This window comes from Thalia democratica, chromosome 5 (genome assembly GCF_965202585.1).
Source record: "Thalia democratica chromosome 5, ktThaDemo2.hap1.1, whole genome shotgun sequence".
Lineage (NCBI taxonomy): Eukaryota > Metazoa > Chordata > Thaliacea > Salpida > Salpidae > Thalia > Thalia democratica.
Genome location: NC_139169.1, coordinates 18,646,401 through 18,718,489, shown reverse-complemented (window position 1 = coordinate 18,718,489; position 72,089 = coordinate 18,646,401). Strand labels below are relative to the sequence as shown.

Genomic DNA, 72,089 nt, shown 5'->3' with positions numbered 1-72,089 from the left:
AAAACTCAAAGTTTTTAATGGGGCCCACTACAAAAGTCAAACCCCAATTCGATGGAAATTATTGTGAAAAGCAAAACAAATGAACGTTTTTTAGAATAAAATAAAAGTTTCAAGTTAGCTATAAATAATTTGAAAATAATTGGTTTTAAAGTTTGGTTTTAAAACAAAATTACAAAAAAACCATTCAAGCCAAGTTAAAGCCCGTGTCATAAGCACTTAATTTTTTTTTTCTCTATTTTACATAAATAAAATGGACTTATTTTGTTAAAGTTTTACCTCAGAGTCAAATATTTAATAGCAAGATGAAAATTTAAAATTTTATGACTGCCCAAAATTTTTAAATTGCTCCCCTTTCTAGTTATCACCCCCCCCCCCCTTTCGCCCCTTTACAAGTTATTGCCCTTATTTTACTAAAAACGCCCCCAGGGGCGCGATATCGCCCACTTTGGGAAACCCTGATCTAGACTTACAACTAAAGTTATTAATTGACTGAGACCATATAGCACAGTTTCGAGTTACGGTTCTAATAGATCTGTAACAAAACCAATCGATCAACAGATAAATTCTGACAGTTTATACCTTGATAATAAGTTAGAATAAATAAAAACAAATAAAGTATAAATATACCATTATATTTAATGAATTAACCGGGAGCAACATTAAATTAATTTGCGGTTCCAGGTGAATGAGCACGCTCAGCTTTGCTTTAATATTGATATGTTATTAACATTAATGTATTGTTTTATTATTATGTTATATTTTTTAACAGACAAAAATGCTCTATAGTTTTGCGGTTCCGAGTGAATGAACACGCTTGAATATAAATAACATAAATAAACATAGATATAAAACAGCATTATAACAATCTGTTTTTAAATTAACAGAGAACAGCTTTGTATAGTTTGAAAATTCCAGGTGAATAAGCACGCTTGCAAGTGCTTAAAAACAAATTACAATATATAAAAGTAGTTGTTTTAATAAAAATTAAAACTAATACGTAGTTAAATCAACAGGGAAAGAGATTGCATCATATTGAGGTTCAAAAATCAAAAGCACGCTTGCACCAATTTGAGCCCGAGAGTTTGGGAGTTAACGCCGAGATTTTGGGTTGTGGGTTATCGCGTTCTTATATGAAATGACATCATAATTGGTATTAAGCCATAGAAGTTGAAGTTGTATAACTAATATTAATGTCATAATGTTAGAATGTTTGCTTATAATAATAGCGTAATAGTCATTTGTTTGTTCTTTTTGTGTAACTTTTCTATTACGTCACAAATTGGTGTGTAGACGTTGAAGTTGTGCTACTTAGTTAAGCACTAAATGTTCACTGATTTTTCTAAGCTGGTTTTTTGTATTGCTTTTAAAATTTTGATTTTTAATAATGTAAAATAGAAGGCAAATAGAAAAAGTTATTACCTCATACATTTTGTTGAATCTTTTTTGCCATAAACCTGCTCTAAGAAGTAATGAAGTATTTTTTTTATCATAATAGGTATTCTTGCTTATTAGAGTATTTTTGGTCACTTAAATACATTTCTAAAGCACTAAATGATTAACTGGTCGTTCTATATTAAAATACTTTAAGTAGTTGTTTTAAAGTTTTATTGAAAACTTTATTTGTTCTTTTTTCTCAAAGTTAACATTATGTGTTTGTTATAGTACATTGTGAGTTAAGCTTGTACATGTAAAGTATAAAGTTGAACAGCCTCAATTGAAAATTTTTAGAAATTCTATTTTTAAACTTAGTTCTAATACATTTCTTTATCGTTGAGCACAAAGTAATTTTTGATCTACCCTAAACGAAAGTAAACAAAACGACAGCGAAAAATAAATATATGTTACATTTATAGTTTGAATCAAAGTGATTTGCTTTCTACCATTGTTTACTATCCACACAACATATCTAAGTGTATATTCTTATGGTGTTTTAGATATGTGTAAGTTTTACTAAGTTGTAAACTTTTTTTTTTGTAATACTTGTTGTAAAATATGAAAAATTGTTGTTATGTTTTTCTTTTAAAGTAGCTGCTGTTGTCTATGAAGCATATATTTTATAATTTATCGTTCTTATGTATACTTTTTCTTATTTATTTACAATAATGTATTTGACTCTAATAATGCCTCTGTTTTAAAAACTACAAAAATTAAATTTTGTATAAGTAAACTTTGTTTTACAAAATAACTTGTACTCGACACTTTTTTTCAGAAAAGTTTTCTTTACTTAATGTATTTTATTATATACTTTAGAAGTACAAGTTTAAAGCGTAACACTTCTAATAGAACAAACAATACACTAGTTTTCTAATAAATGTACTTTGTTTTCGAACTTTTTTTGGTAACGAATATTGAAATTTATATTCATTTGTTCGCTTAAGGTTTGATTAGTTTTGAAATATTAAAAATAAAGTTATTACTTTAAAACTGTTTTTATTATGTTTTCTTTTTGTAGTACTATTTATGATGTATTTATAGAAACATGATAGTTTGAAACTACCTAAGTAACATTTTTCTCACTATATTTAGCATGTTGAGTGAAAAAAAAGATATTGTATAATTAAACTAGAAAACTAAAAACTTCTACGGCTGTCTCAATAAATTTGTAATTACTAGTTTAAGTTATGTTGGTTACAGTTTTTAACATTTTTAACTTTTGTAGATTTAGAGGTCATTTTTTAAACTTTTGATGAATTAGGTTTTTTTGTGTTCAGCTTGTACTAGTTTAATTTATAAAGTCGTAATTTTTAAAAAGAATCAGTTTAGAAACTTAAAATTAAAGTAATTGCGTTTTTATAATCGTAAGGCTTTATTATACTTTTTAAAATGATCGTAACTAATTTAGTACTTCTTTAGTTCAAATAAGAAACACAAATTTTTACTTGTATATATTTCTTCTACATTAAAAATTATAATTTAAAAAAAAATGCTCATTTAAAAAAGTGAATCACCACAGTAAAGTATCGTAAATAGTTGAAATAGTTATAGTATCATAATTAATTTTTACATATAGTAAAAGTAGGCAAATCTTAGGTTAAAATATTTTTAAAAGTGTAGTTTTCAGTATATTTTGCGTTTGTTTAAAAGCTTTTTAATGTAAGAGACGTAAAGTTTTAATTAAAACGAAAACAAAATTTAGTTATAAATGCAGCAAGTAGTAACCGTTCATTTGCTCAACACGCAAAAGAAAGCTGGCTAAACAAATTTATATAGAATCTAAGTATTTCTCATTGTTGAGAAAAAACTAGACGAAATAAAATAAATTTAAAAACAATAAAAACTTCATTATGTTATGAACATACAATAAAAATCTTTTTTATTTAATCTCTCTTACTAAATTGATCTTAGTTTTTTAATATACCTAGTGTTGGACATTGATGTGAAGTTATATTCATTTCACTACAATCGTCCATATATCGATGCATGCATTGGAATTGTGTTTATAAACTTTTCAAATAAATAATAACAACAGTTTTCTAATTTATATCTTAAATTCTACTTTATATTTTTTGATTGACAAAGGCAACATGCCAAGCCACCTGCAAAAAAGAGAGTAATAATGTACATAAACGATGAAGCACATTGACAAACAGGTTATTATACCTCAACTACCCTACGGAACTAATGTTGTCTATTTCGAACATACGACACCAATTGTTTTGTTCGGTTATGTGTTCAAAATATCATAGAAAGTTTATTATTATTATCCTTTCCTTCACATTTACTAACATTATTGTTTTCATAATTACTCACTTTTTTTTAGTACCCTTTCTAGTAGTTGGAGTATTAATCGCCTCAGCAGCTTCATGACTTCTACTCAGATAATTACTATAAACGTTGTCAAGTATTTACTATGAACGCATTAAAAATTAGATATAAATGTAGCAAATTTGTTCTATACATGTGTAAATATGTACAATAAGTACATCAGATGTATACTATATATGTAGCAAACATATGCTAAATTTAAATAAGATTTATGCTATATATGTTTTTCGATATATGCAATAAGTTGTCAAATGTTTACTATAAATGATTCAGATATACTTAAAAGTTATCAAGTATATAATATTAATGTATAATAAATTATTAATAAATTTTTCAGTACAAGAGTATTTCTAACTATAAACTTTTTGAGTATGTATATTTCCGTTCGGTCATAAATTAACTTGAATAAAACAATTTAAATATTGAGCTAAGATTAAAGTTTATAAGTAGAGCAGAAAAAAATTACTTATAATCAACAGTGTATGTATAACTAGCAAAATAAATTAAGCAGTAAGGTGACACTAATTTGTCCTTGACAAGCCGTTAAAAGGTATCCGTGGTTAGCGACTCGATAAAAAAAGGTTTTTTCGTACACTAGGTCTAAGGACCAAAATATTTTGAGCGCTTTTTAGTTTTCAGTCAATAATACCAATAATACAACTCAAGAAGTAAGCAAAAAAAAATTATCAAGTTAAACATTTTGTCTCATATTCAGTAGGTGTATTTTTTTTAAACACCAAAAAAGAAGGCTAGTTAAAATAAACAGACTTTCAATTATACAAAACATTGTAATGCTTATAAACATAAAATCACTTTAAATAGTTATAGATGTAACATTTAGCTAGTTAATTGAAAAGGAAAAACTTACTATCTTTAAAATACTTTTAACCTAAAAAATAAAAAGCTAAAAAAAAACCAGTATTTTTTTGTTCCAACTGAATTTATTAATAAAAGTTTTTATACTTATGCTTACAGACGACAATAACTTTTTTCAATGATGCAATAAAGGTAATTCAGACTTAAAACAAGAGTTACGATTAGATAGAAAAATATTTACATCAAGTTATTTAGTTTCCTTTTATTATAAAGTTGCTAACTAATGTTTTAATATGTTTTCTAAACCTCTTTTTAACAAACAATCTCTTTTTATTAAAGTTTTACTTGAAACTATGAAATAGATAAAAAGTATAATGCACTTAAGTGATCTTTTTCTTTACTATATATTTTCCTTATGGCTTGAAATTCTTATATTTTATATATTTCTTATAAACTAGGAAATCTAGCTAGTTAAGTTATATAAAAAAATCCATAATTATTTAATCTTTTATACATTTGTAGAACAAAATGTCGTCGTTAAAACTCTTATACTTAACATAAGAAAAAAATGTCTATTGTTTTTTGTTAATGTTTTCCTTTTAGCTTTTCTTTGAAAAATGTTTTTCGGAATAAATTTTCCTTTTAACAAATAACAAAACTTATTTCCGAACTAAAAAATCGATATCTTTCTTATGATTTGTTGTGTTAACTTTTAAATATGTTTTAAAAAAATCTAGCTAACTAAAATAATGAGAACTTTTTAAACTTTAAAGAAAATTAACAATTAAGAAGTTAAAATAAGTGTCACAACTTTTCCTGGGTAGAAAAATACTTTTGTAAGAATGAATTCAATAAATGCTTATTGCTATGATTTAATGGTAAGTTTTCACTAGTAGTTCTTAGAATGTCAAGATTTGATAAAGTATGAAGTCACTATGAACTTTTAAAATTATTAAGTGTAAGTTAAGTTAAGTTTTACGAAAATTTCGAATCAAGTTGTTAACAATCAATTTTTTCAGAAACACTTAAGTGTCAAATATAAAATGTAGAAAATTTGAGAGTATTTATACGTAACATTTATTTTCTTTTATTTTTTTACGTTTATTTTCTTTTATTTTTCTTATAGTTTAACTGATTGTTTTATTTCTTATGATTTAAATATTTAAATATTAATATGAACTATGTGTAATAGCTCGTAAGAAACTTTTTAAGCATGTAGTGTACGACTCGATAACCAAAAGGTTCCTTTGTACACCAGGTCCTTAAACCAAACTTTTTGAGCGCTTTTTTTAATCGTTCAATAAACAATTCTATAACTTAAAACTATTTGGACCAGTAAAATTTTCAAAACTTAAATAAACGATTAAATAATATTTAACTACCAACATACAACAGGTGCTAAATATTACCTAACTTCATCATTTAGTTTCCAGTAGTCTCTAACAAAAAAAAATATTTAACATTCTCGATAATTTTATTTCAGCAGAGAGTATACTAAGTTCAATTACTTATATAGATGAGTAACGAAAAAGCATATCATACTTACAAAAGAATTTACCAATTAACAAAATAGATTAAAGAAAATTACAACTTAGTAATTTGCATTAATTAACTGCCTGAAAAATATGTCATTACTTTTTTTATTGAAGTAACATGTGTTTTTAACGTTTATGTGTGTTTTTCAATACTTTTACAGAGTCAAAAGTTTACATTTAATCCTTTATTTAGTAGTTTTAATTTATAAGTATTCCTTAAATCACTTTTATAACTAAATTATAGAAATATTGACTATGTGAGGATAAATTGCTTTGCTTTCGCAATTTTTGGAAGTGTTTTTCATACTTTAAAAATAAATTTCTATTATAATTACAATAACATTGATAACTAACTTATGCTTAAAACACCTTAATATATACTCAGAATATATTTTAACAGAAAAACATTATTATTATACAAATTTCTATTTTAGTGCTTATATTACCTTTTCAGTTTGAACTAAGTTCGAACTTGTTTAGCGTGTAATTTAAAATAATGAACCATTAAGTTAAAGTAACTTAATATTTTAGTTTATTAAACGACAAAAATACACTAAAAAAATCTTTGTACAAGGACCTAGTGAATAAAAAAAAACTTTCGGTTATCTAGTCGTACACTACTTGGATACAGTTATAAAATGTTTAACGGATAAAATACAGTTTAAAAAAGTTTATTTAATAATTTTTGTTTTCCTAGCAAGAGTGACTATCTAAAAGGTTTTTTTAAGTACAATGATAAAACCTACGTCATTTAATTACAACTAATACATAACTTAGTAAAGGAAGTTACTTGTCTATTTACTTTTGCTGAAGGAGTTAATAGTATTTGTCATTTAGTAAGAATTTCTTTTATTTATATTTTTCTTGTTATTTTATAATTTGAAAATTTAATTGTTTGGTTACAATAACAGTAGTTTAGTCTAGACTGCAGCATTTTCTATTTGGTTGTTCTTTAGATTATTTGATTGCTATTTTGAATTAAGTTCAGAATACTCACAAGCATTTTTTTTTATAGCATACCAACGTAAAAAGTTAGTTATAAATGTAAATACTTTAACAGAAAATTTATCATTTAAAAAGTACGCTAAGATAGCTGTTTTTAAGCTAACTTATGTTAAAAGATCTTTTTATCTGAGAAAACCTAAAAGAAAAATACACCAGGTCCTTAGACCAAACTTTTTGAGCGCTTTTTTTATCGTGGAATAAACAATATATATGTGGAATTTATAAATAGAATGGGGTTTGTTTAATAAATACAACACACGGTAAGTTTAACATTATTTGATACTTAAAATAAAATACTAAAATACTTTAAGTTAAATTCTGCAAATAAAAGTATAAAATATATTATTTGTTTTAAATAAGTAGAGATCTCTTTTATTATTCGTTTTGTGATTTAGTTTCATTTTAATCAGAAAAAAATATAAAAAATGTTTTAGAAGCCGATTTTCTAATTTTAAATCACTAAACTTAAGTAACACTAAAGCACAGAATGACAGTAGAACACAGAATGACACTAAAGCACAGAGTGACACTTTAGCACGGGGTGACACTTTAGCACGGAGTGACACATTAGCACGGAGTGACACTTTAGCACGATCGATTTTTTTAAGTACTAAAATTTAATGCTAATTAAGAATGTATTTAATAAAATGTTTAACATTTAACTTTATAAAGTCAGCATCCTGTTGATTACGCATTTCAGACACTTTAAAGTGTGAATTCAAAGGGCAAATATATCTACTAAAGTTATTTTTGTTCAAAGTTATTGTTAAGTAAGTAGTAAATTGTTATACAAGCTTGGCAGCCTTTAAAATTAAATTACGAATTATAGTTAAATAAATCCTTTGTAGATAGCAATAAGTTAAAAAAATCCTAAATAGGCTCTTTCTATCACAATCAGACTTGTCTAAAGTTTCTTTGTTATAGTTTTGTCTTTAAGTAATTTCTAAATATTTTTTGACTTGTACATATAATTATATGTTGAAAATATAAAAGTAAATGTTTTAAAATACCTTTAGTTAAAATGTTTTGGTAAAATAAGTTAATAAAACTTGTAAAACTACTTTTATATTATTATTAGAAAGTTAATGTTTGATTTTAAATAACTAGTAGTATTTCATACTAAACACGAAGTTTTAGTAAAAGCTTTAGCTTGTAACATATTTAATACTTCTTAACTCTTAGTCTACATGTTGCAAATTTAGATTTCTAAACGTAACAGTAAAAATATTAGGTAAGCATTAAAAAAGAGTGTCACCGTGCTAAAGTAAGGCCTTGCTAAAATGTCACTCTGTGCTTTAGTGTCATTCCGTGCTAAAGTTTCACTCTGTTCTAAAGTGACGCCCGTGCTTTTCTGAGCCGTTCTCAAAAGTCAGAGTACCAGAATTCAACTATAAAGAAACTTTAACAATGAATAAATACTTGTTTGTATTAACTTAAAGTTTCATGCTAAGGTAAATGAGTGGCGACTTTCTCATAAAAATCTAACATATAAGCAATAGGTAATAAACACAAATTGTAACTTAAATGAGAAAATTACCACAAAATTACTCGAAAATGACATTCTAAGTTAAAACAAACACTTATTTGTTCAACATTCAGTACTTTCAGAATTCATGCATACCTGTTATAATAGATAGAGTATTATAATAGTATTATAATTACACTAAAAAGATTAAAAAAATAAAAAAAATGTATGCACTGTATTTATTAAATTTAATAACATTTTATTGTTGTAGAAAAGCTAGCTTAAAACATGTTTAGTACGAGTATCTAAACTACTAAATTTCTTTGCAAGCTTAATTGGGACTTGCAAAGTTCCATCCTTAACTAAAAAAGCCAAATTAGTCAGTCAACTGCATTAGTAAATAAATTACCAATGAAATACTCTTTGAATTGGACTTAAGGTATGTTATTATATTACTATTTACTATACTGTGATAGAATAGAGTTTTGGTGGCTATCATTGTTTAAATCATTAAATTTGTTCAGTCACATACAATTTAAATTGGATTTTTGTGTTGTTTTGTTTCATGTATTTGAGAAGTCTATAAATTTTAAGTATGATGCACATGATTCACATTTATGTCATGTTATTGAGAATAATAATTTTTGTATGAATTCTGTTATTCCTTTAACAGTCATATTATAAATAATTAAATTATTAAAATTTCGGCTTGTGCAAATATATTTATTTAGAACTAGTTATTAATAAAGCACATCCCTAATCAATTTATATGTCTTAACTTTAGTACATAATTTTGTTCTTTATTATTTTCAAATTACAAATATGTTTTTGAGTCAAGTTCTTAATCTTTAAAACCTTTTATGACTATAACCTATAATAAAAATAACATTTTGTTCAGCTAAGACTAAAGAGTGTTTCCTAAAACTGCTATTTACAGGGTTGCCACTTAACCAGGAAACCTGGAATAACCTTAAAAAACCTTGAATTTAACAAAATAGGCATTAAAACCGGAAAAACCTGAAATTTAAAAATTTTTGAAAATAACCTAGAAAAGCCTAGAATTTTAAACAAAAATCACCAAAAAAATCTAGAATATTAACAATTTTGACATGCTCAGTATTAAAGTTTTGGTTAGACTCAATAAATCTATCAAAAAAATAAAAAATTTGTCAACATCAAAATTTTTTTTCATCGAAAAACACATTTAAAGTAGCTTAACATTATTTTTAAAATGTTTTTTTTCTACTATTTAATACAGTTACTTACCTTAAACTTAACTTTAAACAAAGAATAGAACCTAAAATGTGTAATTTAAAAACCTGGAAGAAATATGGAAAACATGGAGAATTTTGATAAATTAATGGCAACCCTGTATTAACAGTATCAAAACTAATTGCTAAATTTTAGTATTCAGTTGAGCAAATGAAAATGATTTATAATAATAGTCATAGTTTTTAAGAAGTTAAAATGTCACTAATTAAGTCTATAATTTAATAAAAAAGTTTCCACAGATAAAATAAGAGTCATTACGGTTTAAACCATATATGAAGAAGTTTTTATATAATCCAATATAAATAGAATATTTTAGTCATTTAAAAATGACTAAGTAGTTTAGAAATTTTTTTACTTATTCAAATAATTTAATTCAGGGTCACCTTTCACTCAGTATACTCAAGATAACTTTTAAAAGCTTAAAATTTTTGAAAATCTCAGAATAACTTGGGGTTATATGATAAAGGGTTTAAAAACTTAAGTTGACTCTGACCATTAAGTTTTTTTATTTATTTAACACTATTTTAAAGATTTTGTTTAAAATCAGTCAAAATTTTTTAAAGTTTTGTTTAAGGAAATTTTTTTGATTTTCAATGTTTTGTAACCAATTTTATTCAAAAACAAGTTTATTGATTCATTCATTTAAGGACAGATTTTTGGTCTTAAGATAGTTATTTTGACCGAGTGGTAACCCTGTAATTAAGATTTTACCATTAAGTTTTAATGAAATCTAATTAAACTCTTTAATAAAATCTAATTATAACTTGGATGACTTAGAAGTTTATTAATCACTTAAGATAGTTATTTTGATTGAGTGGTAACCCTGTAATTAGGGTATTAATGAAATCCATGAGTTGTGAGAATAATAGTTCAAAAAAATAATTTGATAAGTTATTTTGATTTGTTTTAAGTTCTCTACCAATGCTATATAAAGGTTAGAGAGCTTAATCAACTTTTAAAAGTTTATGTGTAGCAATCAAATTTATTGTTTTATCAATTTTTTACTCTATTGATCACACGTTGTAATCAAAAAATTATTTAACTCCAACTACAATTGTTACAAGTTTTGAATTCATTTAGATTATTTGTCAGTATAACATAGCCACTAATTATTGTTAAACTTCATGAAAAGTTAATTTTAGGCAAGTATCTAGTATTTAACTTATTATGATTGACCCCCCACCACAGTGGAAAGAACTATTTATTATCTTGCAAATAGCCCACAAGCCAGTCCTCTCAGCATTTCACTGGCATGAGCAGCACAGGTTCTCTTCCCTTTCAGCCCCACTCATGTACACCGACCTTGCAGACTACTTGTCACTGCTGCAGCCCGTGGTTGACAGAAAAACAAATGAGCTTCAAATGCTGCCAACTGTTTTTCATTTGAGGCTGAAAAACAGAATATCTTTGCTGTGTTTTTTGAAAGAAATTTACAATAGTATTCCTCCAGCGGAACAAATCTATTTGGTCAGTCACTTGCAAAGCGCACTAGACCAACACACCTGTTCAGCCACTAACCATTATTTCAAGCTTTTGTTACCCCATTCTATAACAGCATTAAGCTTTACAGACAAGATGTCTTCTAAGTTTGATTTTCTCAAAACTTTTAGTTCAGATACCATGTATGAGAAGTTAAATAGTAGTACAAAAAGTAAAATGCAGTTTAAGGAAGCAGAAATAGAAAAAGCTATTATCAGTGAGCACCAAGCAAATATTAATGTAAGTTCAACTAACAATAAAAATCCAAGTAGTCATAAAAAAGCAGTCAAAAGGTCAATGAAAGCTGACGATCATGAGGAAATAGATATCAAAAAGGTAAAGCTTTTAGCAGAATCAGTCATAGTTGAAGATGTTGTTGACCTCACTATCACAGAAGACTATCAAGATGAATTTAAAACTCTTCTTGAGAAAAAGAATTCACATCATATAGTAGATTATCTTTCAAATTTTGGTGATAAGCTAAGTTTTGATTTTAAAGTTATTGAGTTTTCAGAAGAGCTAATCACTGAAGTTTTAGAAAAAGCTGGACTAAAAAGTCATCAGTGTAGTTTAAAAGCCCTTGAACTTTTTGTAGTGCCATACTTAAGTGCTATTTCCAAGTCAGTCAAACAAGGTCTGTTCAGCATTTGCAAAACAATTTGTAAAAATTTTCCTAATGATGCTATTGCCTATTTGTTAGAACCCTTAATATTAAAAGCTTCAGTTCTTAACAGGGCACATGCATCTTTCATTGTTTCCTGCCTTAAATTACTACCAAGTAGTGATCTAAGTTGCAGCTTCTTGGTCAGTCTTTTAAACAGATGTGACAACAGGACTACTTTAAGTAACAAAAAGAATGAAAAAGACATTGAAGCTGTCGTGCAAATACTCAACTTTTACATAACTTTACCCCTTGACCAACACCACCTGCAAAAGATTATTAGCTTTTTCATGGTGACAGTCACTGATCATCCTAAGCTGTTTTCCCTGTCTAAGCTTGTGCTGGCTTTTGTGAAAAAGTTTGCTGTCAAATTGAGAAAAGCTGATGAAAGTAGCTTGATTGATGACCTGGGTGCAGTCATACCTTTGATGAAAAGTTCTTTGAACAAAGTTTGCCAGTCCACTTTCAACAAGCTTGTTAACTAAGCACTGTAGGATATGGATTTATCTCACAGTACTTAGTTTATTTTATAAGAACCCAAACTGAAATTTATTCTAAGAAATAATTATTTTCAATGTAATTTATCATAATTGCTTGCGATTTCAAAAATCATTTAGTTTTGCAGTACATTCAAGTTTATGCAAGTTGCCTAATTCATATTTAGTTAATTTGTGCTTAAATCAACACTTTTATTATTCCTCTTAATTTTATCAAGCTATAGCTAATTATAGTAGATAGCATATATTTTAGTTTTTTATCTTCTAGGCTCAATAGATGCTCTTTTTAGTCACTCTTTTATTTATTACTCTAATATGTGTATTATAGTTTTTGACTATTTTTAAGTTTATTAAAAGTTATTGCTTCCTAATTTATAAATATGAAGTGCCCCTTATATTTTGTTCAAGCTTTTTCAAAAATATACTTTCTTAAGTTTTTAAAATACTCAATTCATATAGAAATACTCATGTATCTTTTTTTTCTTAAGTTAAGGCTACTCACTAAAATAATTTGAGTCTATCTTAATAATTTTGCTTTTAATATATTATACATGAACAGAAAGCTGTTAAATGAAGGTTATTAACTAAATATTGCTAAAAACAAGGTGGTGTTTTATTTTTCATGCTATTTACCACCCCAACGGTATCTAAATTTTATGAAAAGACTAATTCAAAATATATCTTAACAGACAACTTAAGTAAAAATGAGAGCAAAGTGGAAGAAGAAGCGCGTACGTCGTTTGAAGAGAAAACGCAGGAAGATGAGAGCCAGGAGCAAGTAAAAAGCTTGAGGTGAATTTATCTATTTTGCTTTTATTTAAAATTCAATTTAGTTGTTTGCTTAAGTGGATAATTGTACTTTGAATAAAAATAATCTTAGGGTTGCTTTTTACATGTTTATATATATAAGTATCATCTATTAATATGTGTTATATATTTTATTAATGATCTTAAATTTTTTAATGGTAAACAGTTCTAAATGTCTCCTTTTTTGAAAAATATCTATCATTATCAATAATTTGTTATGTATAAACGTGTTGAGTTTTTTGAAGAAAACAAGCAAATTTCTAAGTAAAAAGTTTATAACATGAGTATATTTTTTCATTTTAAGTAAACAAGCTCTTAATTAAATGTTTATTAACTTAGTTCTAAGTCTTTTAAAACTGCAATAATATATTAAATTAGTTCAATGTTTTGTTGTTCCTTAAATATTACTTTTTCAAATGTAGGTTTATAAAATTGTTTTAATTTTATTTTTAATTTATGTTTTTTCAATTCTTTCCATTTATGATTGGGTTTTGAAATTTTGTGTGACTAAACTGTTTTTAACAGCCATAATTGGGTAGCTTCAAATTTCCACTACTGTTTTTGAATTACTTGAAAATCATGCAACTAATTTGCATATTTGCAGAGTCAGTGAATTTTATTCTTGTTATAATTTTATTTTAATAATAGAATTTAAAATTTTGATTTATTTTTTTATGTTTGGGTAAGGGGGGGTTAAGGGTATAAGTATAAAAAAAAGGTTTAAAAATGTTTTGCTGACTCAGCAAATATGCAACTTAGTTGCATGATTTTTAAGTAATTTAAAAACAATAATGGAAATTTGAAGCTACCCGTCATAGTTATGTAGTGTGTATATCATCAAATAATTTATTAATCGTTTATTGCCCTAAATTTTAAAATATGATCACTTATAAACTTGTTCAATTTTTGTGAAAACAATTATGTATGTTGTTGCTAAAGACTTATCTGTTATTTCTAAGTTTGTGATAAATTGCCAAGTTGATTTTAGCCAATTTATAGTACCTTTCTCATAGCTACCAGTGAGCTCAGTTTTTAGAAATAAAAAGAGTTCCAAATACTATTTAGTCTTAGAATATTTTAAAAGTATTTTTCATTTGGGTTTTTATCAAGTAGATCTGAATGATAGTTGTTTGACCGAATTAGTTTTGAGCTAGATCACCTATCCTATAGTTTGTTAATTTTTTTAAAGGAAAAAACATGCGAAAACTAATTTATTATAATTAAAGTTGTAAGCTTATTTGTTTAACGTTTTGATAAGTCTCATTTGCAATTTTATTTTACAATAGACACTATAGTAATATATATTTTATTCTTCAGGCCTTCCTTCCATCCTCCAGACTTCAATGAAGTCATCAACAACTCTCTATGACGTCACCGCAACATCCGACTTGTTTATGACGTCACATCAGACTGCAGATGGTTTCGTTGGATTCCGTTGAGGATATTTCATTTGTTTTGTGATGATTCTTATTTGAACTGATTAAAACAATTGTCCTATATTTGGGTGTTCCTTCGCTTTTGTTTATTATGATTATTTGAATTCAACTGCTGTATATTGTCTTTATACTTATTTAAACCAAAGACTAAATGAATGTTTCAGTGCTAAATTTTAAAACTGAACAAGTTATGGTGTTAGATTGATAAAAAGTAGCTTATGGCAGCAGTATTATTATTATTTATCTTAATCTATTTGTTAAGAGAAATCCACTTAAACACTACATATAAATTATAATAAACCTATTAAAGGTCTAAAACAATTATCAAAATTAATTGTAGTTATAATTAGTAAGGGTGAAAAAGTAGTATACGGGCGACATCTAATAAATGGGGGTTATGAAATTGGTTAAAAAACCTTGGTTTGATTAGTTAACAACCCACTTTAATCAACTATTAATTGTTTTTCGTGATATGGCCTAAAACTTTATTTAAGAATTTAAATAGTCGCTCACAAAATAGAAATGGTTTAATAAGTATAAAAACCCCTCCTTTACGCTCCTAAGTTTATTGTGAGTGTTTGACAATGAATATTTTTCCAAAAAACCTTGTTATTACGTGATTTCTGCTGTTGATATGTACAGGGTAGCCAAAAATCCTGAAATTTCTACCACCTTAAGTTGTAAAATTTCGATTTGTCGCAGAAAATCTATCATAGATGACAACTTTTGGTCATCAATATATATATATACAGGGTTCCCACTTTACCTGATAAAACTTATATTTGAGAAATTTCAAAAAAAAACTTTGAGTTTTTACATGTTCAGTGGTAGTATTTTGTAATAATCAAATATTTTTTATTAAGTTTCTTTTCTTTAAATTGAAAATAGACCCTAAAATGTGTACTTTTAAAAACCTGGAGAAAACAAGTGGCAAACTTGTATATATAAAGTAGCTTAACAGTTTCTCTTCGATGATTTTATACTATTTGATTCAGTTTCATACCTTAATCTTGTGTTTAAACCAAAAATATGTACTTTTAAAAACGTGGAGAAAATTTGTCAACCATGTGTGAAATGCGACAACAAGAGTTCATTCTGCTAAATTAATAGGATAATTAGTATGTAAAATTTTATGTTGAAAAACATGTTTTTGTATCCCCTAGGAAAATAAAGGCGTAGTTTTATGACTGAAACCAAACCTGCCAAGATAAGACTTCGTTCAAAAAGATAAATATAAATAAGAGACGCGTTTAAAATTCATCCAGTTAAATTCGAGAACCGCTTACCGATCGAGGATTCGGAGTAACAGTGATAGTGAAAAAAAAAGCAAAACATATATAAAATAAACTTATAAATAAAAAAAAATGAAAAGAATCGTGTGGATCTTGATAGTATACCAATATAAAGCAGGGGTTGGCAAACTGCTGCCCATGAAAGATACTGCCTGCGAGTACGTAAATGGGCCAGCAATCATTTTTTTTTGAATATTACACTAGGTAACCTCAGGATTTCCAAAAAACCTGGAATTTGACAATTTAGGCAAAAAAAGAATCTAAAACTTCGATAAAAGATTCACTTAAAACCAGATTTTTAAACAACTTTGACATTTATATGTTTTGGTTTTACGAAAACAAATTGAGAGATATCAACTACTGGATGGCCTCAACTTATGCTCACTTTATTAACTACATTTTTGCTTAAGCAATGTTTACTTTAAAAATTAACTAGAAGAAAAAAGAAAGCTAAATACAGCTTTTATTATTGTTGTTGTTATGTTGATTTTATAACTTAACTTTACCTTAAATTTAATTTGTTTAGTATTTTAAGCAAAAATTTTGAGCAAACATTTGTTTTTAATTTAACTGTGTAAATGCTATTTTCCATGACTGTCACATATCTTTTTAGATTTATTTAAGCTCTGACGAGGTCTTTGACCGAAACTTAGTTTGTAAAACAAAATCTTGAAAGAATAAATTCACAACTTATACATGTTAAGTAGTAAAATTTTGATTTGACGCAAAACATATGACGGGTAAACAAATCTTTTTATTAAAAAACTCATTTAAAGAAGCTTTTCAATGTAGTTAACTTTGTCACACAGTTTTTTCCCTTAAACTTAATTTTAAACTAAAAATAGACCAAGTTCAAGTACTTTTAAAAACCCAAAAGAATTTTTAAAACCCGGAAAAAGTTTGCCAAAAACACTTGGCAACCCTGTATTCTGAGGTTCAAGCAAGTCTAATAAAAAACAGATCTTATGTAAAATTTAAATAAGATTTTAAGCTTACAAGATTTTTTCAGGTTTAATTGTAGAGCGAAAATTGAAACTATTACTGCCGCCGGTGAATATTTTTGTTTTTTAAATTTAGCCTGCAACCACCAAGTGTCTGCCGAATCCTGATATAAAATGATCTAAATTAAAAAAAATTATATCTACGTCTTAAGTGGGATCCGGGAGGATTAAGTTATAAAGAAAGACTAATCGATTTTTATCATTGAAATATAACTTTTACTAATTAAAAATGGTAACAAGATATTTCTTATGATAAGTCTTATAATGATATAACCTTTGAGGTTATCTGTAAGCACTATCAAAATAACATTATCAAGCATTTTTACAAACATTAATTGATACCCCAGGTTTCGGAAGTCTTTAAACGAACTGCTAAATTATTTTTGGGCTATTAAATAATATATCGTAAAAAACAGAAGAAATACTTTTAATACCTAAGTTGTAGTAAAACTTTCCTTACTATACAATTACGGTTAAATTATGATAACATTTTTATATGTTGTTTTAAAAAAAACTTTTAATATGTTTGTTTAATAAAATTAATAAAAGATATGACTGACCAAGATACAAAATTTTTCGCTTAATAAAGTTTTTAAGACCTTTAAAAAAATGTGATGTAGTTAATACTTTCGCTTTTGCGTAACAAAGTATACTAAATAAGCTAGTCATAGTATTAAAACAGTTTTAAACTAGTTATAGTATTTAAGACAGTTTTAGATTAATATAATTTATAACTAGTACTTATAGAACTAGGGCGTTTTAAGAACTTTTAATCTACTTTTCAACTTTTTTCTTAGTGTTAAAACTTCTTTAGTAGCTTAACAATTAAGTTTTTGTTTTACAATGCCTTTGACAAAAACAAGTACAAGTTAAAATATTTTTGTCTGGTTTGCAAGAAATTTTTGACAATCATATGAGTTGCCTTTAAAACTACTTTGAAATTTTTTTATAAATCTATAAAAAACTAAAACAACAAAGATTATAAAGTAAATTTGAAAAAAAGGTGTGCTAAATCTACTAAAACAGTATTATTGTTGTAGTTTATTGAACGACAAAAAGAGACGTTCAAAATATTGAGTCGCAAACCATGAATACTTTTTACGTCTTATCCAGGACAATTATTATTTACAATGTGTAGACTACAACATAAAAAAACTTACTATTTATTATATACTTTGAGAGCGGCTAATTTAAGTCAAAACCTAGTTAGATACACTAACTGTTGAAAATATTTTGGTAACTAAACAGCGGATAGCTTAGTGCATATAGTAAAAAGCAATTAAACAAAAATTTTTTTTATAGCCTTCTATCACTTTTCTGCTTCCCTTGGTTAACAGTAAACTATCGATATCATCCCAAAATCTGGAAACTGCTGATTATTTAACCAACTATTAAATATCAACTAATTATGGTATACATACTATATATAAAAATTAAGATAAGCATAATAATAAGTTGCCAGACTTTTCTTTGTCATCATTTTAATAAAATTTGCAAATCTTTTGACTTATGTAAATTGAAATGCTGAGATTTTTCAGAAACTTAAAAACTATTTATAAATATTTCGTTTAATGCTTGTTAATCGGTTTTAAAAACTTCAAGAAACAACCTGTTAAAACAACTAAATAGTCTTTTTTATTTTTATTTTTTACGGACTAAACTATTGAATTTTAAATTTACTCTAACAAACTTTGTGAAACGCTTATGCTATTAAATTTTCAAGATGAAGATGTTTAGACATACTTATTTAGGATATTTTGTTATATTATAAGTAACTTTAAACAAAATGATAACTTAATACAAAAATTTAACGAGAAAAAAATGATAAAAAAATGTTTTTAAAAGAATACAAAAATAGTCATTGAGTTTATATAAATGTATGCTTTGTATAAAACGATCATAAAGATCACACCGAACAGTGGTAAAAAATTTATAAATTTTGTTGCTTTAACTCTTATCAACAGTTTTTAATCTTCACTTTATTTAAGTTTAAAATCATGTTTCAAGGTTACAGGTAACTAGTGTACCAAGTAGTTTTATGCAAAACTTACATCAAAAACTGTTTATTGAATGCTCTATTTCATGACAAACTTTAAAGTAACTAAATGAGACTGACATTGTTATACACTTAAGACTTAGAAAAATAAATTAACTTGTGATCTTTATTTCTTTAAAAAGATTGAACACAGCTGCAAAAACAATTTTTCTACTTCGAAATTTTATCACAGTTATTCATAGTTTTTTTTCTCTATACATGCTTAATAGTTCTGAAGGTTATGTACAATTTAAAACAGTTGCAGATATGTCTACAGACAATTATTGTTTATTTTCGATACTAAGCCTATACAACTTGCTTTTGTAAAGGTTTTTCGACCAAGGTTTGCTCTTATTTAAAAATAACGTTTTAGTGTTGAAAACTGATTTTATGAACTATTTAATAGTAATTAACGCAGACTACTACAATTATTAAGTCTTAAATTTAAAATAAGATCAACTGAAAACTAAATTTTGACTGTTTATCAAAATTTTTTGCACAAAAATTTAATGCATGTTTCTAATATTTTAAATTGTCTTAAGTTTTGACTCCTTCAAAATTCATTAAAAAAGATAAAAATTATTCATTTATTTATTTAATGCTCTTTTGAAATACGAATTGTTTAAATTTTCATTAAAACTCATCACTTTATCTAAATATTTAAAAAACAAATGTTAAATGTTATAAGTATCTTAACAATATGTTTAACTAATAATAACCTAATTTTGTAACAAGTTAATAAAACTTACGCTTTTTATAAAAGATATTACAGACAATTTTTACAAACTTACTTTTCATGAAGACTGAAAAATGAAGGATTCTGCGGGAATAAAGGAATGAAGATGTTATAAAAAGAAAATAAAAGTTTTATTAAAACTTATTAACCCGGTTTCTGTACATTTACTCAAGCTCTGGAAAGAGTTTTTCATAACTTTGACTTTAATTTGTATTAATAAAACTAAATTAAGTTTTGCAACTTAAAATTAACTAAAATACGTTTGAAAATAGTTGCTATAAGTTTCGGATCTTCTTCGCAGTACAAAAGAAAAAAAGTTTGTAAAAGTTTGAAAACTTAAAACTTAAACAGTTGTACAAAAATTTATCCCAAATTTTTGGTTTTTGTCATGCACCTTTAGTCTAAAAACAGTAAAGATAAAAAATCATTAGGATTTTGCTTAAGGAGTTATTGTTGAAACTTAAAAAAAATTATTGCATTTACTATAGTAACTTCTGTTTTTGATAAGTAGACTTCTAAAGTTTTTGAATTGTTTAAATTTTTTTAAAAATACATTATTAGTTAGGTCACTAACTACAAATAAACAATTTCATACATTTTTAGTAGCAGATCATTTCGTTCAAAACTTTTGAGTTCAAAAATAAATAAACTATTTACTGGCGCTTAGTATCTAAGCAAGGATATTTTTAGTATTAGATATTGTGTTTAATATTTTTGCTCGTATTGACAAAACTTTGAAAGTATAAAAGACACGACATAGTGTTTATTCATTTTCTATTTTTTATCTTTTAGAGTTTGTCTATCAAAAATAAGTATTTTGCATTTCAATAAAAACCTTGACAAGAATAGAGTAATATTTATTTAAAAGCAACAATATAATGATATTTTAAGTTTTTAATTGAAAGTTTTTAATTAAAAGTTTTTAACTAAAAAATAAAAAAATGGCGCAGTAACACATATTTTTAAATTTTGTTTGTTGATGAATTGAATTAGTGTATAAAGTTCTTTATGTACAAATTGCAAGGATAACTGTTCTTCTTTCACAGGTAAGTTTTTTGAATAACTTATTTTTTTACCTAAACTTAGTTTTTAACGTTTTTTTTAGGGCTGTTGTATCTTAAACTTTGAATAAATATTTGTGCTAGTATTGTTTTAAAAACTTTTTAAAATAAAACTTATTCTAAAATAATATATGTTTATATTTCTGAAAGTTTAACTTTGTAGAACTGTCATATTTTATGTGCAGAGAAACGCCGTCATTTATTTGCGTATTAAAACAGATGATTTTAAAATGTGTTTTATATAAATTTTTATTAACAAAAAATATCTAACATTAGAACAAAGTTTTTAACTTTATAGCAGTATTTTAAAAACCATGGTTTGTGTTAAGAATGTTAAAAAAAAGCTAATTGATTACCATACAGACTCTATGAAGTTTGAAATTTATCTCTTTTATTAAATTAAACTTGAATTAAAAACAAAACTTATTATTTAAAACAAAACGAAAACAACTTTAAAAACATTTAAATGCATGGGTAAGCGTTTGATCACTTAACAATTTTGTTGTACAACTCTTACATAAAAAAATATCTTTAAAAAGAACGAGGTTAGAAAATAAAGTTTGATGATATATAAGTGTAGGTGTTTTTTTGTAAATTACATTTTTCGTTTAAATAAAGTTTTGAATAAAACAAAAAGTTTATATTAAGTTTCCTGTAATGTAACTGTCTACTAAACTTTAAATCAAACAGTAAAAAAATAAAGTTATGTTAGACAGGTTGTTTAACCACATAAATATTATGATATAAATTTAGGTTTATAAAAAGTCAAGCACTATTTGCTTCGTATATTTTGCAGTTGTGTATGTTTTCTTAATTCATCCATGGGGCTGAGTTGCAAGGTATAAACTTATTTAGGTTTATAATACAATTTGAGACTTTAAACTCCTTTCGGTCTGGTGTTACGATGTTTAGTTTGATATGATTTTAAATTTTTGTCGAAATCAATTGTACCTCTTCATCAATCTTCTTCGGATATTGCAATTAGTGTATCAATCATCAAGTTTAAGTAGCTATATCAGCTTTACATTAATAGTTGTCCTGGACAAGACATTAAAAACTATACGTAGTGTGCGACTCGATAACCGAAAGGTTCTTCGTGCACCAGGTCCTAAAAACAAATACTTTGAGCGCTTTTTTTGTCGTTCAACAAACTAAAGAATATACTTCTTTATTTTTAGAGTAGCATAATTTTTTAGAAAATATGATTTAAAACTAATTAACTGCAACAAAAATGTTGCTAAAAGTTTAGTTGTAAGCAACAATTTTTGTTTTAATTTTTGTTGTAAGTTTTTAAGTAAAATTTAAATAAGAAAAAATCGGAAGCTGCATATCATTAAAGAATTCTTCAAGTTTAAGTGCTTAAATTTAGAAGCTTGTAAAAAAGTCTGAACTATGTTCAAATTATAATGTGATTGAGAATCAAATGTGATTTTTTTAGTAGTTTTGCACGGATTTGTGGTATGCTCGGTATGGTATTTCTTAGAACAATTTTATTAACCCTAACACAGAATATATACACGTTTCATTGTATTGTAAACAAGCATTTCATTTTAATCGAAAATATAGAATTTAAATAGTATTAGGAGATGGAGAAATACAAACTTAATTGAATTACGTTGTGGCTTTATACTTCTACATACAAATTTAAGTACAAATTTAATGTTGACATCGTTTATGCGAAACTTGTCAGAATATTTATTTCTACATAATGTTTCTACATAATGCCTAATTGGTTTTAATTTACTTAATTAATTTTCTACATACACAAAAAAATTCCCACAAGAGTTAAAAGAAACAAAAACTGGGTATTAAGTTCTGCATTAGTCCAGTTTTATAGTATAAAATAAATCTAAAATATTTTTTCAACTAATGGACTTGTAGTTTTTAATTTGACTTGACAGATAGTAGTTTGATTTTCGAATTCTTTCTACGTACTTAATAATTCAACTTATTAAATTAAGCTTATTGTCTGTACACAAAATATTATAATAAAAAACAAACAAAAAAAAAGATAAATGTGCGATTTTGCAATTTAATTTATTAACAGATTTCAAAGGGAATTTTTTTGACCTTTTAAAGTCTAGCTCTTACTTTACAATGATAAAGCAATATTTTTAGTTAATACAAATACTTGTTAATAAAACTTGGAAACAGTTAATTTTGCCAACCTCAAAATAACTGCTAATCACTTATACTAATAACATTGTTTATGAACGACAAATGATAAGCGCTCAAAAAGTTTGCTCTAACAACCTGGTGTACGAAGAGAGCTTTCAGTAATTGATTCGTACACCGCTAATACAAAAATTCGTAAACGTATTTTAAGTTGATACAAAAGGAAATGTGTTATTATTAATGTAGTACTGTTGTAAAAGTCTTTTACACTGAGCTAAACATGTCAAAAACAATAGATAGCTGCAATGGACAAACTTCCAGACATCTAAAAAAAAGAACAAAAATATGTGCTAAAATGTGTTACTTCGTACTTAAATGGTAGAAAATATAAGAAGTTTGTAGCAGTAAAAAGGGCAATGAAAAACTCGTTTATAGCTGAAAACCTTGTAAACAACCCCAGTTGTGAAAATAATTTCGAGTTCTGTAGTTTTTAGTATTAGGAGACAATGTCAAAATATTTTAGAACTAATCAGACTTGAAACTGTTTTGATGCATTTAAAAAACCCAAACATGTAAAAAGAAAAAAATGTCACTTGCTTTCTTTAGTTAAAAGCATTTTGTTTAATTTAAAATTTATTTCTATTGATTATATCTGTGGTAAACTAATTAACTTGTATAGTGTTTGTAATATATGTATTTTATTGTATCGTTTCAACAGTACTTTCTCTGACAAAAATTGATGAAATATATTGGAAAAAAAAAGAAAAAAAGAGTTGTTTATTTGTTTAGTGAGAATAACAATAAATCTTACTAGATACAACATAAAAGCTGTTTAGCAACTTGCTTTTTTAATATAACAGTTACAAATTTATGAATTCAATAATTTATTTTATAAACCATGATTCACTCAATTGTACCAGACTTATGATTGTTGGATGCAAGTTGAGATGTTTGATAGTTGCTCTTGAACTAAACTAAAAGTATACAGAATATAAAAGTTGTGCAAACTTTTGTAATCACAACAATGCTAATTCTACCTAACTTTTGTAGTTAACTTTACTAGAGGAAAAACTGTGAATTTATCTTTTGAAACAATAAAATGAAAAGTAGTGTTTGTTTTTTTTAACTGTTCAAAATATAGGTTTAATCGTTTGTGTTGATTAGTTAACACACAGAAACATATGTTGGTACAATAAAGGAAGATTACTGTATAATTTGTCTTTGTTTGTTTTTTATAAATATTTATAATTCAAAAAGTTTCAAACTGTAAACATTTCAGTAAACCAGAAATAAACCAATTTATTATTAATTTTATTAATTGAAAAAGAACCTGTTTTACATTTCTTTCCGAGAAATACCAATTTCACGTGTTTTAAATCCTGTTTTTTTTTTATAAAGAACAAAGATAGTTTTACCTTGCTAACATCTTAGTAGTATTGTTTATTGGACGACACAAGAAAATTTCTCAATAAGTTTGGTCTAAAGACCAGGTGTACGAAAACACCTTTCGGTAGCTGGGTCGCACACCACATGCTTTTACAAGCTTTTATTCATAATCTTCAAAATTTAACGAACGAAAATAAAAATTATAGTCAACCTAACCTGTGTATCTATGCACATGTGATATCGGTGTAACATTTTATTTTAAGTAAAATTAATCTACTTAACTTGGGTCTGAGAAAACTTTTTAGTCTGTGGGCCGGAGTTACACAATTTAAAAAACTAATATAAGAAAGAAAAACTACAACTAGTCTCAGTATTTAAAAATTACTAAAACTTTCTTATTGCTTATTTAGTTAAATTTTTGATTACAAACTATACTTATATTGTTAACAACTGTTCGCACACGAACAAATTTTTTATAAGAAAATTAATCAGTGAACGATTAAAGCTGCCATAGAGAATTTACATTCTCTAAACTAACAATACCAAGTTTGTGGCAACTCTGCTTAATAATAATCATGGTATTAGGTAAAATTGCACGTGTAGTTTTCAACATATAAAACTTATCAGAGACTTTTGTTGGCCCTACATTCACCTTTTAACTTTTAATTTATTTTAAAATACCAACTTAAAAATTGGTCCAAACTTGCTTATTCAGAAAAAAATTTATCAGTAAGATTTTTAGGATTGTAGAAAAATTTTAAAACAAAGCTAGCCTGAAAATAACTAAAAGTTCAATCAAGACTTTCATAAATTTTTTGAGTACAGCAGATAGTCAAATATTGTTCAAACTTTTTACAAAACTGCTATTATTGTTTGAAAAGATCGGAGAACAGATGTTCAATCAAGACTTTCATAAATTTTTTGAGTACAGCAGATAGTCAAATATTGTTCAAACTTTTTACAAAACTGCTATTATTGTTTGAAAATATCGGAGAACAGATAGAAATAAACGTTCAAATAATTTGAATGTGTATATTTTCAATTTTTTTCTGCGCAAAAAATGTTTGCACAAACTGAATACGTTTTGAGAAATAGATATTTAAAAGTGTTATGTTCTATCCGGTTACTTTTTTAAAAATACCTAAAACTGTAATCAACTTATTTAGCATTTTAAAAAATTACCGGAATAATGTTAACAAACGCTCGCAACCTTAAGTTTCTCAAAAAAAGACTACATGCAAAAAACTTCGTTTTTAAATTCTGTAATTTCATCTACATATATATATATACATTTTGAGAACGTGTAAAAGTTTCACGAGGGAGCTAAATTGCACGCAGACAAAATTGCATAAAGAAAATTTTGCACGAGAGTAAAAATAATATAAAAAAATAAAATATAAACTAATAAAAAAGTTACTGACTGAGGGTGAGGGGTAATAGTAATAATAAAAAATAACTAAGAAAAATTAATATTAAAACAAACAAGAAAAATGAATAAATAAAAGTGATTTTAAAAGAGAAAAAAAAACAACCGAGGGTAAATGCTAACAGTAAAAAAATTCAGCCCCACGCAAAAATGTCCCCTCTTGTAAAAATGACTCTTTGTGCAAATTAGTCCGCTCGTGAAAACTTGACACCTACTCATATATTTTAGTCAATATATTATATATTCAACGAAAGTTTTTATAACTAGCTAATGTTCTTATATGTTGCTAATTTGATAACAGGCCGCTGGTTTTTAGCATTTTTTCTCAAGTTTAAATTTTCTCCTGGTCTTGAAAGTACATTTTTTTTACCATTGTTAGTAGTAAATTAAACTTAATTTAAAAAAGGTGCTATTTGATAGATTTAAACTACTTTAACAATACATTATTATTCGATGGTTGTTTTATTCTATTGCAACCTATTATTTTAATCAATTTCTAAAAGTTCTTCTCGTATGATTGTTCAAAAGCCTTTATGTTGATATATAACATAAATGGCCATTCAAATCTAGTTAAAATTTGTTAATTATCAACTTATTTAATTAAAAACTATTTTTAAATTTGCAACAAGTAATACAAGTTAGAAAAAAAACGTAGCTGCTATAAATACATTAGGTATAAAACATTGCACCTGACATTTTTATTTGGTACAAAATTGCACGGATATACTTTTGAACGAGCAGACAGTTTTGCACGGGTTAATTTTTTTTAGATTTTTTAATTTATTTATTACTATCACTGTTTACCCTAACCCTCGGCCGGAAAGTTTTTTTTTTCTTAGATATTTTTTTACTATTACTGTTACCCCTACCCTCGGTCGATAGCTTTTTATTTTTAATTAATTTTTTTATTATAATTTTTATTACCTTCTTTTTTCTTCTATCACTATTTCCCCTAACCCTTGGTCAGTAACTTTTTTTTAAATAATTTTTTAGTATTTTTTTTTGGTTTAATTTTTTTTACTCACGTGCAAAAATGTAACTCGTCCAAAATTGACCCTTGGTGCAAAATCGTCTCCGTGCAATTTTGGCTTTGTGCAAATTTGGCTTCGTGCAATTCTGTTCTCGTGCAATTTATTAACCTCGTGCATTTTTGTCTTCGTGCAATTTAGACCCGTTCCCGTAAGAAGTAGGTTCTTGTTGACAGACTTTACATGACATTCAAAACAATGGAAATGCAAGTAAAAACGTAGTTTCATCAATTTAAGTAATAATTTATTAATTACTAAATAAAAACTTGTAGTTTTCTTTAAGTCTAAAAGTGATAACATTTACAATTTTTATTCCACAATATTGTTGAAAAACTAAAATAAGAAAAACTCCAGGTTTTTTAAAGATTTTTGTACAAAATTCTAGGTTTATCAGGTTTTTACAAAATTTTCTATATTCCAGGTCGTGACCATTTGTGAATTAAGTAAGTTTAGCTGCAAAGCTGAAAATATAGAATACATTTTAAACAAATCAATTAAAGTGGCTAAAAATAGATTATTAAAAAGTAAAAGTTCTAATTTTAGGTGAATTTTGAAGAAAATTTTGGTAGGCTATCATAAAGAAGACACTTTATGAATTAAAAATTATTTAACTACTTTGAAATCAACTTTTTCCAAAGGAATACATAAAAAAATCTACCTTAAATATTAAAAAATAGTTTAATACCAAAAAGAAAAAATATCTTTATTTTCATAAAACTTAAATGAGAAAAAAATAATAATTTATTGTTTTTCAACCTTAAAACCATAAGTGGTAAACTATTTTTTTTTAATTTCCTAAAAAACATAAACATTTCCAACTTGTAAAAACTAAGTATCAATACTCTATTATATCATTAAAAACAAGTCTAAAACCACATAGTTAAAAGCCTAAATATAAAATTCCTAAAACAAAAAAAGTCTAAAAAAATCTCCAACGGTTAATTAAAAATCAATTAATTTTCAATAGGTGGCCACGATAAAACGACTTGGTTAATATAACTCGGTAATACCCATTCATCTACTACTTGCTTCTGTAGATCTGTTGAAAATATACCAGGTTTTATACTTGTTTAAATTCAAAAGTGTTCTGGTGTCGCTAAATCGAAAACGAAAAATCAATTATATTATGAATCTAAATTTTATGCTAAATTTCATGATGTATATTTTCTAAATGGTTTAAATTAAAATATATTAAAAAAGGTTACTACAACATACAGATTGGATTTTCTTGCCATTCTTTCAACAAGCTGTCTTTTGTCAAAACTTCTTTTTCCATTAATTTTCTCAACAGCGGAGTGACTGCTTTACTGATTGCACTGTTCGGTCTGTTTTAAGTATTTAATTGAGTAGAAATTTCAGATGGGTCAAAATAATTGTTGAAGTTTATTATTAACAGACCAACTTCAGAAACTTATTAAAAAGAAACTGTTATCAATATTTAAAAAATGTAGTTGGTTAATTTTTTTTAATAAAAACTCTCATTCATTTAAAAAAAAAACTAATTTATTTAAATCCAGGCATTAAAATGTTTAGTGAATACATTACAATTAAACTAACATGTTGAAATAAGTACTGAAAATATCAGAAGGACTTCTCTTTAGTATTTTTCTGTCATTGCCAAGTCCTTCCACTATTCTGCCTTCGAGTAAAAACTTGGCAAACAATTTGTACCTGTTAAAATATATAATAAACTTTAATATAAGTATAAACTATTTTTGTATAATGATAAAAAGTTACAACTTCCTAAGAAACATAAAACAAATATAAAAGTTGACTTTATTTAAGTATACAAAGGATTTTTCATACATGTATTTACATAAAACATATTTCTATTATTTAAATACCCCAGCAAAATTAACAAACTATATAACTTTATAAGAATATTGTAAAAAAAAAAACATACGATTTAAAAGAAATACTTGATAAATATGATTTTATTAGAAAATTAAAAAGTATCAACCTAAATGATTGTTAAAACAAACAACAAAACGAACTTGGTGACCAGGTGTTTTTCTTCTTCCGGGTAATCCACCAAATAAGGTTTTTCGAGCTGCCACGTTCCGTAGCTGACCCTCCTGTGGCACTTCACCCGTCCGTCCACGAAACACGGCTCGGGTTGCTCCAACGGGTCACCGAACACGCAGAATTGCGGGCACATCTCCACCAACCACTGTTGTGATAATTCGAGATTGCAAGCGCAAAAGTTGTTTTAGCCAAACTTTGAGTTTGTATTTTTAATTTGGAAATGGAAATTTAAATATCTAAAATTCTTAATTCAAATTTACAGATAAATTTTTAGTAATTTTTGATGTACATGGTTTCCTATCTAAATAATTCTATTTTATAAAAAAAACTTTTAAAACTTTACATTAAAACTAGTTGCGATTTAGATTAGTATCTAAGAAAATTTCAAAAAAAAAAAAACACTTGAAAAAGAAGTACTTTACTAGACTGCTTTAAAAAAGTTCCATCATCAATTATACTTCAAAAACTGAATGTAAATGTTATTATTGACGCAGTAAATGTCAAGAAACTTTTGATAATCAATTTTACACAACTGAGGTTGTTTTAATAGAAAAAAAAAACATGTGCTATAAGTCTGTAAATATTTTTTCAACAAAGTCTTCAAAGTTTATAAATTTTAAGATTTTATTTATTGGTGCGAGAATGACGAAAATAGTTTTTAGTACGCCTTTTAAAAAAACTTAAACATCTTTAACTAAAAACTTAATTCTTTTTGCAAATTGAAGAAAAACATTGCCGAGACCTGCTAAACTTCCAAAAGTGTTGTGAACCAAATCGTATGAAACAAACCTCGGGTTTGACCTCGCACACCTCCCTCATGTACATCTTACCGCCCTGGTGTATCCTGATGTCGTGGTAAACTACGAATTGCGGCAATGACGAGTAATCGTCGTTGTGCATGGCTGAGTTCGGATGTATGAACACCGGCTCCTCGCCTTCCATCCTTTATTTTCATTTTATAATCAAAATCAATTTACCAAAAATTTTAAAACTAAACTTTATTGATCCTTTAAAATTTCCTTACTAGTTCAATAAACTTGTATATAGATATTCTTACCATGCATGAGCGTTACCAAAAGAAGAAAACTTAAACATTCAGGAAAATACTACAAACCTCTCATAAGCGTTCTTCCACTTTTTCCTCACTTTGACGTCGTCGCTCCTGTTGGGCGGCAGCTTCCTGGCCACCCGGTCGCCGAAGCTGGACAGTATGACCTTGCTGACGCACCGCAGCTGCTGCTTGCTCGCCGGCTTCAGCTGCGGTTTCCACAGCGCTTCGTTCCCGCCCTGCTGCCTGTTGAACGTCGCCTGCAGCTTCTGTATCAGCTGCCGCACTCGCTTCATCGACCTCTCGCTGTTTATAACGATTGGATTGATGTAAGCAGTGTTGGATTGATAATTAGTATTGAGTGTTGTTAAAGGTTTTAATGTTCGTAAAAAATTAAAATCGTTCGTTTTTTGCTTTTATTTTAAAACAGAGTGAACTGGGTAGTCTCATAAGTTGGTTAATTTTACTAAAAAATGGTGGTTTGGCAACCAGAAACTTGAGATCAAACTTGTTTTAAATAAACTCAAGTGAATTAAGCCTTAATGATGATTTTTCGTATTCAGTCACAACCAACCTGATGCACATGTCGATGCAGTCGGCCTTCTGGTGGCAGGTGGTGTAACCCACGGCGCCCAGCAGCATCTTGAAGTCTCCCAGCATCCTGCTTTCCCCCGTTTGCAGGAACGACGCGCAAGCCTCCATGTACTTCTTGCGCACCACTTCGCGCTGTTCATTTGTTACACATTGTTTTTTAAAATTTTAGATTTTTTTGCTGCAAGATATAACTTTAAAGTAAAAATTTCAGCTGGAAAAACAACAAATTGACCCTAGATTTTTAAAACCAATTTTTAAAAGTAAATTTTTTAAAAGTTAATTTTATTTTTCATAAATTCAAAACTGTTTACATTCTTGGAATAATTCAATATTATATAGTTTTTAGATAAAATAAAAACCAACTCTGGCATCAGCTACGTCACCTTCACCAACGACTGCCGATGGTGTGTAGAACAATTCCTGTTAAATGACATATATTATATATAAAGTCACTCAGGTGAGTAAAACAAACATATATATATATATATATAAAATTGTCTCAATTAGAGTTTTAATTAATAAAAAAACCGAGATTTAATTTGATAGCTTGACTATTAAAAATAATGAAGTTAACTTAAATTACAAAAAAAAACAAACCCCTGTAGTGAGGGCGGCAACTAGTATGATGACGTATATTATGACGTCACAGCCGCCGTCCTCCCTCAACCTGATCGCGTCAACGATCATCCTGGAGTATCTGGGCTTCAGCGGGTACTTCGCCATCAGCCTCCCCAATTCCGTGATCTTGCCGCTCAGCTTGGCTGTTTGAAATTTATTTCAGTTTTTTCTCTGATCTCAATAAAACTCTGCTATTCTGATAAAATCAAATGTATTGTTTTAACAACTTAACTTAATTGTTAGTTTTATTTCAGTTTTTTCTCTATTCTCAATATTCTCTGCCATTCTAACTAAATCAAATGTATTGTTTTAACAGCTCAACTTGATTGTTAGTTTTTTTAGTTTAAAACGACTCGGTTTAGAAAATATTAAATTTAATTGCAACTGGTCACGTGAATAATCAAATATTAAATAAAATATTCACTTTTGACAACAACAAAATTAAATCGACTAATTAGTAACGCAATACAAATTTTCTTTGCACAATTTATTTGTGGCATGGTAGTAATACTATCACTCCCCCTACAAAACCGCATGTCTATTTTCCATATATTACGAGACTAAACATCAATTTTTTTTGACACACTTCTTATCAGAGAGCGCTTCAAAAGAAAAACACAAAACTAAACATCGAGCATCACACAAATACCTTCTTCCAGTTTTTTGGGATCGGTTATTTTATCCAGGTTGACGGGCTTGACCGCGCCCAACTGCACCAGCAACTTCTCACTCCTGAAAAGTTCCGCTTTTTCAGGAGGACTCGGAAACGGAAAGCCAACCACTTTCGGTATTCCCATTTCTTTGAGCTACAAAAAAAATATTTGTTTAAAATTCAATTAGAGGGTAAAGTTTTAAATATTTAAAGCGATCATCGTTGTTTACTTTTAAGAAAATTAAGGAGGTTTATTATTTATCACAAGTCACATTTGAACAGTCAATTAATACCTAATGCAACGACTGTGACTTATACATTTCAATTATATATACTATTTAATAAGCTAAAACCAACTAATAGTATACAAAACTATGTTGTCAACAAAATAAACAAAAACATACAAAAAGTAATTTTTCACTAAACCGAAATCACATAATCTTTACACTAAAATCAATATATTATAAAACAAACTAACAGTCAGCACGATGTTGTCCACGGGTTTCATCCTGATTTCAGGAATGTCGTGTTCCGGCTTATCGTCGAATACCTGACTGCTGTACAACCTGTAGACATGGCCCCCCGACGTCCTACCGGCCCTACCTGTGGTATGTAAAAATGTAGCTTAACTTACGATGATGATGCTTTATACGGAAAAGTAGCTGTTATGTAGTAAAAAAGTGATAGTGCAAAGAAACAGAGTATAAACAATTAGTTTTCAAAAAAAGAAAAGTTGCACTTGAATCGAATGGCAAAAACTGAAAAATCATAACTATGTGGGCATAGCTATTAAATCATTATGATGGTAATTGTTTACAGCTTTAATTGTAACTTAGCTTAGTATAAGATATACTGACAGTATTATAACTTTAAGCCCTAAAACTAGTAAGTTCTGTTCAGGTAGAACCTATAACTTTAAAACTTCAACCTAAAGAGTTAACTTATCAATATCAAGAGTATTGAGTAGCAATTGTCCAAATAAAAACTAACTATCTACATAATATATTTGATACAAACTATTCATTTATTTCATGCTTATTTTTTCAATAGGAACAGTAAGTTTAATACTTTATACTTATAGTAATTTAACATGAGTGACTACTACTTTTTTGATGTGCAAGTTTTCTAGGTCTTTTCTTCTACAAAATTTCTGTACTATAATGCCCCTTTTTATTGTATAGTTTAGTTACTTCTTATCTAATATAAACTTCATTACTTAATGCACTAAAAATTTTCAAAGTTCAAGCTTTTTTTTCAATTTACATTTTGTCTTAACTTTCAAACTCCAGAATTTTTCGATTTAAAGTTATATACTATTAGAATAAGTAAAATATTATTTTATAAATAGTTAAATACACAAACAAATAAACTGTTAAAAATACTTAATTTACATTAATGTCATCTACGTTATTTTTTGTTTACTTCTATAACTAAAGGTAAAAGTAAATAATAATTAGTAAATAAACTATTAGTTGCTTAGTAACATTTATTTAACTAGTAAGTAAATAATAATTAATTACATAAACAAACTTGCAAAAATAAGTGTATATATATATTACCTGATCTTTGTTTAGCTGAAGCTTGAGATATATCCCGAACTATAAAGTTTTGTACTCCTGTTTTCTGTTAAATATATAAATTATTATTACAAAACATGATTCAACTTGTTAAAAGTAATGCAGTTTTGAGCAAATATACATACAGTTAATCTAAGACTAATTCAAGAAAATAAAAAAGTTTTCTGCTTAATATATACAATTACTATTAAAATGTTTAACTTGTTAAGAGTAACATACATTTGAAAGAACATTCATTTAGTTCATTCTCATTACAAATTAAAAAAATACATGTACTTTAATTTTATGAACACTACTACACATACTTAAAACAAAGATAGTAAATTAATTTATATATATAAAGTATACAAAAATTAATAAAGTGTTGTTATTTCAATCTGGTTTTGCTATGTATATAATGTCAAAAATTTTAGAAATAATACTCTATTAAAATTTTCTAGAAGCAAGCAGAAATTTTAGTTATTTTGATTGAAATCTGTGCAATCACTAAACTTCACCTTTTTGGGTTTTAAACAATACATAATATTTTGAAATGAGTTTTTAGACTGAGAAAATGCTCTTTATGCTTTAGTAAATAAACAAAAAAAATCTTTTACTAAGCTTGTTTAAATCAAGTTTCAAACTTTTAATTTAAAAATGTCTTATACACTTATTTAGTTAAAATACTTTTCACTATACTTTCTAAATAATAAAATTAAGAGTTCAATTAAGTAACTTTGCAGGCTTATTATTCAAAACAGGCTTAAAAGTAGTTCAGAATTATTAAAGTCAGAGTCTTTTCAGAGTAAATTTTACCACCCTCAAAGTATAGGAGCCAATGATACAGCTGATAAAAAAAATTAGATTAAGTACAATAAAATATGATTCAGGTAAACCATTGCACGCTAATAAAATAAAAAACCAAATAAGAGAACAACATCTTGTAGGAAAAGAAATTACTATTAAATCCTTAAAGTTGAAAAACTTAGTTAACTATAAGTCAAGGTTCATACCTCGTAAACTGGAGTTTTAACTTTTCCAGTGTCCACAACATACTTGATGTCAGGAATCGTCAGCGAAGTTTCAGCTACATTGGTTGCAATCACGCACAACCTGAAAAACAAAACTCATTTGTTATGATTGCAAGGCAATTTGTTAATATAAAGATGTTACTTTTCCCATTTTTAAGTATGAATTTAAAATAGTTTCTTTTTAGTTTAATCAACATTTTTATACACATTATTGTCTTAGTGAAAGCTCAAGTTATTTATTACTTTTTGTTTTAAATCAAGGGTCGGCAGCCTTTTTCAAGTCGCGGGTCAATTATCCTAGAAAAGGTTGCTAGCGGGCCGCAGTTATTTCAAAATGTTTGCAGAAATAATCATAAAAAACAATTTCAAAGTAAAAATGGAAAAAAATAAGCACTAGTAATCATAAATTATTAAATTAAAACCTATTTGTAAGCTTTTAACACAATAGCTTTTATTATTACTATTTTTAAAAAATTTACGTTTTGAGCTAAAACTGCCTCGCTGGCCGCAGAATTCAGCTCTGTGGGCCGCATTTAGCTCACGGACCCCTGTCCTAAATTTATCAAAGCTATCTTGAAATTTATACTATCAATGAAGGTTCTAATTAACATCTTATATGGAACATACTAAAGAGTCATGCAAGAATAAGGCTGAGCTGAGTTTTTTATCATAAGGACCATTTTTTAAGCAAAAACACTTTTATGACAATTTTTATTTTAAATTTTATCTAAACAAATTACATCTACTAATCATGACGTCACACACCTGGTGCCCTCTGGCGGTTTTTGAAAAACGAGTTTCTGAAGGTGTGGCTTCAGTCCCGAGTACAGCGGCAACACGTGCAGCGGCATCAGCTTGTCGTTCTCCGCGTTGCCAGGCAACCATGACGATTCCTGGGTGAAAATAACTACTTTACACATGTGAGTATAAAAAAACTATTATATTTTGCAGTTATACACCACGAAATAGTGAACCAATGTTGAAATTTTAATTGCTTTATTGCAAAAAAATTGAATTGAAGGTTGAGTTACATTCAATAAATTATATACATCTTATTGTTATATATGACATAACTTTTCTGAAGCAAAATAAAAGGTGCAGTGCCTCGCAGAAAAACCAAATGTTCAAGCTTGAAAAAAGCATCATTTTTCATAAATATTTTCTGACTCAACATGATTTGAACAATATATTATGTCTAAATAAATAAAATGTAACTATTTACTTCAATTAATTATTAAAAGTTCAAGTAAACTAGAAACGTGTTATTTTTTTCATATGCTGTTCTATGAATTTACACAAATTAAATATTCTTTTTTTCAAAACAAACAAATAACTACGTCATCGTCTTCGTCGTCACCGTCTTCATACTCTTCGAAGTTGTCTTCAAAATTATTTCTCACGTCACGCTTGCTGACGTCACAATTGTCTTCCTCGTCGGCTGCGAAGTCGTCCAATTTGATCTGAACTTCTGGAAAACATTTACAAAACATGTATAAAGTGGTTAAGTTTAAGCTTATTTACGACAGCTTAAACGTTGACAGATATGCATTAATAATTCATCATTACTATTATAATTTTTTAATTTTTATTCATAAAGTATGCTCTGGTTGAGGTCAACAATTTCAAAATTTTCGAACAATTAACAACGATGTCTGTTTAGTAAGGTCAGAAATGCAAGAGTTACCTAGTATAGACCTTATATTAAAGTAAAAAATCTAATTCTCAATCAAACAACATAACAAACGTTAGTTGCTTGCATGACTAATTGTAACCAATTTTCTTGTAAAAAAAAATCAAACTCTAGTCTAGTTTGTAGTTTAATTTATATAAAAAAACCTTCATCTTTATCATTATCTTCGGTTTTTGCGATGGGATATTGCGGAAATGTTTTGTTCAATCTTCTTATTAAAAAGGTAATTTCTCTTTTACTGGTCACAAAACACAATATTCCACCGCTTGGTAGTTGCCTGTTTATCTTGCAAATCTAAAAAAGTAATTAAAACAACAAATTAGTGTGAATTAAATTTTAAACTAAACTAAAGTTGTTTAAAAAGATTGACATTTATCCTTTTAAAAATTTTGAGTGAAAACTTCATTCATAAACAATAAAAAACAATTTGATTTTAAAGTAGAAAATTAAAAAATATGATATTGATGTATAATCTTTTTAAAGCATATATTAATGTTTTCGTATTTTAGTTCTTTGTATTCGTTTTAACAACTAAATTAGAATGTAAAAGCCATCAAGCTTCAAAACACTATATACTTTTAGGCTTAAAACAATTATAACAAAACTGAATTTATAAAATAATTACAAATTTAACTAACCTTTTGATATGCTGCATTGATGTAGTTTGGCTAAAAAAATCATTAGTTAACAAAAAAAAACTTTTAACAGCATACAAATTAATTTAACAGAAATTGGATGAGTTCAAACAAATACCGAATAAGTAAAATGTAAAATTTAAAGATTGCCATAAACTATAAATTTAATAAAACAGACAAGTATTCTACAAATGTCTATGTTATCAATGAATCAAATGAGCTTTAGTAAAAAATAAATAGCTGTAATCTACTTATTTATTAAAACAGTAAACAAAAAACAATGAAACATATAGTATACACATAGTTAATAAAACCATATATGCAATTTAATAATTTAAAAAATACATAACAGATAGACTCTTAAATATTTTCTTAAATTCTTAAAAAATAAATTAAGCACTAAAAACATATCAGAAATTAACAAAAGGGATTTCATAGCTTAACAAGTTTAAAAAATGTTTAGCACAATATTACTTAAACCTCCATAAAGTTATTTTCAAATTGGTTATGAATAACACTATAAAAAAAAATGCTTATTAGGATTAAACACCATTTTTAACTAAAAAATTAAAAACACTTTTTCTACTGAAAACAACGAGTACAACTATTTAAAACTCTTGACAGTTTGAAAAACATAAGACAGAATTTTTCTTTTAATAAACTTTTAGGTTGGTTTTTGGAACTAGGTAAAAAACAATAAGGAGTTAAAACACTTTTTCTACTGGTAACAACTAACAGTTTCATGAGGCGTATCGGAGTTGTCCGTGGGAGTGACCTTGTTGAAGTGGCAGGTGACGCTGAACATCCTTCCCTTCACGTTGACCACGGGCGGAACTTTGTGCTGGAACAGCTTCTTGTTGTGCGTGAACGTCTCGACTGACAGAGTTGCCGACATGATCACCACTTTCAGCGGGGTGTACTTGGTTGGGTCTTGCTGCGCTTTCTGTTTGTTGCATGTTGAAGTTAATCTTTATGAAACTATTATTGTTATTATTATAGTAAGGTTTACAAAAACTAAAGAAAACAAAATAAAAATCATAAAGCTTAACACAAGCTGACAGTAAGATGTTTGTTATGTATAGTGGAACCGTTTAGCATATGATTGACTTTATTTTTATTTAAGCATTATTGTATTTGTGATAACTTGGTATTTTCAACAAGTATGAATTTTCATATGAGTTTGGTTACTCAATAGGATAATATGAACAACTGAAAGTTGCATTTTGGTTTCTTTAACACTAGTTTTTGCTACTTAAAATAAAGATTACAAGCTCATCTCACAAAAACAAAAAATATAAAACATTACCAACAATGTTAGAAGTTGAGACGCATGTTATAAATAAAAACCAAACAGTAGCTGGCTGACAGCAAGTATCTTTTTTTTAAATGAAATTTTAACTTTTACATAACCCACCTTATTTCTAGTTTTAACAATTCTGCTCAGCAGCCCGATGAGCATGTCCGTGTTCATGGACCTCTCGTGAGCCTCATCCAGCACAAGTACCGAGTACTTGCTCAGCAAAAAATCTCCTTTCAGCTCCTGCAGCAACGTTCCGTCGGTCATGAACTTGATCTCCGTGTCCCTTGTCACCGTGCTCGCGTCTCTGCGAAATTTAGTTTTTTGATAAAAACATTAAATATTTTGATACACTTTTTACCACTTAGTTTTATTTTAAAACTATTTATTAAACTACGCTGTGGTTGTGTATGTGTGTGAAATTTAACATTAAATTGGCATATTTATGAGTTTAGTGTTTTCAGGTAACGTTCAGCTGCTTTCACTGTGTTTCTTCTTAAACATGAAAACTATTATTCAAGTGACAATTGTGGTATAACGTGGTTGTGTTTAGTTTAAAGACTGTTGCTTGAAGGAGAAGATAGATTTTAAATAAAATAGTCTTTTACTGCTTTTTGACTTGGTCTTCCAATTAAGAATCTATTGAAAACACTGAGATTTTACGTTTATGATTCAAAAACTAATTTGAAAAAACGGTAAAATGATACTGTCAATTAACTACATTGTTGTTGTTGCGTTTCTGCAAAACGTTATGCTTTTAAGTAAAATTTATATGATTGGTAATATACTTTTCTTGACAAGCATAGTTAAAATTTTAATGTATTTATAGTTGAATCTGATAAATTTTTATTTTTCAAGACATAAAAATGTTATATCATAATCGCATATTAATATAATTTTGTTTGTTTAATCTATTCTTATAATTTATTTGAGGATAGCTGGAGTTATTAATGCCTTTGTAAAAATACTAAGTTTATCATGGTTAATTTTTTATTCAGATTATTTTTTAACTTATGTAGTTAATAATAACACATTAACAAAAAAATTAATATTTAATAATTAAAAAATGTCTACTAAAATGTTTCTGTCAGTAAAAATACTTATTTATTACATGATTATCACTGATCATAGTGTTAATAGTTACTGGTTTTAGGTTACTCTTAACTTACGTCTTATCATATTGTAAGTATTTTAAGATTTTTCAAAATTTAAGTATTTGTTTTTGACTTTTTAATCTGTCTTTGTGTACGTCTTATAGAAATATAATATTGCTTTGAAATTAGTACTTGATTCGGAAATGTTTAAAATCAGCCAATAGACTTAATATAAAAAAAAGCTCTAAATTAACAAAGTTAACCAAGTGTACTGACATAAAAGAATTAAAACTATTAAACAATTATTTCATATATTTACAACCAAGAACCTGTATTGGTACGACACTTCTCTCAACGTCTTGTTCATTTCTCTGCCCACCCTCTCAGCCATGCTTATTGTTGCCACAATACGAGGTTCAGTTACTCCTATCATTCCACTGTTGAATAATTGAATTAAACTGTGTGTTGCAAAGTTTAATTAGAATTAAAACTCATTTAAAAACTTATTTAAACAACACGAAAAAAAAAAAACAATAGCCCAACTCTTGGATCTAATACATGGCAACCTTATGAAACTAACTTATATTTAGTTTTACTTTATATAAAATTTAACAATTAATTATAAAAAAAATAAAGACATAGACAATTAAAAATGGCAATCAAACTTTTGCACAGTTCAGTTGACAAAAAAAACGGTTTTTCAAAAACAGTTTAACAGTTAGAAGACTTATTCAAAACCAACTTTCTGGCGAATCCGTATTCGTACAAGAACTGGGGTATTTGAGTTGTTTTTCCGCTGCCAGTGTCTCCGCAAATAATAACGAAATCGTTGTTGAGAATTTTGTCCATCACCGCCCCTTCCTCAGGGTATATCGGCAACCTCTCTCTGCTTTCCTGAGATTTGATACGAGATTTTTAATTGAAAGTGTTTAAACATAACTACTAAAAAAAACTTTTCCTAAAAAAATTGAAAGTGTAAACAACATTATAAAATTTATTTAAATCATTAACTTGTCTATGTTTTAAACTTTTTTTTTAAGTTGCATAACTCAAAGTTTTTAGCTAATACTTTGAATTTTTTCATAGCAGAATAACGTTGTTTGGATTAATTGAAAGTTACTATTAACTTAACGCATCAATAAAGTTCAGCGAACAACAATATTTGGTAGATCAAACTTAAACTTCTTACTAATTGACACTTTTTGAATATAAAAAACAGAAATATAACAGTTGAAAATGCTTTGTTATATTACTTTCCGAAACGCCATTTGATTTGTTTTATTTATTCAGTTGTACAGGCAAACAACCTAGCGATACAAGTATACTAGCGATACCATTATACTTAAATAACAAGAACCATATTTTTATTTTTACATAAAAAAATTACCTGTATTTCTGGGTCTCTCTCCACACTCACATACAAATCTGCCCTGCAAGGTTCGTTCGACGCCCCTTTGGTTGTCTTGACAACAACTTTCGGTTTCACAACTTTCTCTTCCTTCTTTGGATTTTCTAGTTTAACTTCAACTGGCTTTTCTGCTGTGTTATACAATTTTTAATAATGTGCATATTGTACTTTTTTTTGAAAACCAGTTCTTAACAGTTTAAAAAAAAGTTTGTTATCTTCAGATAATTTTACATCTTGATCAGAAATGTTTTGAAACGACTAAGTTTTATATTTGTTAAAATACATTCTGTTGACAAAAAATTATAAAATATAGTATGCGAGTAATAAAACTTGTAGAGATACAGTCCAAAAAGTTTTTGATAACTTTCTTGAATTTTCTCATTAGAAATATTTAAAACCGAAGCAAATTAAGTTTTGTAACTATAAATTTTTAAAATGTTTTTTTAACGTATTAAAGTATAAACTTTATTTTAATGCAAACAGCAAGTAGTTTAGCTTCAGAGTAGCAAAACCAAACTTGCACAAAATACCTGGTTTTGGAACGGGGGTTTTTTCGTCGGATCCCATGACAACAACTTCCTCATCATCAGAATCTTCTTCAATAATTTCTTCTTCTTCCTCCTCTTTGCTGGATTCTTGCTCTTCGATTTCCTCCAACTTTTGTTTTTTCGGTTTCATTTTCTGATAAAACAATTATGATATTTTACAAAGTTGATTGTAGACGCAATGTTTGCTAAACATAAGTTTAATTTTAATTGAAGCTTTGAAAAAATTCATAAAAAAATGATTTGAATTTGATAAAAACTTTCAAATTAAATCAAATTTTGATTTTTTAATCTTATTTACTAAATACAGAAAAGCATGAACATAAAAATCTAAATAACATTATATATAATTTTAAATAGAAAAGTTAACATAATATCAAAACAAACTCTGGTTATTTTCCTTCTTTTACCCTTCTTGGTCATACTTGCTCTTATCTGCATTTCCAGTTCATTGTTGTCTCCAAGACTGTCGATTGCTCGCTTCAAACCTAAATAAACATTATTATTATTTTTTGTTTTTGTAAATGGTAATAGTTGAACGATCTTTTCACGAGACAGCATGTAAAATATATTAACATAATACATATATATCAAAGGATTATTTAAATGAATTCAATAAAACTTTTTGAATTAAATAGAGGAAGAATAAATTTGATATATATATATCGTTTTAAAGCTTTAACATTATTAAAAATTTGAAGTAGTTTCCTAAACATTATGTGCATTGTGCATGTTTAAAATCTTAAAAATATAAAATAATAGATATTTAATAACTCTATTCCAATCTACCTATTAGTAAAACTAAACTTAAGATAAATTTAATACTTTAGACTACTTAAAAAAAAGAAAGAGAGATTAAGTAGCACCTTGATGCTCTGTAGTTAAAATTAACTTGAACAGAGAAGTATTAACTGCAAATAGCTACATAAATCACATGCAGATTGAAACTTTAGTGTAAAACTTTCAAACAAACCAGGTTCAATGGGCCTGTTGTAGAGCTGCGTGAGTTTGGAGTTCTTGGTTCCGATGTGGGCCACACTGCTCATATGAGCCAGTTCACTGGAAGGCACTTGTACTTTTGCAAGCTCACTCAGCAGTTCCGCTCTCTGTAATGTGTTATTAGTTAGTATGGAAATTTACAAATTTATAAATTCAATGTGTATTTTGTACACATTTGAGCATAACACATATAGCTGGTTATGGTTCATACCTTGCTTATTATTTTTACTATTTAAAGTTATACATACAAAATTTAAACAAAACTAAAAATTACTTATTATGGTTACATTAAAATTGGTTGAGGTCATATCTCAAAAAGTAAAACAAATTTAAAAAATTAGTTGTACACCAAACTAATAAGATTATGATAGAAAAAAATGCAAAAAATATGTAGTAAAAGGAATTTCAAAAATTAATAAAAATACTATACTTTTAAATTTCTTTTAGCCATATTTCAAAAATATTAAAGTTTTGCAAAAAAAGCAATAAGATTACAACTATTTTTATCTAATTTATACTATTTTTGAGATATGGCCTCTTAATTTTTTTTTAATTGTAGGAATTAGAATAGTATGAATTTTTATGGTCATGTACCCATTAACTACTTATTATGGTATCTTAGTTTCAAATAAAGTTAATATGTAGATCTATTTGATTATTTTTAATTAAATTGCATTTTTGCACATAGTAACAACAGACTTTTTCCTTCTTGGCTTTTCTTCTGAGCACAGCTTCAAGCTTTCTTCTTTGTTTTTTGGTGAGCTTCTTGGGAAGATTTTTCTGAACTGCAATTTTTTTAACCTGCCTTTTCTGCGGGTCAATTACTGCTACATTTGATCCACCTGTTATAAATGGAATATTTAATATGTAATAGTTTTGGATGTAAAATAAATGCATAGAATAATTGAAAACTTAACTAGATAGTTGTTGTTCATCTTTCTTTAAATATTGCCAGTTAAGTTAAACAGATAGTTTTGAATACTATTTAAGAAATAAAACAAAAATCAATGTTTAAGTATTTGAAAGGAACAGTAAAAAAAAAATAACAACACAATTTTTTTTATGACCTCTTATCTTTTAAAAATTCAGATAATTTTAGAGCTAATCCAAATTCTAACTAGTATTTAAAAATTCCATAGGTTTAATTTTGAGGAAATAACTAAGAATAGTGAGAAAAAACATTATATGATTCATACAGTTTTTAAACATTAAGTATTTGTTTATTTATTTCTAGAATTACTTATCTTGAGGTTTTTTTTCTGAAAAAACATATTTTTATGATAAACATTATTCTACAATTTTGGTCATTTGTTCGTATAAATTTTTGGTCATTTGTAAATTTTACTGCTGTTTTAGTTTGCGCTTTACATTAGGAACCTATTGTTGCCTCCAACTTTGACCGACTATACCTCAAAAATTATTTTGAATATTTACAATCTGTAAAAAGCATCTTGTAGCTTAGTAAAAATTATATAAAATAAGATCAAATAGTGAAAAAAGTGTTTAACCCCCCTATACCCATGCTATATCCATAACTATTATTTGGTTTTTGAAACAAATACCTAAATTGTAAATATAATATAAACACAATACTTAATACAATATTAGTATTTTATAATATATTATCTAATAAAATGTGAATAAAACTAACAAAATTTAGAACTACTTTAAAACTATGGTATAACATTCATATTTTTGTAACTAGCACAACTTTTGAAAATGATAAAACCATAGTTAGTTAGTTATACTTATTGTGATAATGAGTAAAGTAGCCTCTTTAGAATATACATGATAAAAAAAAACTTCTAGGTGTAAGAATTTGTATGTAAACTTATTGAAAAATTATAAATCATTAATATAATAAATAATTTTATTATTTTATAATAATATAATACAACATGGTACAAATATTATGATATATATTTTAACTAAAATAAATTAAATTTTTTTAAACATGAACCACTAAAAAAAACTTTATAAACCAATAATTAAAGAATAGTCAAGCTTTGAAATCTTGTAACACTTGTTTAATAAATAAAGTTTTGAGTCAAATAAAATTTTAGTAGCTATTACAAAATTACATAAGCAATTATAAGTTAGGTGTACATAACAAATGTTGTATAAAATAAACAATTTAGTTCAAAAAATGCTTTTTAAGTAACAAATGTTTTTAACTTGTTTTGCTAGATAAATATCATAAAAAAATTATATAAATGAAATGTTAAACAGTTTTGACTATTGATATATATTCTTTATAACTAATTATGACGCAGTTGTTTGAAAATATATGCTAGTAAAACAAAAATTAATATCAATAGTTTGTACAACTACGTCATAATTATTTTAATTTTTTTAAATATCAATAGTCAAAACTGTTTAACATTTCATTTATCTTTTGAAAAAGAATCAGTGATAGATTCAAAAAGCTTGAAGTTTTATTAAAAAACTGAAAATGAATAATATATCTATGTTAAGTTGCAAGCGGTACTTAAATACAACAAAATTCCTTCAAACAAAAGAATTAAAACTATATAAACTTATTTAAAAGTTAACCTACCCTGTTGAAGCAGATCATCTTGACCTTCTATTTGAACTGTGGACTGCTCAATAGTTTCGTGTGTTTCACTGTTTCTGAACTTGCTTCTCTTCCTTGTCATTTTATTTAACTTATTTTATCACTGTAAAAAACAGGATTTCAAACTAAAGTTTTTTTTTATTCAATTCAAATTGTTTCAGGTGTTATTTTGTAACAATCTTTTTTTTTATTTTATTGGCATACAATATTACAAAAACAAAATTTCTGCTACTACAACTTGATTATATAGATACATAGTTTTTTAAGGGTGTAGGAGGTGAATGCATTTAAAAAAAATATTATTGGGTATTATATGAAAGTTTTAAGTATAAACTATAACTTTAAAAAACAAAATAAATTAAATTGATTTAAGAAGTCTAATAACTTTTGTAAAAAGTTTCGAATAAACTTACATAGAGCACAACTTTTTGTCATTTTCCTCAAAAATTAATTTTTTTTTTTTTTTTGAGCTAGACTTTAAACTTTAGGGAAACATTCCTTAAATAGTTAAAAATATTTATAGTTTTAGATTTTAGAATATAATGGAAAATAAAAATAGATAAAAACAAAGTAAAAAATTTGTTTTCACAAAAGCAAAAAAAAAAACTTAAATCTTCTGGCAACCTCATTTAAAAAAAAAACATAACTTTTATGAGTTTTTGATCATGGAAACTTGGATTTTAAATACAGATTTTTCTTGACAATAAAAACCACTTACAATTGAATGCAAAAAGACCATTTGCATTGCTACTAATTTATATTTTAATTGTAGTGGAAGTGATTACTAGTTTTGTACAAATTTCTTCCTGGTTTTAATTTGTGGTGTAGTTAAATGTTTTTTATAGTACAAAATGTACCACTAAACTTCTTTAAAGATTAAAAAAGATCTATCATAATATAAAACTTTTCACATAAAATTGTTTCACAACTCCATATTTTATGATGCTTTTTCGGTAATATTTCAAGTTTTTTATGTTTTTTCATTAAAACTAAAATTTAAGATTTTCCAGGTAAAATGGCTTCCTTGTTTAAAGACAAGTTAATTCAATTATGAGCTTGTCTAAACAGTTTAATAGCTTAAGTTCAAATATAATTTTAGTTTTGTTCTGTAGTATTGGTTTAAAATTAACTGTTAAAAAATTTTAGTTTAGTTTTTAAAATATGTTTTGTAATTTTTTTTTGAAAATATTGTTATGTGCAATGTTTAGACAGAAAAAAAAACATTCAACTTTAACATTTTGTTTAAGTTATATTTAGTGTGTCAAAGAGATACTTACTAGCATAGTTGCTATTGTTAATCTAATTAGTATTAAAAAGTTACCTAAGCTCAAAGGGGGATCAATCACTTTTTTAACAACTTTATCTTGAGCTAAGCTACAAATTCACTTTAAAGGGTTTTAAAATAAAAAAAACTAGTTTTTGAGATATAGTTGGTTAAAGTCAAAGAGTACAATAGGTTTCCTATGGGAGGCGCAAACTAAACGGCAAAAAAGACTATATCACTAAAATCTCTCTCCTTCTACATTTTTGAAATACTTACTTAAAACTTTCAGGAACCTGCAACTGAATTTTTAAACTACAGTTTTCCAGAAAAAAAGGTCATCCTGTTGTTTGTAAAATATCAAAATTTTAACAAAGAAAATGTTAGATGTTCAGTATTTATGTATACTTTTAATATTATTTAAAACTAAAAATATTTAAATCAACTTAGAATGTTCTCTAAAAATTAAATTTTCATAGCCTTACTTAAAAAAACAAATACTTTTCTTAAACATTTAATTTTACTTTTAAAAAACATAGATATAACCTGTTTTAGAAAAGTACATGTTGTAATACTGAAATATGTAATGAATGTATAAATATAATTATACTTTTGAGTCACAAAAATAATATTTAAATTAATTGAATTTAATAATTTTTATAGACAAAAATGCAGGCTTTATAATAATGAAAACATTTAGATTTTGAATGAAGTTTCTAAAGTTGAACTTGAGTGTATTTTACAACATTTTTAGCTATTTAAAAATATTTAGCTTAGGGTCAATGCAAATTTGCAAAATTTTAAACATGATAAGTTTTATTTAAAAATTTACAAAAAAATGTGTATTTTTATTTAGTTTTAATTTTAAGAGATATTTGTAATACGGTATTTTCAAACTATTTAAGAATCTTAAACTGGTAATAATTATAAATCTTTAAACAACAAGAACATACTATATATTGAACATAATTATATGTTACTATATAACAAAATATAAAATGTGAGCAGAAATCTGTTTTAATATAACCCAATTGATTATTTATGATATTTTAAAGCAAAATTTAATTTAAGAGAAAAAAGTTCTTAATAATATTTTGACCCATTTCAAAATATTGCATTACTAAGGTTTAGTACTTTACACAGGGTTGCTACTCTTTGGGCCAAAAAACTGTCCTGAGTGACCGTAAACTGTCTTGAGTCATACAGAGTCTTTTCAAATCCTCATTTTTTTATCAAAATCAGTAAAAATCAACTTGCTTAACAAATATGGTTATGAAGTAACCAACCAATGAAACTAAATCTCATTAAAAATTAGTAAAAAACTGTCCTGAGATGTTGAGAAATTTTGAAACTGCCATGAGTTTTTTATATAAAAATTACTAACTTGGGTCATCCTGAGTTTAAAAAAAATATTAAACTACTTTAAGTAATACTTGTATTTTCAAAAATTTCAAACTTTTCTTAGTTTTCCTAAGCATGTGGCAACCCTGTATAAAGACAACAACAAATTTTAATTGTTAATGAAATCATTAATTATGATAAAGGCTTTTATTTAATACATTAACTAATAGTACAAATATATACATAGTTGTTTGATCCTAACCAATACAGAATAATTTTAGCTGTTTAACTTTAAAAAAAAAGAAACATATACTCACAACTACTGTAAATGGAAGATAAAATGATAAACTTTTGATACAATAATCTTAGTTTCCCCTTAGTTTTGTCCTTACAAAATGGACCTATTGAACTCTCCAAATCTGTGCTTTAATTTATCAAAACTAACTTTAAACTTTGTATTTTTAAACCAACTACTAGCTAAGTAAAGGTCTTGAAAGCAGATAAACTTGTGAAGAAAAGAGCCATAAATTTTTGGTTAAATCATTTTAAGTATAAGAAGTGTCAACTAAGTTTTGATAGTTGTAGTTTAATTTAAAAACATTTGTCTATTAAATTGTTTTTGCAAACTATAGACTTTTGCTTATGTAAGTTTATAGCTAAGCTAAATAGCCTTGCCTGATGGTGTAGGGGTCCTAATGACGGCTTTAGAAACTCTCTGAGTTGAACTTAGCAAGATTGAAACCATTGACTGAAACATAAAAAAAAATTGTAGTAATTAAATTAACTTTTAAAAGAAAAGTTTCCAGAAGTGTTTATTTATAAATTGAAGCAGAAATGAATCAATCTGTAGGCTGATAAGATATATCTTGAAAGAGAGAAAAAAGTGTGAAACCTCACACTTATGGTCAATGGATTGATGTGGAGAAAAACCTTGGAGTCATTGAGCCTCACACCATACATATTGTAAACAGATTCTGAGGCATGCAGTTCTAAAATTGCTTCTGATTAGCTAATATTTTACTTATTTTTATTTGAAGTTTTAGGTACCTTTTTTATTTTGTTTATTTTTTTATGCTTGGGGTAAAGTGGGTTATGGATAAGGGTGAAGATTAAAAAAAATGGTGATATGGGTTAGAGGTAAGGGTATAGATGTTCTTAAAGTTCTGCTGATTTATCATTTGATTTGAGCTTCAGAATTTTTCCACACTATGTGATTTTAATGTTGAGATTTTAACCTTGTGAGTGTTGACCAAACAATGTCTCACCAGGGGTTTTTTTTAAATAAAAGGTTAGTATTAGTTTTTTTTATTTTTTATTTGGTTAGTTAAAAGTTCTTCTTTTTTTGTTTATAGATAGATTTAGTTTTATATTTTAATTAAAAAGTAAAATTTTTAATTGATAAGTTAAAATATAGGGCAGGTGGGATAATGCATGATGAGCTCAAACTCACTTGATCTTCAGAAAACTTTTATAGTTGCAGAGGGGAGAGTGAGTTCTTCTGATGTTATTCTACCTTTGAAAAAAATCCTCATTTGCTATAACAATATCATGAATGAAGACGATTCCACAACCTTACAACTACAACCAACATTCTGAGCTGATTTAATTAAGGCAGTAAATATATAGAAAAAAAAAGTTATATTACTATAAAAATGTTTTTTCTTTGATCTATTTTTCTTAATTTAATAACAATAATATCAATTAAAAACCTAATAAATATAAGAACAGTTAGTTAAAAAGGCAGCTTTAAAAAATAACAATAAAGCTGTGTTATGAAATTAGTAAACATTTTCATATTATGTATTTATTTATTTAAAAAAGCAAAGTTTATTATTTTTTTATCAATATTACACACATGGCTTGTGCCTGCTGCTGAAAATAATACTATTTGTTCAATGTTCAAAATTTAAAAAACCAGAGAAAAATTTTGTAGATGCCCAACTAGGAAAAAGATGTAATAAGAATATACAAATAAACTTTAAAAATTATTTTTTTAAACTTTAATATAATTTTTTAATTGAAAAATAAAAAAATTTTTTGCTAATTATAACTCTTATGAGTGTTTGAATTATTTAGTTTTGTAAAAGTCTAAAATTTTAACACCTTAAATATTTTAACTTGTTAAAGATCTTCCGAAAAATACCAAAAAAAAAAAACACTATGTGTTATAACAAGTAGAAAAAATTTGTCAAAAAAAAACATTTAAACGAATAACACTTAAATCTTTAAAAAAGTTTAAACAACGTGTATTGGTGTTGAGAACAAATTATATGTCATAGTGATTAGTGACGATAAGCGTACTGTCAAAAATTGTTCGTGCTTTAAAATTTAAGTTAAATCAAACAAATATTGACTCAGTATTCAGATTTATTTGTTTTAAATGATTTTGCAATCCAGCTCACAAAAAATAAATAGTACTTTTTATAATCCGTTGTATATCTTTAATGGTCCTTAAAGTTTATATAGTTTTTGAAACTTACTTTAAAAAAAGAGCAGAAAAACGCCGTTAGTATTATTTAGATGCTTGTTTATATATTTTTGTTCTATGCTTTTTTCTATTCTAAGTCTAAAATATTTAAATCTCAAAACTTCTTCTTTTATTTTACTCACTATTGTTAAAATTTGTTCTTTGAAATTAAACCATTTTGTTTTCTGCAAGCATGTTAGAAAAAATTTTTAAAGACAACCCAATTTAATAAAGTTAGCTGTTATTTTGGTTTACAAAACACTTATACTCTATAGATGAAGTACATGTTAACTGTATATATGTCCTGTCTCTTACTTAAGACATGTTATGAAATATATTTAATAAACTCTGTAAATAGGAATTTATTAGCATGACTATTTACTAAATAATTAAAGCTTGAGGTTTTACTAAATATATTTGTTACTTTTTTTAATTAGATAGAAATGAATCATAAAAATAATCTTAATTAATTTTATGAAAATATCTAATTCAGGGTTACTACTTTTCCTGGAATCCTGGAATTTGACAATTTAGGCAGAAAGAACCTGGTATTGTAACAATTTTATCATGTTCAGTAGTAAAATTTCAATTTGACTCCAAAAATCTATCATATTAAAAATAAAAGTTTAACAAAAATCTAACTTTAAACATATTTAAAGTAGCTCAACAGTATCTTTTTAATGTTTTTATACTGTTTAACACAGTTTCTTACCTTACATTTAACTTTAAACTAAATTTAGATCCAAAAAAGTGTACTTTTAAAAACCTGGAAGAAATTTGGAAAACCTTAAATTTTTTTTAAAAACAAGTGGCAACCCTGTAATTATAATTTGTTAATTAAGTTTGAAGAAAGTTAAGAATAGTTGACATTTGACACTACTAAGTTCAAACAAAAAACAAATCAGATAATATTACAAATGAAATGAGAAAAAAATGAAGACATTTAAGTAAAAAATAATTAAAATATAAGTTAATTAAAAAAAAATTCAGTTGTTTTTTTAATATATATCTATATTGATCTAAATTCTAAATACTGTCTATAAATAAAAACTGTCAGGGTTGCCACACACTCATATAAACTCAGGCCAGTTTATATATATTTTATTTTTTTGAAATAATCAAGATAGTTGTAGATTTCTTAAAATTTCAAACCTATTTTTTAAATTTTGAATGAGATTTAAAAGATAAAGTTTTAATATGTTGTAATTTTATAAACAATTGCGCTAAAAAAATTGATTTTTATTGATTTCAAAAAGTTTATTTTTAAAGAACTTGAAAAATTCCAGACTACTCAGAACAGTTTTTAGTCACTCAGGAAATTTTTTTTTACGTTACCAATGGCAACCCTGTGAGTAGTTATATTTTAAGTAGAATAAAGTTTTTATAGTTTCTAACATTTTGTGTCTCTGAACAATTTATGTGATAAAAATAAAAGATTTAATATTTTTAATTCAGTTTATTACTTCATTATATATTATAATGTGATAAGTGTTGAAAATTTATTATAATTTGTTAAATTATTATTTTTCAACAGTTATTACATTAGTGTTGTTGTTTAAATTTGGCAAAAAATGTTCTCCAACTTTCAAAAATTTTGCAGTTTGGTTGAAGGTAAAAATAGTGAAAAAGAGTTAAATAAAAAAACTTGAACTTAGAGTGAGGGTTGTTAATGTAGAAAAAAAATTGGTGACAACTAGCAATAAATTGTACATATTTCTGTTTTAGTAAACACAACAAGGTGGCTAACAAAAACTAAATGCTTTTCTCATTTGCTATGACTGTATTGCCAAACACTCATAATAATTTGTAGACATTTGAAAATCTTGGGTGACTCAAAACAGTAAAAGTTTTATTAAAAATCAGACTGACTCAGGTTTTGTTATTGTATAGTTTTGTAAACTTAGATAGTGTTAAAATATTAAGAAAATTCAGGACAGATTTTAAAATATTTAAAAATAAGGTTTAGTTGATTTAGTTACAATGTTTTGCTCTTTTGTAACCAATTTTGTTGAAGAACTTATTTTTAATTAGTTTTTAAATGTGTACTTTTTTTAAGGATTTGAAAAAACTCAACATGTTTAAAGACAGTATAAGTTTACTTAAGAAAGTTTTTGGTCACTTGAAAACTTTTTTGACTTAAAGAGTGACATGCCTATTTTTAATGTATGTGAACAAAATTTCATCTTGTCTGCAGTTTTAATTCAAAAGTATCTAAGTAAATACTGAAGTAACTGAATATCAAGTAGAATCATAATTAAATGCAATTTTTTGCAAAAATATTTCATTTAAATATATGCAATTTTAATTTTATTATTATAACTAAAGAAGTTCAAAAATCTCAGGCTTCCCTTAAAGCTATTTTCGAATACTTGAAAAATTTAGACCAACTCAAGCTAGTTGAACTTACTAAAAATATTTAATAAAATCAGACTGATTTTGTCTTTTAAAAGTTTTTATATAAAGTTCAGGCTTGTACGGACTTTGTAATAGTTTAAGGTTATTTTAGTTTGATTGATTTAAGTTTTTGCTTTTACTATTTTTGCTTAACTACCTCTTAAAAGCTTGCTTGTTTATGTAATTGGTTTGAAATTACTTAAAGTTTTTGTTTAAAAGACTCATTGGGTAAAACTGAAAGATTTGTATGCCCACTGTTAGAAAGGCTCCTCTTAAGTTTAAAACTGAAAATCTCAATTGTACAAAAATAAAAGATTAAATTATGAAAAAAAAGGAAATTTGTTGACTTCATGTTTTTTTAATGAAAAATTGTTCAGTGGTCTTCAAGGCAATTGAAATCTGTGCAAACTGGTCTAGATTTGTTTGATTGACAAACCATTAGTTTAAAGTTAACAGCAAGCTAGCTTTAAAATAAAATTTCTAAAATTTTTTGTTGGATAATTTTTATAATAAATTCTAAACTTCTTAAACTATAATGTATTATTAGTTTTTCTGTAAACAAATTTTCAGTTTCTATTTTGCTTTTACCTTTTATGAAGATACAGTACTTAAAATGCTTAAATTTAAATTTTTATTAAAAAAAAAAATTATAAAAATATTTCACAAGTTAGTACATATAAAGCAACTCTGATTTATGGCATTCAGTAGAAGAAAACAGTTGATTGGAATAGTATCTACATAAATTTGATAATTCTAAATTTAAATTTTTTTTTTGAATATGCTTGCATGTGTGTTTTTTATGTATTTAATAACAAGATGTTTATTTAAAAAATTTCTCCATAAAATCTAAGTTCTACTGTATGAATAAATAGAATTTGTTATTGTTTAATAAAACTAGGAAAGTTGTAGTTATAATATTATTAAAGTCTTTTAATTTACTTATCTAGAATATCGTTTAAATATTCAAAATAAATGACATTTTTAATCATAAACAAAACAAACAATTAACTTCAATATTTTACCAGAAAATTTTGTAGTAATTAAAAATGACTGACTGTAAAACCTCAAGCAAAGCAGCAGAGAACAACTCTACTAGTCATGAGCAGTATGAAGATAGTTGTCGTAAAACTAAAAAGTTTGGAGATATTGCTGGACGCCCTCGTAATAATCACGAAGCAATTCAAGGATTTGAAAGAGGTGGCTTCAGCAGAAAAACTCACGTTGAAAGTAAAGTAGAAGATTTAAACCAAGACCAGGCTGTTTTTGATGACTCTGACAACATCTGTGTTATATGCAGTGATGAAATACAACAGTACGCCATTTCTAAATGTAATCACACACTCTGCATGAAGTGTTCAATGAAGATGCGTCTACTTTCGAAAGAGTACAGTTGTCCAATTTGTAAGGCTGAGCTCGATAAAGTTATAATATCTGATAAACTGCTACCTTTTTCTAGCTTAGCGAACACAAGACTGTTAAATTTGTTAGAACAAGGCTGTTCTAAGAAGTACGAAAAAGCAGCTTACTTTTTTACTTCAGAAAGACTGAAAGAATTGTTTAATGACTTACTAGCTCCAAGATGTCCTATTTGTGTTGACAGGCCTGCTGACAAAACAATTAGCGAAACCAAAAAACACATGAGAGAACAACATAATGTACAATATTGTGGCTTGTGTTTAACCCATGATCACCAATTCTACAGTGAGTTCAGTTATTATACCGATAAACAACTAGACATCCACAAATGTGTAGGTGAAGGTAAAAACACATCTCATAAGGGACATCCTCAGTGCTACTTATGTGGGCATCGCTTTTATGACAAAGATCATTTGTACAAACATATGCGTAAAGATCACTTCTTTTGTCACATTTGCGACAAGCGAGATGATATTGAAGCTATAGAGGGGAGCAACTACTACTTCAAAGACTATAAAGGTCTTCGTGAGCATTTCAAGAGAAATCATTTTGTATGTGAAAAAGACAGCTGTAAAGATGATAAGTTCACTAATGCCTTTGCATCGCAATTTGACTTGCAACTTCACAACCTGAAATACCACAAGGATAGTATGAGTAAACAAAAACAGAGAGAAGAAAGAATGATTCAAGTAGAAGCTCCAAGAAGACGCAACACGAGAAATCAGAGACCAGAACATAATGAAACAAAGAACCAGTTCCTGAAATTAGCAGTACACAAAATTATCCTGGATTAAACCAAGAAACAAATACTCATAAACCTCAACTCCCACTAAATCCGAAATGGATAATTAAACCAAATGTTGAACCTTCAAAAAATCCAAATGACTTTCCAGCTTTGGAAAGCGCAAAGCCTTCGTTTAACAATTTGTTTGGTGGTGGAAACAACAGGAACAGTCTAAAGGTCAAACCAAAAGAAGATGGAAGAAAAACAGATTGTAGTAATTACCCTAGAAATAAATATAATAAGGCGATCAAACCAATACAAGCAGCAGGGTCTAAAGCAAAACAAACAAAAACATCTCAATGCAACAACCATGGAAACATAGCTTACAGTCAGGCGGTCAAACCAATACAAGCAGCTGGGTCTAAAGTAAAACCAGCAAAAACAGCTCAATGTAACAACAATGGAAACACACGTTACAGTCAGGCTGCCAAACCAAAACAAGCAGCAGCGTCTCAAGTCACCGCATCTAAGATAATTACTAAACCTGAATCTAGCTACCCCACATTTCCTCCCCCACCTGCGAAAAATCCTTTGCATAGGAATGGTAAAAGTTTCACTCCTGGTAATAAAAGGCCGACAAGTTATAAACCGAAACCTTCAACGCCTCGTGTAAATGAACCCCCAAGGAGGATCGAACCCCCACCAGGAGCTAAAGTGCTTAAATCTAAGAAGAATGTAAGAAGCATGAATACTTTAAGTAGGAACCACCAACCTTGTCGCAATAACAATGCTTGGTAAAGGAGATAGATAATACAAACTTTTCTTTGAATATTATTGATACTATTTATCAGAACTGTTAAGAACCTCACATTGACGTATTTAATTTTAATATTTAAAAGTATAATTTCTCATTCCTTACACCTCCAATTATTTGATATTTTTTGTTAAAACTAGCTCAAAGGCGTATTTCTTTTTTTTTAACATAGTATGATTAGTTAATACCAATTTCAACGGTTTTTAATTCTTATATAAACTTAATTTTATGACAGATTTATGTAACTAAACTTGATTGAAGTTCTTAATAAATTGTGACAATATAGAACTGAAATAGTATTATGTATTTTCTAAGTGTATAAAGATTTTAGTATGCGCATGATCTTTGAAAGCATTTTTATTTGTTTTAAAAGCCAATAGACAACTAAATGTTATTTTCAATAAAACTAAATCTTGATTAAGGCATACTTTAATATGCTTGTTTTTATTTTGATATTATTATTTAAAAATATACTAAATCTTATTATTTTAATTTGTTTTGTTTTTTAAGTAAAAAGATCGAGTAAAAATTTGTTTTTATTTTAATTAAATTGTTTAAATGCTATTTCCATGATTGTCACATACTTATTAGATTTATTTAAGCACTGACGAGGTCTTTGACCGAAACTTAGTTTTAAAAATAAATTCTTAAAAGAATAAATTCATTATAACTCCTCCAGTAGTTGAGATCTCTTTGAAACATATAATATACATTTAAATTTAAGTTGAAATTAGTATAAAATAGGAAAACTGAAAATTAAACAAAAAGACTAATCAAACCATTATAAAAAATGAATAAAATACTTAAGCTTTAAATTTTCTTAGTTAATTGTGATCAGTTAATGTAAAAAGAGTGAAAAAACTATTTCCAAGCTAATACTTGATTATTATATACAAATTTATATCCAGTAATTTTATGATGAACAATTAAACAATGATTATTTTAATAAAATTTTCAGTAATAAAAATTTACAGATAACCACAACAAATACTTTTAAAAAGCTCAATAGAATTTCTGGCTCCATTATTTAAGGAAAAAAAAAACAGTTTTAAATATACTATTTAAACAAAAAATATAACAATAAAAAGTGATTAGTTTAAGAGGATAGTTATAAGTTTCACAATAAAAGCACTTTTTGTATTGTTTTAAAAAAGTCTGTTTTTAGTTGAAAAGTATATTACGGCCGCAATGTTTGTCTTTGAGGGCTGAATTTGACCCGCATTCCGCAATTTGCTGATCCCTGTATTAGCTGATCATGTCATATTAACTATTAAATTTTAATGAAACATGACAATTTTACAATCACATTCTAAATATTCCTCAAACTTATCATGCAAGTTCTACTATTCTGAATGGTCAGTCTGAGCTGAAAAAACCTAGTCAGCATAAAAAGATGTTTTTTTTTTCATGTTGTTTTCAGTTTTAATAATTAAACCTTTATGCTTTGTTTTAACCAATTTAATTAAGGCAGGTTAGGGGATGGAGTATAATAAAAAAATATTGAAAAAAATTCCTGACTCAGCTTTTTTAAGCTCAGACGGACTTTAAATGTACTTTCCTCATTCTAGATATATATAAAGTGTTTACACTTAAAGTTCAAAAGATACTTTAGGGCAGGGTCTTTAGAATTCCAGAAAGATGATATAATCCATTTTAAAGATGATATAATAATAGGTATGCCAATATCGTTAAATTTTGTCACATTGATATTTAAACTCTAATTATTAGAAACAAAATTTTTCACTTACAAAAAAAAAATCTATTAACTAAATGTTTCTAAATAAAAATAAAGTTTAAACTTTATGTTAAAAAAGTTAAAACGACAATATAATTATATCAATGCTCTGTTAATAATTATTTTGACACTATCAGTTTTCAAGAATTACAAGAATGAGATAAACGAAATGAAAGAAAATTAATATTTATCATGTTTTTAGTTGTTCATCACAGAGTGGTATTTTATAAATTGATTATATGTGCAAACTAAACTAAATGAAACTAAGTTTGGTGCATACTAAACTATGAAACATAACTAAACTCTATTAACGTAATATGCTATCTTTATTTTCTTTCTGGCTTAATATATAAATAACTAGCTAATACCATTGTTAATATTTGTTATAATTAGCTTTTTATAGTAAAATAAGACTAACAAACGTTACTAAAAACTTCTGTGCAAAACCAAATACTTTCTATGGGATCTGATCTTTCATCTATCTTGCAAAGCATTTGACCATTAGGTATACTATCAAAATCCACCGCGTTCAAAATCTACCCATTTTTTTTTACATTTTCTTTATTTACTATTATAGTTTATATTATTTTGAATTTTTTTTATATATTTTTTATTTATTTTTTACAATCACTGTTACCCTTAACTCTTACTCTTGTTCGTTAAGCGGTTCTTGAATTTGATTGGATGGATTTTGAACGCGGGTGGATTTTGATCGCGGGTGGATTTTTAACGTGTCCCGACCATTAAACACGTAGGGACATAAACATAGTCTAAAATAGTTTTATAAAACTATGTATTTTTAGATTCCTTCAAAAAAAAGTATAACTTCCAGCTTTGAAGCAAACTAGACTAAAAGTTTTGACAATAAATATGATATAGAAAACTTTGTTATATTATTTAATAAATAATTATTTTTATAATAATTTGTTTTATATTTTTTTGTAAAAATATCAAATATTTTATAAGTTTTTTTTAGTATTTTTAAAAATGATTTAAGTGTTTGTTAATCATTTTAAACATATTTTAGAGTTTTAAAATATTAAAATTAGAAGTAAAAATGAAGTACGAATGTTGTATATGCCTGGATAGGTTATTCAAAGTAGACACAGAAGTATCTGTCACACCGTGTGGTCATACCTTTCACAAAAACTGCATATCAAACGTAATAAAAGGTGAGAATAAGAAATGTCCAATTTGTAGACAAGAATTACAGGAAGTAAAAATAATTAAAGTTCACTTTAATGTGAATAAAGAACTTGACTACAGTGGTGTTCAAATGATACTTTGAGCTTCTTTGATAAAGTTTTTGAGTATGAAGCAGACAAAAGGATGACCATGGTAAAAATCATTAAGAAGTTAGATAAAGAAAATACCCGTCTAAATGAAACTTACAAAACCAACTGTAAAGGCTACAGCTTGTGTAAGGTGTTCTTGAGAGGTTTCCAGAAAGAAATTGAAAACTTGCATGAAAAAATCAGTAAGCTAAAATTAACAAAGGGTGAGTTGATTGCTGAGATAAGAAGATTGCTTAATGAAAAAGAAGAAACTATTGAAGAGCAAAAGTTAGAAGTTAAAGAAAATGAAATTGATGTAAATACTTGTGAAGATGCTATCAACAATATTGAAGCAATAATTAGTAAAGGTTTGTTTATTTGTTATTGTTTAAATAACTTAATTTTTTATTTTAAACCTATAGTTTTAAATAGAATCAGGATCAAGACAGATCTTCAATTTATAATAAAGTCCAGATGAATAAGTTTGAAAGTATTCAAAATTTTATGTCTATATTAAAAGATATTATCATTAAATTCATTGCAAAACAACCACTGAAAATACATAAGCTCAAAAAAAACTATAAAGCACTTAAAATCCACAGTTTTAAACACTTTTACTAATAAAATTGACAATTTTGTTAACATTTTCTTATTGTTGTAAAAGCTTTTAAAACTAATTAGAAAAAATAAAAGTAAACTTATTCGCATAACCCTGAATGTATCGTTAATATATCTTTATTTATGTCTTATATATATTAATATCATTGATTATAAAAATAATTTACAGTAGTTTAACTAGAATTTAAGATCCGAATACTCATTTAACCGAAATTTAACCTAAATTACTTTAAAGTATCTTAACTATGCGTTACCGTTTGCAATTTAATTAAACAACTTCTGGAAACAGTCGATTATGAATTTTAAAATTCAAATTCTATTTTAACTAGCATATCCTGTAGAATAGTAGTTTTTGTTAAAAAATTTTTTTTTTGATTTAAATTTCGAACTGTGTCAAGTAGAAATAAGTCTCAATATAAATTTCTTAAATTTATGTTATCATAGTATTTAGCTTTAAAATTGGAATTTTTGAAGGGACTGAAAATGAAAAAGTAAATGAAGTTTTTAGTAGAAATAAGAAAGCTTTAGATTACAACATGAAAATATGTTTAAATATAAATTTACTCCATGAAGAGTTTTAAAAAAAAGTTGAAAACAATATGAAAGAACTACATGTAATCGATGAAAAAATGAGTGATTTAATATTGATGAAATATGTCGAACTAGAAGTTGAAAACAAGGCGTTGCAAGAAAACAACAAAGAAATAACTAAATACCTTGAAATTTTGGAAAAATCGCTTAGACAGGCTCAGAACAAAGCAGAGTTCTTGAAAAAAGATCACGAAAGTTTGAAGTCAGAAAAAAACGATCTTTTAACTGATTTAAAAACTAAAAAACGGATAAAAACTAATGTTAAAAGGTTATCAAGAAATGCAAGAGAAAATCCAGATGATAACACTCACAATGTTCAGAGTACAAACTGCTATTCAATTAAAGGTACATTATTATTTTTTTGTTACTAAAGTTTTACAACTTTATAATACCTAAGACGATATTTTTTTACTGCAATTTAAAACTTTAATAATCGAACCAAAGCTCTCAGTAGACACGGATTTCGTTTTCATTACCAAAATCTTTTGCCTGATAGTCTCGTTTTTAATTAATTTGTAGTATTTTATATTATAAGCAATTATTTTAAGGTAAATCAGAGTAAAGACTCTCGCTCTGATTTCTATTGTCGATCTTTGTTTTTATTATAGTTATGCTTATAAAGACTTGCTTAGCTTTTTTATATTTGTTTTTAACTATCTAGGTGCTGAAAACAAAGAAGTAAAAAACTATATTTATGTTAGCGGAGGAAAATCAGGTAAAACAACTTACGAAAACTGTGTTTTAAAAATGGACATAAACATGAATAAATGGGATCAATTTAAAACTATTGGTACACGTAGATGTCGCCATCAATCCATAATAAACGGAGATCAAATGTATTTGATAGGCGGATATAATGGATCAGACTATGTTTATTCAGGTGAAAATGGGATTGTATCTCTCAGCGAGGAATTAGCTACAAAAACGTCTCCTTTCATGCACAACAAACGGATAAACTTTGGAATGTGTTCTTTAGCAGAATGTGTTTTTTGTCGGCGGAGGATATCAAAACCCTAATAAATATTTAGACAAATGCGATTTCTATGGTTTCTAAACTTGTGAATGGACTGAAGTTTCTAGTATGAACACTAAAAGAAACGGATGTACTCTGACTTATTTTCAAAGAAAAGTCTGGGCTATTGGCGGTTTTAACAACTTAAATGATAGATGTACATGGCTGGACACTATAGAAACATTCGATATTACAAAAAACGATTGGAAAATAAGCAATTTAACACTCCTAACTAAACGGTCTGGGCACAGCACTGTTGCTTACGACAAAAAACTCTTTGTTATTGGTGGCGATAGTAAAAGGCTTATTGTATCTTCGGTTGAAGTTTATTCAAGCGAAACCAATCAGTTTAGTTTTGTTGCTTCAATGAAAATTCCACGCTATAACTTCGGGTGCTGCGTTTTAAACTCAAGTTTGTATGTGATTGGGGGATGTAGTTTAAATTATGACACTCCTACAGATAAAGTTGAGATATACAACTTTGAAGAAAATGAATGGAGAAGAGGTCCGAGATTGCCTTTAAAACTGGCTTATTTTTCTTGCCCTGAAACTTTATGATTTCTGCTCATTTTATAAAGATCTGCTAGTTGTACAATGCTTAAAAAATGTTTAGTGCCAATGTTATTTACAAAACATTTTAAATTTTATTAGCTTTAAACAAAAGTTTTCACCGTTTAAACTTTATTTTCACAACTTGCAATATTACTTAATTTTAACAAGTATAACATCTTTATTAACTATAGACAAATTTAAGTGATTGACGCAGCAGAATTTTCTTGTTTTCAATAAAGTATTTGTGTACAACAAAGCAATTTTTTTAAATAAGTTTAGAAGAAAATATTTAATCTAAAAATAGAAAATGTTTTTATATTGAATAAAATATCCATATAACGTTGAAAATAAACGCCATAAGTGTTTCTTTATAACAATATCCTACGTATTAAGTTGACTGAATATTTCGTTTTACTATGTGTATTTTCCTTTAGCTTCGATTTTTTTTGTTTGTTTCTACTATATAAAATTTTAAACAAAACAACTTGTTTTAATTTTATCTAAGTATGTGTAAATAACTCTATTAAAACAATAAGCTACTTACCGAATTTGTAAAAAAACTGTAATTTCTTAAAAGTCCTTTGAAATCCAAGTTGAACAAATGCACATGTCATTATAAAAATAATATACGGAAATAATTGCAACAGAGTTGACTGAGTGTTAAAAAAGATGAATAAAAATTTTTGATACAAGTATATTTTCTTTATATGTTGACTGTGATTACTTTTATTACTCTTGGCGCTTAAAAATATAAGTTTATGTAAAACTCTAATGTGTTGTTTAAAATAATTACTTTTTCATTAAATAGTAAACAAGCTATACACTAAAAACTACAAAAATTTAAAATTTGATCTTTAGAAAGTAAGTTTTAACATAAAAAACAGTAACTTCTTGAATAGGAACGTAATGATTGATATTGGTAGTACAAATTGTGACAATGTTAAAACTATGCTGTGTACAAGGGGTAAGCAACGATTTTAGTCGGCGAGTCAGGTGTGGAAAAATTAACTTGTGTATATTCTAAAGCGTTTAAGTTGCATTCATGAAAGTTACTCAATTGTTCAGCGACAAATAATAATTTTAGGTGACTATGGTTTTTTATATCTAATGTAAACTTTATATTTCTTACAAGTTTTCCTTAAGCTTGTTTTTTCTCTCTATCTAATCTTTCATAATATTAAAAATAAGTTTCAAAATAAATCAGTTTAGCAGGCCAGATTTACAAGCTTGTGGGCCGCACTTATATTTCTTTCAGGCTGGAACCTATTTAGATATTCTAGATGTTGGCGGGTTGCTAATTTTTGTTCTGAATTTCTTAGTTATAGCCATCATCGTTGCAAAAATGCAGTCGAAATTATCGCTAAATTGGATTTGTTTATATTGATACTATTTTTGTTAAACAATAAAAATATATAATAAAATAAAGAAATTGTTGAAAATTACTTTAGAGAAAATAAGTTATTTGAATTAAAGGTGCAAATAATTAAATTAAAAACTTAATAAATACATTATTACAAAAAAACTAACAACGGAGCCAGTAAGTTTGATCAAAACTAATCATCTAATTTAACCAATGGTGGTTACTGTTTTGTCTTCATATTTTTAGCCTTTCTTATAGTTTAACTTTACTTTTTTATTTGGTGTATACAAAAAGAACACAAGTGCAGTAGTTATTTATCACTCTCTTGTCTATACAGAGCAGGATCAGCAAAGTTTCATGTGGAGCAACCAAATTCACTATAAAACGCTATTTGTGGGCGACGATGTTTTGAAAAAAATAATTTTAAACTAAGTAATAAATACAATAGCTAATAATCCATAAAATAAACATTATTTAGGCAGCAGTTTACTGACAAGAAAGTTTATTTTTTTCATTATAAATTACCACTAATTTTTTTTTTAACTTTTTTAAAGCAAACGGTATGCCAATTGTTTTTAAGGGTCATACTTTACCAAACAATTTATGTTGAAACTCAAAACAATTTACTCAAGTTTTATCAACAAACTTTAGTATATTTACTGAAATTAAATGACAAATACAAATAATTTGTAGAAACTTTTATAACTTTTTTTACTAGAAAAGTTCTAGATTTTAATTAGTTTCACGATTTGTTTTAAGCTAAAAAAATACGTTTTCTGTTCAGCTCCGCCTGTAGGACGTAGTTCTCATACCCCAGGTCTAAATAAATTTAATTTTAAATTTGTAATATAATCTAAATAGTTTAAATTGTGCAGACCAAGTCTGATCTACTTTTTTTTTAATGTGAATCCGGTAGATCACTAATCTAAAATAAAAATTAGTTTAAAATCATACCAAACTATTATCAATATAGATTAAAAAAATTCAAGTTAAACGCTGATTTTAGCTTCTGTGCAAATATAGTTTATGTGTAGGCAATGAAAAAATCAAAAGAGGCCAATGAAAACCAGTTTTTCCTTGAATATTAATATAACTAGTCGGCCGTGTTTATTTCGTTTGTTCTCCTTAATAGTTTACTTTTATAAACTTCATAAGCATCTAATTCTAGGATAACTTTACAATCCAACGGAATCTTTCTTGTCCATTCATATGTGTGGTGATATGAAGAAAAATTATCTCCCTGTCTGTTTAAGCATTTACGAAGTTTACTTTATAAGCTGATAAAATCTTGAAACGAAAAATTTTCATTACATTATTTTCACTAATGTCATTATAGTTTTTAAATTAATATAATTACCCGTTCAGAGCACTTATGTGATCTTACACGAGGTTCTAAGTAGGGAATCTAGAGTTTGAGCCATCTCCTGGTTTTCCAAACTTTTTTTTAAAAACAGTGACATCAGACAGTCTTTTAAAATAAAGACAGTCTACAAAGCAGAAGCCTGCAATATCGTATGTCGTGAGACTAGCTCAAGTTACCAAAAAGTTTTATCATACCAATTCGATTATCAGACATAGGTACCAGTCTATCAAAAGCTTGTGCTGTGATGAACGAATTGAAATAACCAATCTTTTTGTTACTTTGATTTATGTGTGTAAATTTTAATGTGTACAATTTTCTTAACTGACTAAAAGGTAATAGCTGTTATGGTTTTATTTTTAATCACATAATTTTTATAAGTTAAAACAATGTTTTCGTCAAGTCAAACAGTAATTTTTGTACAAAAAATATCTATAAATTTATTCAGCCCAACGATTAATAACACGCATGGCTTGGAAGTAGAAACTAAGCTGCTTCTTTCTGCTAATAATTTCAAGTTCACTCACAAGTCAAGAAAAGACGCAATAGAAAGGAAAATTCCTTACCAGGTTTACCTGAAGCGCCACACGGACAGACTCTTTGTAAAACGAGTTGAAATACAAAATTTTTGCGTTCTTTGTCAATATTGCTCATTTCGTACTTTGTCAATTATAGAAAATATATTTTTAAATGTGCAAATGTTTCTGCTTAGCTATTATTTAGCTTCGTAATATGGTTTGTTTGTTAGAATTGTATTATTATGTACTTTTGTTTTAGGTGTTTTTGATATTTAGTCCACAGCAAAGAAAAATCAGCAATCCAAACAAAAGTACATACAAATACAGTTTTAACAACTAAACCGTATTACGTTTCATTATTTTAGAAATTTTATTATACTTGTCTTATGTCTTACATTGTTGTTATTAAAACAAAACAGTTTTTTTGATTTAAGTTTGTAAATAAAAAAGTGTACAATTTAAAAAAAAACTTGCTTTAAAAGTACATAGCTGTTATGTTTTTATTTTTATTCACACAGTTTTTATAAGTTAAAAACAATTCGTTTGTTACGTCAAATAATAATTTTGGTATAAAAAAAGTTGGAAGTTTATTTGGCATCATGATAAACAACAGCTGCAAGTAAAAACTAATCTGCTTCTTTCTTTTGGTATCGTTTCAACTTATGTTCACTCAGAAGTCGGGAAAGGACGAACGAGAAAAGGAAACTTCCTACCAGGAGCGCCACACGTACCTGAAGCGCCACGCGGGCAGAAGTCTGGGAAACCGAGTTCAAACACGAAATATTTGGCTTAACTGATAATTACAAGCTGGTATTGAGCGCCGTCAACTGCTTGGGAATAGAAAACTTTTTTGTGGACGTGGACAAGTTCACGGCGGAAAGCATGTATGCCAACAAACAAAAAAACAACACTCACAGAAAATTTACTTACTCTAGGGGGTATTACAAAGGTTACAGGGACAGGAAACAAATTAAATGGAAGACCTCGACAGGTAAATAGCGTGATTGGATTCAACCGACCGTCTTGAACCACTTTGGAAGTGATAATCGGTTGGAACTACATGAATTCGTGTTGAGATGGTGAACGGAAGAGCGCAGCAAGTGAAGCCAATTGTTTTGCAAAGGAAGAAATTATTTTGGTCGATGGTCGCCTCTGTGCACAACTCGTTCAACGACGGCAATTACAAAAAACAATTCTGCCGACACAAACTCAAGTTTCGAATTCCAGAGCTCCTGCAAAGGCGACTCGGGCAGTCCGGTGGCTTGCAGGCAGTCGAAAAGTGTCCACTTCGATAATTTGGTGCACCATTTTATGCGGAGGTTTTAATATTCAAACTACCGGTAGCATTGGGCAGCCGTGCGTGGCACCTTTTCATCAAACCACGTAGAGCGGATTGATGATAAGGTGAGGACAGTTTCTCAAAACTTGATTGTTAAGAAGTATAAAGGATCGGACGCGGGAGTGGGGGACGCTCTTTATCATGCTCCTTATTTCAGCAACAAAAACATAATGTTATAGCTTGCCAAGGAGCCATCCTCAGCAAAATATTGGTTTCAACTGCAGCGAGTTGCTTTAACAATTATCATTTGCAGCACACAGAAGGACCGTTCAATTTCTAAGAAGATCCAAAAGATCTTGAACAAAGCCGGGTTGCACCACAGGGGTAGCTTGCAGGAAAAGTTTTAAATAATTTGTGCCAAGACGAAGACTATCAAAATGACAAGTATGATAAACACAACATTGCGTTGGTAATTCTCCTCAGTAAAGTTGATTTCCAAGCTGAGTTTTACAAGCAGTTGACAATGATTACTGGTAGCGATGTGAAAGATTGCAAAGTGTTTAGATGGAAAGATAATTGTGAAACTGAAACTACAGAAGACGGAAATTCTCTGCATGTAAGCAAAGTATATATTTTAGATGATAAAAGGTGCAGCTCTCTCGTGTTAAACCCAACTGCTGTTAAGTTGCTTTATGGTCATCAAGTTTGTACTAAACAAGAACTTGGGATACCTACCATCAGTGTTGAAGCAGTAACTAGTTTAATTTACAAAGATTACCTACATACCATGGAATTTACGGAGTCATATTTTTCAGTAAATACCTCCATACGTAACAACCCCTTTAACCAAGTTATCGGCCAAAGTTTGTTATATTAAATTATTGAATTGGACGTTTTTCGACTGCCTGCAAACCACCGGACTGCCAAAGACGCCTTTGCAGGAGCTCTGGAACTCGAAAGAGTTTGTGTCGGCAGAAAAAACTTTTCGTAATTGTCGTAGTTGAACGTGTCGAACACAGAAGCAATATCGTAGATCACACAAATCTTTTCTCTTTCAAAACATCAGACTTCACTTGCTGCTTTGTTCACAATTCCTAGAAGTTCTGCAGTTCCAACCGATTATCACTTTCAAAAAGGCTCAAAACCGTCGGTTGGATCCAACCCCGCTATTTCCCTGTCGAGATGGAGTTCAAGTCCGACCTGTCTTCCACCTAAATTTTTTTCCTGTCTCTGTAGCCTTCGTAAAAGCTACTTGTAATAGGTTTCCTTTTCTTCCATTCTCGTGCGTCGCGTCTTTTCTTGACTTCTGAGTGAATATAAATTAAAAATATCAAAAGAAATAAGCAGCTTAATTTGTATCTCCAACTGCTGTAAATCATGATGCTAAATAAACTTTTAGTCATTTTTGTGTACCAAAATTACTATTTGACGTAACAAAAAAAAGTTTTAAATCTATAAAAATTGTGTGATAAAAAATAAAAACATAACAGCTATCACTTTTAAGGCAAGTTTTTATAAAGTTTGTACACATTACAATTTACACACATAAATCATGTTTTGTTTAAATTACAACAATGTAAGACACAACAAAAGTATAGTAAAATTTCCAAAGTAATGATTCGTAATACAGTTTGATTGTTAGAATTGTATTGTATGTACTTTTGTTTAGATTCCTAATTTTTGTCCGCTGAGAACTAAATATCAAAAACACTTCAAAAATATTAATAAGATAATCAGAAACATTTGCATACTTCGAAAACATATTTTTGTATATTGACAAAATAAAAGATGATGAAAAAAAACTAATGATGACGTACTAAGACGATTTAAAAACTAACAAAATATAATTTTATTACAGTAAGATTATAACAAATCAAAATAAAATACATTTTTTTGAGTGTTTTAATCAATGCTAATTTCAGACTAAAAAGCTATTTGTATTTAAAAAGACACTTTCTGTGTAACTAAAACCAAATGAAATTAAAATTGATTGAAACTAGTATTTTTTTTAATAGATCATATCTATGTTCAATTGCTTTTAGTTTTCTACGATTATCTTTTACATTACAATTTATTAATAGAATTTTTTTGCTATATCTATGCAACTATAACAAAAGTTTTAATTTGAAATCTTGAAAACCTTAAATACTATTAAATAGTCCAATATTGTATGTAATATCACATAATTAACTTCTTGGCGTTAACATTTAGAAAATATTTTTAAATAACGTATGTATGACCTAAATCTAGTCTGTAAATATTTTTTTTAAACTTCAAGCTCCTGATCGAGAAAAGTTAAGGTAAAAAGCAGTTTGAGTTTCTTAAAGATAGATTTAATAAATCTTCATTTATAATAACTTTGCTTTGGAAAATAATTAGAAAAAAAACAAGAATAGAGTGATTAGTAGTTGTGTGGCAAGTATGGTATACAATATACATGATCAATTTAACACAGGCCCAAGTCTTTTTATCATGTTATATTAACTTTTCACATAACGAAATAAAGTGCACTCTGCAGCTAGAATCACAGCTTTAATTTAAGAAACTTATTTTAACTCAGTCGTTTTTTCAAACTTTTTGTTTATAATGTATATATATATTTTAAATATAAAGTATAACAACTAAATAATTAGAGTACAGTTTGAATGAAACTTATGGCGTTTTTTAGTACCAATAATGAATGCTACTGTGGCAATGTTCATTTATCCAAAAATTAACCAAGCATACATTTTAATTTTAAAACTAACAAACGTTTATTATGAGTTCAGAATCCTTCTTCTTATAATTGTAGTAAGTCATCTTTAGATAACAAAGCTTCAATATTTTATAAAATATTTTAAGTTTGTTGTTTGTAAAAAGATAATTTGAATTTTAAAAGGACAACAAAACTTTAAACATCGCTTGAATTCCAATTAAAATTGTTTAATTTTAATTTATATTGTTTATCTAATTATGTTATTTTAAAAAAGGTTATTTGTTTAAACAATTCAGTTTTTTAATTAAAAAACAACAATGCAGATATAGGCATTTTTATATATATAGGATAATATATTGTTTTCATTTTTGTTTTTTAAGAATTAGCTTATTTAGTTTACTAAATCCTAGAGGCTTGATTACTGTCTATTATTATTAAGCACATCTTGTTTATGAGTATTGCTGTAACAGCTTTATAAAAAAAACATTTTTCTAAGAGATACAAATGTCTACTCAACTTAAAAATAAAAATAAAACATCATTTGTTTAAACATATATTTAGTTTATATCATCATTTGAAAACAAGTAAAAACAAATTAAAATTTAGAATTATGTTTTAGTTGACTTTTAGCTTTTTTAAATTTTCATACTAAATAATATGTGTGCATAGGCGGATTTAGACTTGTTCGCTGGTATTTTGCTACATTATATAAAAGTAAAAGATATTAGATTATCAACTGAAAAAATTTAATATAATTTTATTTATGTAAAATATTGGGCTTGGTTATCAGTTTTTTTTTTAATTTTGTATGTTGACCTTAAACAATATGAAGAACCATTAACAGGGTTGCAACAAGATCAGGAAAATAAGGAAAATCTAAAAAAATGACTAAAGTCAGGAAAATGGCAGTTTTTGAAAAAAAAATTGAAACGTTAATAAACTTGATAAAATTTGAAAACTGTCAGATTTTCAGTTGAAAATTTACGAAATCCCTTACTTTTCAAAGCTTTAATATTGTAAAACATAAATAAATAACTCAAGTCTGGCTAAAAATGACTTCGTAAAAACTTACAAAACTACTTAATTTCCAATGCCTTCATCGGTAAACGTTAATAAATATCCTTTAGAAAACTTCAATATTTTCTTATTAAGATATTGAACAACTACCTTTATTAAAAAAGCAGTTTTTGTAAGCTTTTTAGTATTGATGGTTTTAGGCAAGGACACTCCTATAGTGAAATTGAAATATAAACACAAATGCTTTTCTTGCATAAATTTAGAACAAAAGTGTTTTTTGTTTAAATCAACCCTCAAGTTCTTTCTAACTAAGCACTTAGTTTAGTATTCCATTTAACAAATTTATGTGTATACTTTATTTCTTTTTAGTTTTTTAAAGTTATCTGTATTTCAAGTGTCCTGGACAAGACTTTAAAGGGTATCCATAGTATGCAACTCGATAACTGAAAGGTTTTTTCGTGCACCAGTTCCCAAGACCAAAATACTTGAACGTATATTTTGTCGTTCAATAACTATAATAATAAAATTAAGTAAAAATAGACTGTGTTGTTAATTTTTTTATATTAGAGATAATTTGAAAAACAAATGGAGGAACTATTTTTTAAACAGATGTATTGTTTTTTTATAACTATTGTTAAGTTTTTACAGAACGTAAGAGTATAAATACACTTGTTTATCTTTTAGTTTGAAGGATTATTTTCAAATGATATAAGAAATATTTTCATAATAGGATATGGTTAAGTTTTATTTTTTTGTAATATTTTGTAGAATTGATGAAGTTTGTAAAACTTGTAAGAGTATATTATTAAACACTAATTTTTTATAGAAAAAAGTTATAATAAATGATATAAGAAGTATGTAGTTAATTTTAGCTTTTTGTAGCATAATTTAGCCAGGAAAATGTCAATAAAAAGTCAGGAAATTTTTTCTAAGATTGATATGTGGAAATTCCGCGCCGAAATGATGAAAACGTTGTCTTAAATTCAAAATACTCGGAGTACTCGGAGTAAATAGATTTATTTTTTATTTTATCAGGAATTATTTCATTACTTTTATTTTTTGATATTTATGTTTTTAAAGTGCCTTTTGAAATATTTCGGTTTTTAGACAGATATAAACTGATAAATAATAGTTTTTAACTTTTTGGCTTATACTATATCATATTGAATTACAGTACACTACCGCTTAAGTACGCAAATTGAACCCGACCAAAAAGTGCGTACTTAGCACGGGTAGTGCGTACTTTTTGACGACATAGTATAATATGAAATTTAGTAATTTGTTTTCTTTCTTACAACTAGCCACCAAATAATTAAGCCAAACAAACAAGTCTTTTTATTTTAAATAAAATTTAATACATAATTTTAATTTGTAAATTTTTTAAATAAATTTTAAAATGATTTATTTTTTCTATAAAAAGTTTCTACATAATTAATACATACATTTAATATAGAAAATCAATGTCAGTCAATGATTTTAAAAAAATATTAAGCTACATTTTGTTTCGTTAGAGGAAAAGTACCAAACTACATTGTGTTTACCAAACATTTTCAAAACATCAATGTATACACATTTAAATTAATTTATGACTTAACTATTTTGTATTTGTAGGTTTTTTTAACTTTGTCATCTATATTTATTTATTTTATAGCATTACAGCTCAAATATCATTATTCTTTTTACTTTTCTGTAACCACTACATAAGTATTTAGTTTATTAATATTTAATAACAGGACTGTCACAATCTCAGGTTACTTTAGACTACTCAGGATCACTCACCCTAGTTTAAAAGTTGTCGAAGTCTCAGGCTAATTCAGCAGGTTGGCCATTCTACCTGGAAACATAAAATAATCTGGAAAAACTTGATGATTGAAAATGTTGGCAAAAAAACTGGAATTTCTTACAAGTTCTAGTATAACATCCTTTACTATGTCTTTCTGGATAAGTGCGTACTTAAGGCGTGATGCGTACCAAAAAAAGTGCGTACTTAAGCGGTAGTATACTGTATATTATAAGTTCAAACTAACTCAGGCTAGATATATAACTCAGCCTAGTTGTTGATCATTTAGGCTGGCTGTTTTGTCGTCAAGAATGTCATCCTTGTATTGGAAGCCCGTTTTAATTTGAGATGGGTCAAAAACGAACAAAAATACTTTTGAGCAATGTTCAAATATGCACAAAGAGTCAATTTTTAGGGAGTAAAAAATAATAATAATAAACCGACCAAAGGTAAAAGTTACACTAATGGGTAACAGTTTAAATAATAGAAAATTAAATTTAAATAAAAAAAATTAAACAAAAATAAGACCAAGGGTAAGGGTTTGGGGTAACAGTAATAGAAAAAAAAAATTTTAATAATATTTACAAGAAAAGTATAACCAGCCTAGGGTAAAGGTTAGGGGTAACAATAATTGTATATAACAATAATTTAAAAGAAAATTGAACCAGTTCAAAAGTTTCTTCACTAATAAAGAAGTCACTTCTCGCAAAAGTTACTCGTGCAAGCGTGACGCCGTGAAAAAGTGGCTTCTAGCAAAAGTGTTTAGAATTATATTTAAAACATGCAACTTTAAATTCACACTACCTTTCATAACTTTTCAAATTTATAAACTGATTATATCAAAGCAAGTTCTTTCACTTATTTTTTTTTAAATGTTTTTTTTCTTTTAAGTTTACTAAGATCCGGAGGTGCTTCTACTCTTTAAACTTATTTTTAAATAAAGTAGCAAAAATTTCTCTTTTTAAAAATAGTGCATTTTAACAATAATTTTTAGTTAATTATTTGAATAGAAAAGTAAAGTTTTTAAATTTTATGGCTAACCAAGGCTTGTTTGATATTTATTTCAAAACTTAGATTACTTAAAATATGTTTATATAAATACATGATTTGTTTTATGAAACTTTTGCTAAGAAATATGTTTTTGTTAAAACCTTTGGTTATTGTTTTGTATTTCTAAGTATTTTTAGTTAAATGATAGTAGATTTTCAAGATTTATTTAAATTATTTTACAAGCTGAAGATAACTCAGGCTTGATTGATAAATATCAGTCTAATTCTTTGTCAATCAAGTATTCTG

General features: G+C 26.9%; 1 protein-coding gene and 1 long non-coding RNA gene across 3 annotated transcripts; one reads left to right on the top strand and one right to left on the bottom strand.

The window, feature by feature from the left end:
- The first annotated feature begins 9,006 nt into the window (after positions 1-9,006).
- On the top strand, positions 9,007-14,801 carry LOC145837002 (uncharacterized). Its single transcript, XR_014369898.1, has 3 exons — positions 9,007-9,025; positions 13,185-13,287; positions 14,620-14,801. It is a non-coding gene; the product is annotated as an uncharacterized LOC145837002 (long non-coding RNA).
- A 12,910-nt stretch (positions 14,802-27,711) lies between these two features.
- LOC145835550 (putative ATP-dependent RNA helicase DHX37) lies at positions 27,712-44,681 on the bottom strand. Of its 2 annotated transcripts, none has more exons than XM_082943197.1 (27): positions 44,568-44,681; positions 42,710-42,852; positions 41,985-42,117; positions 41,399-41,499; positions 40,997-41,147; positions 40,446-40,597; positions 39,801-39,952; positions 39,388-39,495; positions 38,082-38,271; positions 37,404-37,610; positions 36,671-36,700; positions 36,179-36,326; positions 35,680-35,810; positions 35,108-35,235; positions 34,325-34,424; positions 33,315-33,378; positions 32,234-32,358; positions 31,753-31,909; positions 31,083-31,246; positions 30,849-30,905; positions 30,466-30,617; positions 29,958-30,197; positions 29,633-29,786; positions 28,813-28,988; positions 28,376-28,489; positions 28,034-28,143; positions 27,712-27,857 (listed from the first exon to the last, which is right to left on the bottom strand). In XM_082943197.1, exons 1-27 carry the CDS (start codon positions 44,665-44,667, stop codon positions 27,772-27,774), a joined length of 3,573 nt encoding a protein of 1,190 aa, XP_082799323.1. In that variant the 5' UTR covers positions 44,668-44,681; the 3' UTR covers positions 27,712-27,771. The 2 variants fall into 2 exon arrangements, with proteins under 2 accessions (XP_082799323.1, XP_082799324.1); XM_082943198.1 differs by having other exon boundaries at positions 40,446-40,594.
- Between the last annotated feature and the right edge of the window lie 27,408 nt (positions 44,682-72,089).

What these genes read in the sequence shown, in the direction of transcription:
- LOC145835550 (XM_082943197.1), bottom strand. Translation starts at nt 44,667, where the DNA reads ATGACAAGGAAGAGAAGCAAGTTCAGAAACAGTGAAACACACGAAACT. An exon ending in GAAAAGCCAAGAAGGAAAAA is followed by an intron (nt 42,118 to 42,709) that starts GTCTGTTGTTAC and finishes AACACATTACAG; the next exon opens with AGAGCGGAACTGCTGAGTGA. An exon ending in TTAAAACTCCAGTTTACGAG is followed by an intron (nt 33,379 to 34,324) that starts GTATGAACCTTG and finishes TATATTTAACAG; the next exon opens with AAAACAGGAGTACAAAACTT.